Source organism: Cryptomeria japonica, chromosome 3 (genome assembly GCF_030272615.1).
Source record: "Cryptomeria japonica chromosome 3, Sugi_1.0, whole genome shotgun sequence".
In the NCBI taxonomy this organism is placed as follows: domain Eukaryota; kingdom Viridiplantae; phylum Streptophyta; class Pinopsida; order Cupressales; family Cupressaceae; genus Cryptomeria; species Cryptomeria japonica.
In genome coordinates this window covers 909259143-909331231 of record NC_081407.1, presented here as the reverse complement: position 1 = coordinate 909331231, position 72089 = coordinate 909259143, and positions in this window count along the sequence as shown.

The window sequence follows — 72089 nt, the reverse complement described above, 5'->3', positions numbered from 1 at the left end:
AAAACCACGATGGGAAGCCTACCCGCAGTCAGATAATACTTCTGCAGTAAGTATGTGAATTACAATGAAGGAGCCTGTACTTGCAGGAAGGCCAACAACCTAGAGCACACTGCTCATCACAAAATTAGTCTCACTAACTACATATAAATCTAGACTACAATCTGGAGAAGTGTTTAACTGCAAAAGATACCATATCCTATGCTTGAGTATAGTTTCAGTTAAGCTCAATATCGGAGGACTAAATCCTCTTACATAAACCTAATTCAATCTCAAATGATAGACCAACTCCTTTGACTGAATGATATTACATTATTCACACATTAAATTCCTTGACCATGACCTCTTACATTAACCATAATGATCTACAATGAGATCTTACATCTATTTATACAAACCCTCGACCATAAGCAATCAGGTTAGCCACTAGACAATAAACTAATTACACAATTACCAACCATGTCAACCTTAGACCAAACAAGTAATATAAACACATAAGACATCCTGGAAATACATCAATAGGTCCTATCCACATGTTACATTAAAGTCAGTCCATAACCTAAATCAACATGGACCAAGTATAGGTCAGCACGCTTCACCAACGATCTCCAACTGCCAAGTCTCGAACATGATCACCAGCAGTATCCTAAAAATCCATCAGAATATGAACCAACACCACTTATGCAATTCATCAAAGATCTCCATCAAAAGCTCTACCGGTGAAACCCTCGCTGGAACCAGAAACCAATCTTCTAAGCAAGCAGGATAGCATCCAATCACCAAACTATACTAGAGCCTAGCAGATCATACCAGATCCAAGTTAACTAGAAAACACTTAACCTACCAGAACCAAGAAGGGTGTCGGTAAAACATCCAAATAGCTAGTGTTGACATCAATGACAAAACATCAATGCAACACATAATCAACTCCACCAAATGGCCAACAATCTTCCCCTTTGGCATTGATGGTAACACTAGATGTGAAAAACATCTAAGTACCAAGAAATTCCAAACAAGTATCCCCCTTTGACTTTTACTTTTTCACATCAATATCTCTCCGCCTTTGACATCAATGCCAGAAATATGATAGAAATATCAAAGTAAAAACATAAGCCTCTTAATCTCAAAGCCGACTACTCCCCATGAGTAGTAGCATCCCACATCAGTGCTAGAATGATTAGTATCTCAGATAATGTATGCTAGACTGATGACAAACTACATCAATCAAGTCTCTACCGGAGGGGCAAAAAATCCCAATCTGTCTCTCACATACTCAAATTATTCCTTGGATAACGATTTAGTGAAAATATGTGCAATCTATTCTTTAGTGTTCACATAAACCAGTCTAACTTCATTTGCTTCCACCTTCTCCTTCAAAAAGTTATACTTCATAGATATGTGCTTTGTCTTAGAATGAAATACCAGATTCTTTGATATATCAAAAGCAGTAGATTTGTCACAGTGAATAACTATCAGTGCATCATAATCCACCTTTATGTCCTTCAACATTTGCTTCATCCATAAAACTTATGTACAGTTGGTAGTAGCAGCAACATACTCAGCTTCAACAGTAGATAGAGAAGTGCATGAATATTTCTTGTTGACCCATGAAACCAATTTCTTTCCAAGAAAGAAAGCTCCACTGGAAGTACTTTTCCACTCATCAACATCTCCATCCCAATCAACATTTGTATATGCATAGAAAGTGAAGTTATCATCCTTAGGGTACCACTAGCCATATTTTGAACCTTGCAAGTAACTAAAAATCCTTTTCACCACCATCTCATGATTTTCTCTAGGATCACTCTAAAATCTTGAAACAATACAAACAACATTCATAATGCCAGGCCTAGTCTGAGTCAAATAAAGTAGACCTCAAATCATAGACTTGTATTTTGTAGGATTTATTGGTGCAAAAACATCTTTTCTTGTCAATTTCTCACTTGTAACCATAGGTGTACTTATGGGTTTAGAATCTCCCATACCAAATTTCTTCAATAATTCCTTAGCATATTTAGTTTGACAGATAAAAATGCCTTTGTCAGTCTGAGTAATCTACAAACCTAAGAAAAATTTCATCTCACCAATCATAGACATCTCAAATTCTTTCTCCATATTCTTAGAAAATTCTATGTATAATTTATCTTCACCTCCAAAAATAATATCATCAATAAATACTTCAACAATTAGTATATCATCATCATTGATTTTATAATATAAATTATTGTCAGCACTACCCTTAGTAAAACCAATCTTCAAAAGATATTTATCCAACCTTGCATACCAAGTTGTAGGTTCTTGTTTCAATCCATATAAAGCTTTCCTTAGCCTACAAACTATATATGTATCATTTGATAGTGAAAAACCATTAGGTTGCTCAATATAAACTTTCTCATCAAGATCCCCATTCAAAAATGCAGATTTAGCATCCATCTGATAAACCTTGTAGTTTTTATAAGCAGCATAGGCAAGAAATAATCTTACAACTTCAATCCTAGCTACCGGTGCAAAAGTCTCTCCATAATCAATTCCTTCCTTCTGACAATATCCTTTACAAACCAATTTAGCCTTATTCCTTATAACTTGACCATTCACATTTTATTTATTCTTAAAAACCTATTTAGTTCTAATAACATTTTTATTTTTAGGTTAGGGAACCAAAGTCCATGTGTTATTTTTCTCAATCTGATCTAATTCTTCTTCCATATATTTTAACCAAAATTCATCTTTACATGCCCCAATTATTCATACCAGTTCAACTTGTGAAATTAAATATACCTCATTAGTTGTCAGTCTTCTTCTTGTCATCAATGCATTGTTCTTATCCCTAATGATTTGATCTTCAAAATGATTCAATCTCACATACCTAGGAGTCTTCTAACTCTCTATTCCTCTTCCCTATTATTTAGTTACTATATAATTATTTGATGTTGCTAGAGTATCTAATTCAACTCTTTGTTCTGGTAAAGGTGCTACCAACTCACAAATAATCATTTTCACTGTCGGTTCCTTCTCATAAACTCTGATTTGACTTCTATTTATCTCATCTACTTTAACATTAGCACTCTCCACAATTCTCTATAATCTCTTGTTATAATATCTATACGCTTTACTTTCATTAGAATAACCAAGAAATATGCCTTCATCACATCTAGGATCAAATTTCCCAATAGTATCATCTCTTCTGATATAACATTTACTACCAAAAATTCTGAAATACTTAACTATAGGTGTATTTCCAAACCATAATTCATAAGGTGTCTTACCGGTTTCTCCTTTGATATGTACTTTGTTGAATGTATAAACCATTTTACTCACTTCTTTTCTCTAGTATATATGAGGTAGATTAGCTCCCATAATCATTGTTCTAGCAACATCCAAGATAGTTATGTTTTTCCTTTCCACAACTCCATTCTGCTGAGGTGTTCAGGGTGCTAAAAATTATCTTCTTGTACCATGCTTGTCACAAAATTTATTAAACTTATCGGATGTGAAATCTCCACTATGATTTGATCACAAGCATTTAATCTTCAATCTTGTCTTAGTTTCCACTTTAGCCTTAAAGATTTTAAACTTTTCAAATGCTTCAAATTTTTCTCTCAAAAAAGTAACCCACATCATTCTAGAATAATCATAAATGATTAGCATGAAATATCTATCACCATGAAAAATTTTAACTCTAGCAGGGCCACACAAATCAGTATGAATAAGATCAAGAACATCATTTGATTTATCTTGTATACTCCAAAAAGAGGTTTTGATGTGTTTACCCATTTGACATTCTTTACATGCTGGATTATAGGGCTTCATAATCTTAGGTATATCTCTAACTGCCTTAGTTGAATTGATCTTCACAATGCAATCAAAATTCACATGACACATCATTTTACGCCATAGTCAACTCTCATCAATCTATGTAATCAAACATGTCTTCTCACCAGAGTTCAAATGAAATATATTACCTTTTGTTTGTGTACTAGTTGAAATCTTCAAGCCAGATCTATTAATGATTTTGCATTTTCCATCCTTGAACTGTAATTGAAATCTCTTATCTACCAATTTTCCTACACTCAAAAGATTCATATGTGGAAAACCCAGTAAAGGGAAAAACCACGGTGGGAAGCCTACCCATAGTCAAATAATACTTCTGCAATAAGTATGTGAATTAAAATGAAGGAGCTTGCACTTGTAGGAAGGCCAACAACCTAGAGCACCTGCTCATGACAAAAGGAGTCTCACTAACTACATATAAATCCAAACTACAATCTAGAGAAGTGTTGAACTACAAAAGATAGCATCTCCTATGCCTGAGTACAGTTCTAGTTAAGCTCAATACTAGAGGACTAAATCCTCTTACATAAACCCAATTTGATCTCCAATGATCCACCAACTCCTTTGCCTAAATGGTATTATATTATTCACACATTACATTCCTTGACCATGACCTCTTACATTAACCATGATGATCTACAATGAGATCTTACATCTATTTATACAAACCCTTGACCATAAACAATCAGGTCAGACACTAGACAATAAACTAATTACATAATTAGAAACCATGTTGGTTTTAGACAAAAAAGTAATATCAACACATAAGACATCCCAGAAATACATCAATAGGTCCTATCCACACGTTACATTAAAGTCGGTCCATAACCTAGATCAACCGGGACCAAGTATAGGTCCACACACTTCAACAATGATCTCCAACTACCAAGTCTCGAACATGATCACCAATAGAATCCTAAAACTCCATCAGAAGATGCACCAACACCACTTATGCAATTCATCAAATATCTCCTTCAAAATCTCTACCAGTGAAACCCTCGCCAAAACCAGAAAACAATCTTCTAAGAAAGCAAGATAACATCCAATCATGATATCAAAACCAACTGACCAAATGTGAGTATTAGTATCATGAACAAGCCAATTCCATCACCAGACTATACCGGAGCCTACCAGATCATACTAGATCCAAGTTAACCAGAAACCACTTAACCTACCGAGACCAGAAGGGTGGCAGTAAAGCATCCAAATAGCTAGTGTTGACATCAATGACAAAACATCAATACAACACATAATCAATTCCATCAAATGGCAAACATTGTTCTTACCATCCAATGATATAGTTCCTTTTCCTTTGATCATACATGCTTTGTCATCTCTAAATCTAACTAGACTGCCATCAAATTTTTGCAAAGATAGAAAAATCCCTTTATCTCTAGTCATATGATGTGAACAACCACTGTCAATTACCCATTCATCCTTGTCTTCAATTTTAGTAGCAAGTGCCTTCTCTTTAGGTACATTCACTTCCAATTCCAGATCACCTTCCTTGATAGCTAGGAACACCCATTCCTTCCCATTGTTGGAACCACTAGCAGAATATTCTTCCAGTTCATCCTCATAATCAGTAATACCTTCCTCATCTGCTATGTAACATGATTTGTCTATGTTTTTATTGTACTTGTACTTGTTCTGATATCTAGGGTTAGGCTTAAATGATCTTCTAACTCTTTCTTCAAATATTGAAATCCTTTTAGGACATCTAAATGCAAAATAGCCAATCTTATTACATACAAAACATTTAAAAGGTGTTTTTTCTTCATACTTACTTCCTACAAGTCCTTTAGGTACTCTTCTAGCAAATAGTGCTTCAAGTTGCTCAAACTCATCATCTTCTCTCTTCATATCTTCTAATTCCTTTTCATATAAAGCTTTCCAATCTTACTTACTGGTTGTAGATGTAGATGCATGAAAAGAAGGTTCAGTCTTCACAGCTCCAGAAGGTCCAAATTATTCAAGCTCAAAAGTAGATAGTTTCCTAGCCAAAGTATCTATATTGACAGATGTATTAGCCATTGTTCTCAACTCATTAATAGCAGTCGCCTTGATTTTGTAAGTCAGTGGTAGGGCTCTCAGGACTTTAGAAACAATTTCATCTTTGCTCAGAGTTCAACCACAACATTGAATTCCCATAACAATCTCATTTACCCTTTCCATGAATGCCAGATCATTCTCAAGCTCCTTGTCCAGTTTTTTTGGAGGAGGATTGCCAAATCCTGAATTATAAGGTGTGACAATATTCTATGTGATCTCCTAAATATCTTTGCCAAGACATCTCTGATGAGTCTCCATCTGAATCTTCCATACTATGTAATTTGTTCCATCAACCCTCGCAATATTCCTCTAAAAGATAGCTCCAAAAGAACTAGATGAACTTGAACTATTAGTCACCATAGGATCTTCCTCAAACGGTTAAGCTTTATACAGAGAGGACCAAAGCTCTGATACCAATTGTTAGACAGTTCAAATAACCAGAAGACAACTGAGAGGGGGGGGTGAATTAGTTGTCATAGATTATTGGAACTATTAGTAATTTAAAACTTTAATACCAAAACCCAAAACATAAATACCAAAATAGCAGTTACACCAATTAAGCATAAACAATAATCACATAATAAGAGTCATCCACATGACACCAAGATTTATACGTGGTAAACCTAGTAAAGGGAAAAACCATGGTGGGAAGCCTACCCACAATAAAATAATACTTTTGTAGTAAGTATGTGAACTACAATTGAGGGGCATGCACTTGCAGGAAGGCCAACAACCTAGAGTGCACTGTTCATCACAAAAGGAGCCTCACTAACTACATAGAAATCCAGACTAGAATCTAGAGAAGTGTTGAACTACAAAAGATAGCATCTCCTATGCCTAAGTACAGTTCCAGTTAAGCTCAATACAAGAGGAATGAATCCTCTTACATAAACCCAATTAAATCTCCAATGATCAACCGAATCCTCTACCTGAATGATATTACATTATTTGCACATTACATTCCTTGACCATGACCTCTAACATAACCATGATGATCTACAATGAGATCTCACATCTATATATACAAGCCCTCAACCATAAACAATTAGATGGCCACCAAATAATAAACCAATTACATAGTTACAAACCATGTCGGCCTTAGACCAAACAAATAATATCAAACACATAAGACATCCCGAAAACACATTGAGAGGTCTAATCCACACATTACACTAAAGTCGGTCCATAACCTAGATCAACTAGGACCCAATATAGGTCCACATGCTACAACAATGATCTCCATCCACCAAGTCTTGAACATGATCACCAAAAACATCCTGAAACTCCACCAGAAGCTGCACCAACACCACTTATGCAATTCATCAAAGATCTTCATCAAAAGCTCTGCCAGTGAAACCCTCGCTAGAACTAGAAACTAAGTTTTCAAACAAGAAGGATAGCATCTGATCACTAGATCAAAACCAACTAACTAAATATGAGCATGAGTATCATGAATAATCCAATTCCATCACCAAACTATAGTGGATCCTATCGGATCTTGTCGGATCCAAATCAACCAGAAACCACTTAACCTACTGGGACCATAAGGGTGTCGATAAAGCATCTAAACAGCTAGTGTTGGTATCAATAACAAAACATCAATGCAACACATAATCAATTCCACCAAATGGCCAACAAATAACATGATATGTTATTGACATGAGATTCTAATGTTAGGCACGAGGTCAATAACACATCATGTTATTGATACTTCATATAATCTTCATGTTATATGAGCATTGAACGATAACCTACATGTTATCCTACAAAGCGGATTTTGAGTGCAAAAATTCAAAATTTTGAGCTTGGGACTTCAAAATTGACAAATTTTTTGAAGTCCCAACAGTGGCTCTAGCTCGGGGATGCATGGCCCATGTGGGCAAGGCAAGATCCTAGATCTCTAGGGAGAAGATTAGGTGCCTACTCCATTGGTTGTAGAGTGAAAAAAGGTCTTCTTTCCCCCAAACCTGTGTGGCTTTAACATCAAACCACATGTGATGGCCCAAGGCCACTTGAAAAGATTGAAAAACACTTTCCTCTATCATAAACATTGTTCTCCTCAAACTACATTGAAGCCAATTTAAAAGTATAACTAGGATTCCACTAATCAAACATGTTGGCATCTCTTACCTAGCTACCATACTAAAAAATATCATTGTACCCACTATCACTAAACATGTGAAACTTGTGCAATGATTGAAAATTTAAATTACTGTGCGACAAAAAGGTATTGTGTTCACTAAAAAATAGACTTCCATGTTGAACATAACATTCATCATGATTAAAATCATTGTCATGCCCAAGAAAGGAACCTCCCACTTGAAAAAAAAAAGGCTCACATTCATACATACAGTTGGGAGTATACGCCTTATTCAAATCATTAGTTTACTTATCTGAAAGAAAGTTCTCAAAAGAACATACCTTCATATTGTCTACACCAAGCAAACCATTATCAAGAAAAGAAAAAGGATCACTTATGATCCTCTTGTGTAATTGCAAATCATGAAGCTAATAAGAAACTTTAGCCTCTAGCTCTAAGTCCCATTTGATGTCACTCACATCATAAACTTCCCCCCTATGTGCACCATCATCCTCACAAGGAGTGCCAACATTAGCATCCATACACATGTTGTTAAAAGAAAAATCTAAGTTTTTATCAACATGCAAATCATCATCAACACATGTGTCATAATTGAATCCAACGAATCCAATGTCCTCAAGTTATTTGTCATTTTGAATATCAATTGGTTCAAACATGGGATAGGGATTAATAGAAGGTGCATTTTTTGAAGCTTCATAAGAGACAACCTCACTATCAAAATCCAAATCAGCAGGGTGCAAGAATTTATTACTCTTTCCTTGTGCATATCTCAGGTACTCCATTGTTAGCAGGTCTAAGATGCCTTCACTACTGATAGAATTGTTGGTATTATGGATGAATTGATTATGTGTTGCATTGATGTTTTGTCATTGATGTCAAAACTAGTTGTTATGGTTGGTTACCGATAGACATATTTTGGTTACTAACAGACAGGTTTTGGTTATAGGTAGAAGAGACTATCTATTGGACACTTTCGACATGTTTGGATCAATGGAGTATGCTTTATTTTATGTGTTGCATGTTCCTAGAGCATGTTTTGGTTAGTTGGTATTGACTTGGTAAACAGATGCTATCATACACTCTTGTAAACCCTTACCGACATTGATTTAAGGTTTAACCAACAGAGCTTTCACTGAGGAATCTTGACAGGATGCGTAAGTGGTGTTGGTGTGGCTTTTAGGATGCTGAAGATGTTTTTTGATCATGCTTCAACTGCTTGAAGACATTGCTTTGGCATGGTGGACCTAAAATAGGTCTAGTGCCTATCTAGGTTATGGACCAGTATCATGTTAATGTCTACTCTACATGTTACCAGGATGTTCTATGGATTGGTCATTGTTGTTTTGGTCTTAAGACAACATGGAATATCATTGTATTATGGATTTATGTAATGATCTTATTGTACTATCTTTTAGGTGGCTGACCTAAATGGTTTAGGACTTAGGGTTGGTATAAAATGATGTAAGATCTCATTGTAGATCATGGTATGGGAATGGGGGAATAAGTGTCATGGTCTTGATATACAATATCATATGTGAAGGAAATTTGGTCGATCATAGGTGATAAATTGGGATTAAGGAAGAGGTTAAAGGCTTCTGGTATTGAGCTTAACTGGGACTGTAATTAGGAATGGTAGATGCTATCTCTAGAGGTTTATTACTCTAGATTATTGTACATTTATTTGAGGTGGTTATAATCTTTCTATAGTCAGTGAGACTCTTTTGTAATGAGCAGTGTGCTCTAGGGAGTGTTCCTTCCTACATGTGCAGGCCCCTCATTGTATCACATACTTTCTATAGAAGTATCATCTGACTATGAGTAGGATTCCCACCATGGTTTTTCCCTTTCTGGGTTTTCCATGTATAAATTATGATGTTATGTGGTATGGTTTCTTTGCATTGATTATTTGTTTAATTGTTAAGTTGTATTGCTTACTGATATTTGTTCCTATCGGCATCTATTTCTCCTTTACCGGTACTTAATCTAGTTAAAGGTTATTAAGTGGATTAATTGATACAATTTGTTAACAACTAATTCACTCCCCCCTCTCAGTTGTTCACCAATTATCCTAACAAGAACAAGTGTCCTCTTGTTCATTTCTTTGTCGCATACTACTGTCCTTTTCAATTGAAAACCCACTAGTTTCATAAGAGCATGTGTCAGTCTTGTTATGGGAGATTGCATCTCCAACAACCTTCTCAAAGTCACCATCTAGGAAATAGTGTTGACCTTCTAGATGTTCATCTTCATCTTCACTCAGGTTGTCATAACACTCATTCTCAGGTTCCAACTCTTCAACCAACTATTGTTCACATATATTGTCACCTTCAACATGTTGATCATATGATTTGTCTTCTACAATGTAGGGAGAGCACATATCATCTTGTGCATCCTCAGCATGTTCTTGCTCAACCTTGACATTATCAACATGCAAGCTTTCATTACCAAGCTACACCTTAGACTTGACACCCTCAAATAGGTCAATCCATGCAATCATCTGATTCATACTTGTTGGTTTTGATTTTCTTAGCCATTGAATGACGCCAAGTTCATAGACTTGGAAAAAAAGTCTATCCAGTCGGACTCTTGAAGCATGATTCTCATAGGAATGTTTTTTAATACCTTCAAGAACCATGACAAAAGTGCATAAGGTTTCTCACCCTCTTGTTTCTTCATGTCCAACTGAGCGTTGACATACATCATTGGGTTCTCAACATATAAGCTATTTTCTTGCATTATTTAGGGCTGATATATTTTCTGATACTATTGAAAAGTATAAGATGGGACAGTAGGGACATACATGTTTTGAAATCCATATTCAACACTTAACATTTGATGCTCTTGTGCATACAATGCATCTTCACATGCTGGAGTATTTTGAGAAATAGGAGGTTGCTCATAACTGATTGTATCATCACTGAATCTTTCCAAGAACAAACTCCTAAAGAAATCCCATGAAGACACACTCTATATTTCTAGACTCTCATACCAGTCCTTTGCACTATGTTTCAATGACCTCGCAAAGAACTTCATGAATACATCTTCCTTGCAAAACTGAAATTCTTCAACAAATTCACTAAATGCTTCAACATGGTGGACTGTTGATTCAGATTCTTGTGCATGAAACAAAGGCACTTGATCCTTAAACTCAATGGGGAAGGGATGTGGGTACCCCTCAATGTTGTTAAAACTTAAAGGCTTATACCTCTCAGGGATGAACACCTATCTAGGCATACCTTCAATTTGTTGATTATTCATTATGCTTGGGACAATACAATGACTATACATCTTACTTGTCATTACAAGCTTCTCATATAAGTTTCATAGTCACACATGACTTGATACATTTTACAACAAGACTTTACGTATATCAACATATAAAACAAATACAAATCAGCTCTAAATTCCTTGAATGGACATATTACAAAGATAACTTACTTTTCTTCATATAAAAAAATGACTGAAACATACAAATGAGAAGTATGACAATTGGAACTATAAAAAATTCCCTTCTAATAAGTGCTACGACATTGACTAAGGGCACATTACAAAACTTTAAACTTTTTGGTTTTTAAAAAATTCTTCGAAAGAAGAATACTTGGGAAAGTTGTAGTAGCTAGTCTCTTGCATCTGACTGAGAGCTCCTTCACAACTGGAGCTCTTCTTGCTTCATTATTAGGTTCTTTTAAGATAGAGTCACCACCTCCGTGTAGAGGAAAGCATTTTGAACAACAGAAAGCTATTCAAAGTATTTTATCATTTTGGGTCTTCTCTATCAGTAGAGTCACTTGACTTTGCCTTCACACCAGATAGTACAAGATATCTTCCAAGATGAAAACCATGCAAACAAAGACTCATGGGTAGCTCAATAAAGTTTAGGCAAGCTTGTCCCCAACAGAGTTGCCAATCTGTTGGTTCCTAAATGAGTAGGTCTAAGTCCTAGAGGAGTTGACACTAACTCAAGATCAGACCTAGAAAAGGATTTGACCAATGAAAAAGACTCAATCACAGTGACAGAGATCTCCTACACTTTTGGATCCACAAGACCAAGGCTATTGAACCTATGCAATGTCCTAGTATTTCAGCATCAACTACTCTTGACATTACATGCTACAACAGATCATCTCAATGAAAATATACCAAAGAAAGATGGATTAACTCTTGGTTATGGCTTTAACCTTAGTTTCTATGTATCTATGAACTTCATTGAGGGAAGGGGGAGGCTGTACACTAATCCTACTCCTAGTGCAGAAAGAAATGTAGAAAATAAAGAGATTTTGATACTAAAGAGATCCTGAAAAACTGAAAGTAACAACCTTGACCAGTGCCTTGTATGGGTAGGAGAGTCAACCTTACAATATGTAGAAAATAACTTTCAAATAGGGAAACATGCAATCTTTGAGCTTTTAATGTTAATGCATTACATCAACATTCTCCCTTTTGGTTTCACCAACAACCATACTAAAGAATCTCAGATATACACAATACTATTTCTATACCTTGAAGAAGCAAATTAATCTCTTCCTTGAAGATAAGCAAACAACAAGATATACACTTGACTTGTAGGGACAAAAAAAAAGATCCTTGATCATTTCATTTCATAAAATAGAGCATACATAAGAGAGACAAATGCAAATAAAACCTTTGAAACTATTTGTATTCAGGTTGCAAACTATTTGAAACATTAAGAAACTACAAACTGAAAGAAAACTAAGCTATCATGAAAAAAAATGCACTATGCACATGGAATCCTTGCTTCCAAAAAAATTACAATCAAAATCCTCTTCTTACTAGCCCTGAATTCCCTTTAATAAGAACAAGGGAGAAAAACAAGCTATAGGCCATGTGAGATACACTTGTCAAAATTTGATTGTATGGGACAAAATACACAATGAGTTGTCCATCTTCCTACTATGCACACAATCCATCCAGAGGCAATCAATGCAGAAAACAATGAGAATAGCCTCTAGGATCTGGGACCACGAGCTTCAGGATAGTCAACATGGGTAGGTGTCTTGAGCAACACAAAGTTTTTCTTAAGTTTGTCCCCTACTGCACCTTGACTGATCTTTGAATCTAGATTACTACATTTAGTAATCCACACCTACTCTGTGTCCTTTCATCTTCTCAGTCAATGATCCCCTGGTGTGCCCAAAGTTGTGAAATCTTGCTGATGGATCTTGTGATTTCATGGAGCCACTCAACCATCTTCTCATTCAATGTGAGCTCCCACTTAGGCTTTGTCATTATGATCCAATTTGATTTGGTCGCAAAAATATACCTGCAGCATCAACACAACAAATCTCCATTGGTAGCATCTCTCCCTTAAAAAGATGGTATCTAACCAATCTGCATGTGCCACATCCTCAAAATACTCCCCTCTGTCCTCTGGTTAACCTTCATCAACCCTCCAAATGAAAAATTTGACCATTGGGCCATGCTCTGCAAATCACATAACATGCATGTTATGTGCCCCTATGGTTCCATCATTTGGTCTTCAGTGTCACGGGATAATGGTTTGCATCGTTCTCTCTTTGTCTTACTTATCCCACGACCTTTTTCTTTTTTACCACGGGAACGCGTGGGATAAGGAAAACCTTATTTCTCCACTTCATCTTCTTATCTCACAACCTTGATCATTTTTACTGCGGGAATTGTTGGCATATATGAAGAGTATGTTGACATGATGATATTGTATGTTGTCATTGATGTCAATATGATGAAGAGTGAACCGGTATATTGAAGTAAGCACTTGCAAGAGAACCGGTATATGTGAAAAAGTGAAGCGGTATGGCTGTCCAAGTGAACTAGTATGTTGAAATATGAACTGATATATGTGAAAAAGTGAAGCGGTATTTTTGTCCAAGTGAACCAGTATGTTAGAATGTGAACCAGTATATGGAATGTTTTGTATCAAGGTTTTATATGGTATGACTACTAGTTGGTAGTCTTAGCTTTAGGATTTCTGGTTGAAGTGTTCTATGCCTATGTGATTCAACCGATGATATTGTGTGATGTGTTAGTATTGTAATGAAGAACAGATTGTGTTTCCATGTTAGCCTTGTGCGCGTGAAGGATCTTGCATGAAGGAGATTGATCCTATCTACCTCAGGAATGTGCAAAGTCTCTATAAATAGTGGAGAATGCGTGATGGGTTATCAGCCTCCAAGAAGTGGTGAAGAATGAATAATGGAGAACGTCTTGAGATCTGTTCAAGACTGTTGTAATCAATGCAATATGATCAACGGTTAGGATTGAACTGACTAAATTGCTTAACCTAAATGTTTAGGGTTTAGGGTTTATGCTACTGACCTATCTATTTCCTATAAGGTCGATGTTGATTTTCATGTTGAGGTTGTTGGAAAATGTTGTGTGTATCTAAGTGCAAAGATACGTGATTCATGATAGACCAGATATGAGAATTGATACTTGTAGAGTGTGAGTGCAAAAGGAAGGAACTGAAGCAGATCTGCATTGGCATTGAGTGTTGTTACCAAATCATTGTAATACCTGTTGACCTCTAACCACTTCAACAGTTGGAAAATCCCTTAGCAGGGTAGCTTTAACTGGCTTGCTGTAAATCCTTTAACAGGGTGACTCAAAATCATTGAATTCTAAAAATCCTCTAACAAGGTAACCTTTAACAGGGTTTAACCTTTAACTAGGTATTTTAGCCATCCCTTAACCAGGTGATCCCTAGAAGGATTTATTCCTAACAGAACCTATTGTAAATTATTTAACCGGATTAGGCTCCTAACAGAGTGGACTTCAAAAGGGTTCAAAGAACAGCTTGTGGGTATTCATCTCCACCGTGGCTTTTCCCAGTTGGGTTTCCACGTGAAAAATATGTTTGTTATGTGTGATTCTTTGTTATTCTCTATTAAGAGGTAAAGCATGTTGAACCTATAAGTCTTTACATTTCTGTTAAAGTACTACTAGTGTATGCATATGGGTGAAGTGGAAATAAGATGTTAGATTATGTGGAAAGCTGAGTTACTGGTTTATGTCTTTCACTGTGTTTAACTGGTAGTAATCTGGTTCAGACCAGTGTTATTGCTTGCTAGTCAAAGTGCAGGGTTCTCAGTCAAACTGGTTCAAGGAAAAGTATTTTTATCAGTACTGATTCACCCCCCCCTCTTAGTACCAATTTGGTACTAATTGTTCATCATCGATTCATCAATTGGTATCAGAGCATCCTCTAGGTCCTCTGTGTTGTAAGCCTAACCGCTTGAGGTAAAGATCCTACTCTAATGATGAAGAGGGAAGATCCAAAGTTCAACAGAGACAACTTTAAAATATGGAAAGATAGAATGAAGATATACATCAGAAGCATGGGTGCTCAACATTAGAGCTATGTTGAGAATGCTTATGTTATCGTTGCTGGTACTCTCACTGATGATCAAAAGAGGGAGATTCAGGAGAATGGGCAAGTCATGGAAGCCCTAATTCGTAGTTTATCTGACATTGAGTTTATTGATGTTCAGGACAAAGAGAATCCCAAAGAAGTATGGGATGCCCTTGAGAATATCTATGGCGGTGATGAGCATGTGAAACAAGCTAAGGAAGAAAGCCTTAGGGGAAAGTTTGAAGACATGCAGATGGTTGAAGGAGAGACCATTCAATAATATGGAATAAGAATCAAAACTATTTTTGGAGATATCAAGAGTGTAGGTGGTAAAATGGAAGATTCCATTGTTGTTAGCAAAGTTTTGAGATCCTTATTACTGGTCTATGCAATAAGGGTTGCTGCTATTCAGGAGTTGAGGTCTATAGAGAAGATAAAGGTATCCTTGGAATCCATCATTGAAAATTTAATAGCTTATGAGCTAAATAATTATGATGGCAATATTCAGAAAATCGAATCAACCTTCAGAGCATCTGCTCCACCATCTAGAAAAGGCAAAGAAGCTAGTACCAGTGGTGAACCAAGACAAAGTAGAGAAATGGATGATGAGGAGATCCTGATGGAATTTGAAGCTCTTCTTTCCAAGAGACTTCCCAAGGGAACCGGTAAATATAGAGGTAAGATCCCTTTGAAATGTTTTTCTTGTAACCAGATAGGACACATTGCTGTAAACTGCCCTAATGGTGACAACAAGGATAAACCGAAGAGGTTCAAGAAGTTCAAAGGAGGAAACCAAAGAAACTATTTTGTAGTAGTTGATGAAGGTGTCACTGATGAGGAATCAAAATATAAAGAAAATGAAGATATTGTGTTTGTAGCAGTCAAGGAAGATGTGTCAAACAAGAAGGCTCTTGTCTCCTACTTTGGTAATTCCAATGAGTGGATTATTGATAGTGGTTGTTCTCACCATATGACTACTGACCGGAGTAAGTTTCTATCTCTGGAAGAATATGATGGTGGTGTGGTTAATTTTGGTAATGATGCACCATGTATGGTAAAAGGCAGAGGGTCTATCTCTCTGAATGGAAGAAGCAGTGCTGACAATGTGTATTGGGTAGAAGGTCTTAGACATAACCTTTTGAGTGTTGCTCAACTAAATGATAATGGACTCACTCTGGAATTCAAAAATGGAGTGTGCAAAATCAAGGGAAAGAATGGTGAACTGATGGCTATCGATATGCAGACCAAAGGTAACCTATTTCAGCTAAATGCTAATGTCAGTACATGTCTTATGGCTAAGTTTGAGGATAGCTGGATATGGCATAGGAGACTCTACCATGTAAACTTTGACAATATTGTGAAGGCTAGTAAGATCAAGGCAGTTAGAGGATTTCCTATGCTGAGCAAACTGGAAAATCCTTTGTGCAAAGAGTGTCAACTAGGGAAAATGTCTTCCTCAACCTTCAAAGGTAAACCTTTCACTGCAAACAATTTACTTGATCTTGTACATACTGATTTGTGTGGTCCTATGAAAACTAGGAGTGAGCAGGGAGATAGGTATTTTATGATTCTCACTGATTATTGCTCAAGAATGATGTGGATCACATTCTTGAAGGACAAATCTGAAGCTTTTGGAAAGTTCAAAGCCTTCAGAGAACTTGTAGATAAAGAAAGCGATAAGAGGATTAAGTGCTTAAGAATTGATCGAGGAGAATTCACTTCTAGTGAATTCAACAAATACTATGAAGAGAATGACATCAAGAGGCAACTGTCTGCTCCTGGGACTCCACACTAGAATGGCCTAGTAGAGAGAAACAAGTAGACTGTGGTTGAAGTAGCTAGAACTATGTTGATCCAAGGAAAGGTTGCTCACACCTTTTGGAGAGAAGCGGTGAGCATTGCAATCTACACAATGAACCGGGTACTCATCAAAAAGGGTAAGGAAAAAACACCTTATGAGTATTGGACCGATAAGACACCAGTGGTAAGCTACTTTAGAGTGTTTGGTAGTAAATGTTATATCAAGAGGAGTGAACATCAGAGAAAGTTTGATGCTAAATGTGATGAGGGAATATTCCTAGGGTATTCCACAATGAGAAAAGCTCTCAAATGTTTCAACAATAGGACTCAGAGAATTGTTGAAAGAATCAATGCTAGAGTTGATGAAACCTCTGAGAAATTTGAGGAAACCGGTAGTGAGGAAGTAGGAGATGAACTGGTAGTAACCTTCTGGGAACCGGTTGCAAAATAGCCAAGCACCAGTAATAGTGCTCCTACACCGGTGGATGTTGATGTTGATGCTAATGAAGATGAGGATGAAGAAGAAAAGCAAGAAGAAATAACTAAGATCATTCCTAGGTATGTAAAGTTGAATCATGATCCAAAGCAGATCATAGGAGAAAAGGATGCAGGAATTCTTATAAGAAGAAAGATCAGAGAAAAATCTTGCATGATCTCTGAATTTGAGCCTAAAACATTTAGAGAGGCACATCAAGATGAAGACTAGATCAAGGCAATGGATGAGGAACTTGACCAAATTGAAAAGAATGGTACATGGTCTTTGGTACCTAGACCAAAGCATAAAAATGTCATTGGCACCAAATGGGTTTTCAGGAATAAGCTGAATGAAGATGGCTCAATGGTTAGAAACAAAGCCAAATTGGTGTGTAAAGGATATGACCAAGAAGAAGGAGAAGACTATGGAGAAACCTTTGCTCCAGTAGTTAGATTGGAAGGAGTTCGTATGCTTCTTGCATATGCAGCATTCAAGGGATTCAAAGTATATCAAATGGATGTAAAGTTTGCATTCTTGAATGGAATACTAGAAGAGGGGGTGTATATAGAGAAACTAGATGGGTTTGCCCTATCAGAAGATAGTGACATGGTGTGTAGGCTACATAAGGCCTTGTATGGACTAAAGTAGGCACCTAGAGCATGATATGAACACTTGCACTCCCATCTTGTGAAGATTGGATTTGAGAGAACAAGTGAGGATAGTAATGTTTTCCTGAAGTCAGAAGGAGACCAGATTTTGATTTGTGAGGTATTTGTTGATTACATAATCTTTGGAGGAGATGACGAGATGAGTCATGATTTTGTAGATGAGATGAAAAAGGAGTTTGAAATATCACTTATAGGGGAGATTAAGTTCTTCATTGGACTACAGATTCAACAAATGAAAGATGGAATCTTTATCAATAAGTCCAAATATGTCAAAGAGGTGTTGAAAACCTTTGGCATGGAAGACAACAAACTGGTTGGTACACTGATGGTGACCAGTTGTAAATAATCCAAAGAGGATGACTCAGGGTTGGTAAATGAGAAGAAATACCGATCAATGATTGGTAAATTGTACTATGTAGTACATAGCATACTGAACATTGCACATACAGTGGGAATTGCTACATGGTTCTAGAAAAGCCCAAGAGAATCCCGCTTGGTAGTAGACAAGTAGATTTTGAGATATCTGAAGGGAACTATTGACTATGGATTATGGTATCCATACAGTAATGATTTCAACCTAAAAGTGTTTATAGATGCTGACTGGGCTGGTAATGTGGATGACCGGAAGAGCACAACCAGTGGTGCATTCTTTCTTGGTGGAAGACTAGTCTCATGGATGAGTAAGAAACAAAGTTGTATCTCTTAGTCTACAGCAGAAGCAGAGTATGTTGCAGCATTTATGAACTGCACCCAGACAATTTGGATGAAGCATGTATTAAATGGCTTCAAAGTTCCTGTATCTGAACCGGTAAGTATATTTTGTGACAACACAAGTGCAATTAACATCTCCAGGAATCTGGTTTTACATTCTAGAAGCAAGCACTTTGAGCTTAAGTATCATTTCTTAAGGGAAAAGGTTCAGAACAAAGAAGTTGTACTGGAACATGTTTCCAGTAAGGAGCAGTTAGTAGACATATTCACCAAGCCTCTACCGAAGGCTACCTTTACCTACTTGAGAGGTGAATTAGGGGTGTTGCCCCTTCAAGAGGTGAACTAAAGGTGTGTGCCCCACATTAGTCAGGACTTACATTGATATATTTTTCTCAAGATTGGTGTGTTGAAGGATGCTACTCCTTAGGGGGAGCATCATAGTAGAACATAGGTGTTTATGCCTTCACTTTGGCATTGTTGTCAAAGGGGGAGAAGATGTGAAGCGGAGAAGATATCTTTGTATATTGCCATCAATACCAAAATGAGGGATTGTTGGCATATGTGCAGAGTATGTTGACACAATGATATTGTATGTTGTCATTGATGTCAATATAATGAAGAGTGAACCGGTATATTGAAGTAAGCACTTGCAAGAGAACTGATATATGTGAAAAAGTGAAGCAGTATGGCTGTCCAAGTGAACCGGTATGTTGGAATGTGAACCGGTATATGGAATGTTTTGTATCAAGGTTTCATATGGTATGACTACCAGTTGGTAGTCTTAGCTTCAGGGTTTCTGGATGAAGTGTTCTATGCCTATGTGATTCAACCAATGACATTGTCTGATGTGTTAGCATTGTAATGAAGAACAAATTGTGTTGCCACGTTAGCCTTGTGCACGTGAAGGATCTTGCATGAAGGAGATTGATCCTATCTACCTCGGGAATGTACAAAGTCTCTATAAATGGTGGAGAATGTGTGATGGGTTATCAGCCTCCAAGAAGTGGTGAAGAACAAATGATGGAGAATGTCTTGAGATCTGTTCAAGACTATTGTAATCAATGCAATATGATCAACGGTTAGGATTGAACCGACTGAAATGCTTAATCTAAATGTTTAGGGTTTAACGTTTAGGGTTTAGGCTATCGACGTATCTGTTTCCTATAAGGTCGATGTTGATTTTCATGTTGAGGTTGTTGGCAAATGTTGTGAATGTATCTAAGTGCAAATATACGTGATTCTTGCCAGACCAGATATGAAAATTGATACCTGTAGATTATGAGTGCAGAAGGAAGGAACTCAAGCGGATTTGCATTGGCATTGACTGTTGTTACCAGATCATTGTAATACCTGTTGACCTCTAACCACTTCAACAATTGGAAAATCCCTTAACAAGGTAGCTTTAACCGGCTTGTTGTAAATCCTTTAACAGGGTGACTCAAAATCATTGAGTTCTAAAAATCCTCTAACAAGGTAACCTTTAATAGGGTTTAACCCTTAACCAGGTATTTTAGCCATCCCTTAACTGGGTGATCCCTAGCAGGATTGGTTCCTAATAGAACCTATTATAAAGTCTTTAACTAGACTAGGCTCCTAATAGAGTGGACTTCAAAAGGGTTCAAAGAACAGCTTGTGGGTATTCATCCCCACCATGGTTTTTCCCAGTTGGGTTTCCATGTGAAAAATATGTGTGTTATGTGTGATGCTTTTCATAAGATGCTTTGTTATTCTCTATTAAGTGGTAAAGCATGTTGAACTTGTAAGTCTTTACATTTCTATTAAAGTACTACTAGTGTATTCATATGGGTGAAGTGGAAATAAGATGTTAGATTGTGTGGAAAGTTGAGTTACCGGTTTATGTCTTTCACTGTGTTTAACTGGTAGTAATCTGGTTTAGACCGGTGTTATTGCTAGCTAGTCAAAGTGCAAGGTTCTCAATCAAACCAGTTCAAGGAAAAGTGTTTTTATCAGTACTGATTCACCCCCCCGTCTCAGTACTAGTTTGGTACTAACTATTCATCATTGATTCATTAGGAATGCATGGGATAAGGAAAACCTTATTTCTCCACTTCATCTTCTTATCCTGTGATCCCATTTGAACTAGTAAGAATGTTGGCAGGATAATCCTACATTGGTCTCTTTTGTTATTTATTATCTCAAAGCAATGAAGGATGCACCTCCCAACCCCCCGAGTTAAGCCTTCCATTGTATTCTCTTTTGTCTTCTTATCTCGGGCCTCTTTTCTTTGATCTTCGCGACCCTCTAGGATAAAGATTTCATTGGTCCTTTACTAATTTCCTTATCCCATAGCCCAAGTATCCATATGCATATTCTCACTGAAACCCAAATTATTCTTTGTATATACCCTCTATTCCTCTAGGATAACTTTTGCTTTGTTCCATACTGCTTCCTTATCTTGAGACCACAAGAGATGCATTGCTAACCACCGTGGGATAATATCTTCTATGTTTCTTTGTAAAATTATCTTGGGGCCTCTCAAGCTAACTGGAAACATGCTTGAGGCAACTTTTCTATGGTGATTTTACTCTTCACAAGTTACCCCAAGATAAAATTTTATCCCCTTGCAACTCTTTGCTAGGAGTTATCCCGAGCGATCTTTGGATGTTGCCATCTACTCCTTGGGATAACTTTTCTTCTCTTTGCTTCTTTTCTTGCCTTATCCTGCATTACCCTTTGGTTGGTCACCTTGCCTTGTGGGATAACAAATGGTCTTACTGCCAACTGGTAAGAATGAACCATGGAGATCGGCCTGCCAATGACATGGAACCCTCTAGTAGGTGAAACCTAAGTGAGGTTACTATCTGGACCAGTCAACTCAAAAATAAAATTTTGGAGCAAAAAAAGACTCCCTCCTACATTGCAAAATACATAGCCACCTGTTGTTGCCTTAGCAATCAATAACACACTGCCCAAATTCTCAAGGCGGTCAATAAGATGACGTGTTATTGACATGAGATGCTAATGTTAGGCACAAGGTCAATAACACATCATGTTATTGATAATTCATATAATCCTCATGTTATATGACCATTGTATGATAACCTGTATGTTATCCTGCAAAGATGATTTTGAGTGCAAAAATTAAAATTTTTGAGCCTGGGACTTCAAAATTGACAGCAGATTGCATGAGGGCTTGATCCTCAATCCATGTTTTCAACTTCCACTAATGTAATGGTGACAAGTGGCATCATGAGAAGGATTGAGAGAAGAGGGACAAATCATTAAATCCCTAAATAGACATGATGGCTATCCTAGGTGGTTGAGTTATTAGATAAAGGCTTTATTCAAGGGGTAAATGAATGTGCAAGGGTTCAAGGATTACCTTAGTCAAAGCATTAAATTCTTGAAGAGACTTGAGGGTTATATGGATGGTTGGGTTAAGGAAAAAGTCTCTAACCAAGGGTCAAAGGTGAGTTAGTTGGATTAAACCCTTTAAGGCTTGAGGATACTTTGAGGGTTAACTTCTTGAAGGGAGAAGGCTTTTAAGGCTTTGTAAGAGCCTTAATTGTTTTGAGAAGTGACTCTTCCCTAATTCCTTAGTTTTAGGAATGTGCAAACACTTAGAAGAGGATTAGAAGAATCTAGTGAGCAAGTGGGTATTGTAGGAGAATGAAAGTGGGTGAGGATAAATAGGATTTTAATTAAAATTTATTTATTTCAATTAAACGTGCAACTTGCTTTGGATGAATATTTTAAATAAATATTTATTTATTTAAATGTGTGAGGGGGATTTAATTAAAAAATTTTGATTTATTTATTTAATTAATGGTCTGAATTTTTCTAAGTGAATTAAATTGAATAATTTATTTAACTAATAAAAGAAGGGGGTTGGGATGAATTAATTAAATATTAATTTAATTAATAGTTGAAAAGGTGGAAATGATTAATTAAATATGAATTTAATTAACATATGGATGAAGGATAACTAAACAAATATAAAATTCATTTAATCAAGTGGACAGAAATAGGTGTCTACATTTTGCCCCCCTTTGAAGTGATGTGTGGCGACACATTGATTCAAAGAAAAATTTGCTAGAAACCTACTGATAAAATTTTCAATATTTCCCAAATTCTAATTGTCAGATAATGATGTGAGTATGCCCCCTCAGGAGATGAATCAGATAGATTTTTGAATTGTTAGGTTTTTTGATGATTTTTAAAATTTTCACTTTTTAAAATTTTTTATTATTTCTTGATACCCAATTCATTTCCCGATTAAAAAAAAGATTGAAACTACCGATTAAGTTGATTATGGAAATGGAAAAATACACCCCACTTAATTACCCCCTTTTTACCCCTTTTAAAAAGTAAAAAGTGAAAAAGAGTTACCATTTGATTCATTTGTGCATTTGAATTGGAAAAGAGAGCATGGAGCCAAAATGGCGATTCCTTACCATACCCATCAACTTGGGAAAGTTAGGGGATATCAACGACCTGTTGCATATGGACCTCCAGTAATTACCTTGAAAAATGTGCCTTTGCGTTATTTTTTAAATTTTTTTTCCATGTTTTTCATATTTTTACACATGATTTGTCGTTTTAGCGCCTACGAATAGGGTTTTAGCATATTTGTTTTCTATTTTAGCGCATAAGTTGGTAGGGCATAGTTTAGTAAATTTGTTATATTTGATAGTGCATAGGTAAATTTTGTTTGCGCAATGACCCCTTTAACACATAGATAGGATAATTTGGTGCAATGGTAACTGGATATTTTAGTGCATTAGGTGAAGTAGTGTTGGCGAGAGACACTATTTTGGTGAAGATTGATGCATGAGAGATGCTTAGGGGTTGTCATTAATGGAAACTCAGTTCTGAAATCACATCCTGTGTACACATATTTGACTTACCATAAGTCATTTTGCTCATAAGGCATAAGTCTAAAAGGTGGAACACAGTAACCAGTAGAGCATGAGATCATGATGCACATCTTGATATTGGTGATGTAATTTTGGTTGCGATGATCAAGGTAGGTGATTCAAAGTTTGAGGTATCTTATCTTATGATTCTAATATCCGACGTTAATTCATAAGCAATTTTAGACGGAGTTGTTGGGTTGATTTCAATGATTAGTTTCATTTTTGAGGTGTTTGGGCTGACTTATGGGAAGCTTATTATCATCTTGTTTTGGTTTGTATTTGGATTTGTGGATAGATTAAGCTGCTTTGGTGATACACATTTCATGTTGCATGTTATATGGTTTTTGTGAAGCTGACATGGTTAATGATTCTTTTTGTTGGTGCGGATATATAAGATCAATTTAGTTGAACATTTTGATCAAGGTTATGAGTGAGGGAAGTATGTATGAGAGAATGTGTGAAGTTAGGTGAGTGTGATTCAAGTTTTGGTGCTCCGATATTTGACATAGAAGGAAAATAGAGTAGAGAGACAAAATAGTTGCAGAGGTTAATCTGAGCCTAACCGAAACTGTTTTTGTCATATTTAGATGCTATACTTCAGTTCATTCATTATTGTAATCATTTGTAATAGCCTGTAAGGTAGTGAGCCTTCCTCCAGGTTGTATCCATTTTGCAATTGAGCAGTGAGCTCTAGGAAGTGTGCCTGAATGCAAGTGCATTGCCCTTATGTAATATTATCAAACTTCTAGTCATATTATAATAATATTGTGGGTTCAAATACCACTATGGTTTTTCCCTTTCCGGGTTTCCACATAGAAATCTTGATGTTATGTTTATGTGGTTGTTTACTTTATGTTTCTGCATTTTCCTTTCATTCATATGCATTCAGTGGATTAAGGATCATCTTAATAAGGTTGGAAATTCTAAAACAGTGATTCACCCCCCCCTCTTAGTGTTCATTGATTTGAACAAATGGTATTAGAGCCTATTTCCTTAGAAGAAGCCTAAAAAATTGAGGAAGATCTGGAAGATTAAATCAATGGACTCCGATTTGCAGAGACACCTTAGTGTGTCACTTGAAGATCTTAATGCAGCAAGAAAAGAAGTAAGTTCCCTGAAAAGAAACCTAAATGCAACTGAAGGCTTCATTGAGACATTCAAAGATCAAGTGAGCACTTCTAGAGAAAAGAGAAAGGAGTTGATGGAAAAACTCAAGGAGAAAGAAGAATAAAGCATTGACAATCAAGCCCTACAAAATAAAACAGATGAATGTGAGAAGTTTGGTAGAGAGAACACTGTCTTGAAGAATGAAATGAAATGAACTACATTGTAATGAGGTCAACAAAGGAGATTGAAGACAAGGAGAAAAATGAAGAAACCATAACTCAATCATTGAAGGATAGATGTGATGAATGTTGTAGATTGAACTATGAGAATGATCAATTACAACTTGAATTGGTGTAATGCAAGAATGATGTATCTTGAAAGGCAAATCATAATTTTGAGAGATGAGCTTTCTACTGCTAACGAGTACAAAGAAAAATTCAAATCTAGCTCAGCTCAGTTAGATGAGATGCTGTAAATTCAGAGACATGGGAAAGATATGCGAGGACTTGGATTTGAGAAGGGGGAATCCTTCACTTCTAGACAAAGCAATCATAAGTAGAAGAACAAGAAACCTTCGGTAAGACAGCCTAGTGCCTACAAATTCAGTGGTAAATATTTTATTTGTGGTAAATTTGGTCATATGGAAAGTCAATTACAAAATAAGATGAATAATGGGATGATGAATAATATTATGAATAATGGTCCTACCTTTACTGGTCAATGTTTCATATGCAACAATTTTGGTCATAAGTCAAATATGTGCAGAATGGTGAACAATTTTCAAATAAGAGATTTTATGCCTCTGGAATGTTTGTACACATTGCTAACCAATGCATAATGAGATCAAATCAGATGAATTTTAGGCCTATGCAAAGAAATGTTGTTTTCTATGCATGCAACAAATCTGGCCATATTGCAAATTATTGCAGAAGCAAAAACATGAACAATAATGATTCGGTAAACATGAACAGATCAGATGGAAAGGGAAAAGATAAAGTGGAAGAGATCAAAGATCAACATCAAAAGATGTGGGTTAAGAAGGAAGATTCAAATATTCAAAATGGATCCACACTTGATTCTGGTGTTGGAACCTCATCCAATAACTAAGGCACTTTGGCCTTAGGGGGAAGTTTTTCATGCAGATCCTGAAAAACCCCTATTTCAATGATCTGTAACCAGTCAGGGATGGTTGCAGATGATGGAGATTAGTTATGTAGTTGATATCCAGAAGATTTCATGGTAGTTTGAGATTCCAGTGATGAATTCTTAAAGATGCAAGGTATCTAGAAGCTTTTAGGGTTGTGCATTTATTATAATTAAAGTTAGGTTTTTGAAATATAAAAAGGGGGGAATTTTAGTCATTCATTCTTCACATTGCAAATGAAGAGTAAGTGCAACAGAGAAAAATAAACAAGGTTTAGCAGTGATAACCGATCTTGAAGCGATTAGTCAGAGATCCCTTGTATCTGATTGAGATTAAAAAGGAATTTATCCATTTACGAGTTATCTTTTCGTACCCTAATTTTGAAATGGCATCTGCATTTGGTGTTGTGACTCCATTGGTGGTTAAGATTTTTGAGAGAGAAAGAACCATATTCAAAAGACATCCATTCAAATCTGTTGAAAATGATCCAGAAGGTGCTTTTTCCTATGTCCTGTATGGTGTGCTACATAACGAAGATATTAGGGCATACATCCACTATAACATTGAGGAGATTGGAAATGTGCATATTCTATCTATTTACACCAATCATATGATGAATGGAATGGGTAATCTGAAGTCTGAGTTCAAGCCATTGTAGGATAAGGGTTTTATTCAATTTTTTCATTTTCCAGTGTTGGATGAACCTAAATGGGTCCGATATATCTTGAGTCTAATTCATGATGAGTTTGTATGGATGAACGAACCTCACAAGATCACAAAGTAAGCCATTCAAGTAGTTACATGTTTGAATGCAACTGGTGAGATCACCGGTCTGAGGAAAGTTTAGAACACAATAGTAATATAGGTTATCGGATACCAACATGATAGTCGGTCAATGATAATCAGTGATATCATAGAGCATGATGTAAGATTTTCTTCAATGGTGACTAGATATAAGGTGTATCAATCTAAAAGGTAGAACTCAGTATCCAGTATTGCTATATTTGAAGCCTATGAGATGCTTAAGGAGGACAAAGGTATGATCTCAGTGCAGTACTTCTCAGTGAGCTATTGAGGAATCTAAAGAAGATTAAACAAGACAAGAAACATGTATTCAAATTTGGTTCCCTGATTATTTGTTTGGCACTATATTTCTTTAATGAGATCCCTAGAATTGGAAAGGTAAAATGGGCTTATGATAAGCTGGTGGCAGTCCAAATCAAGGAAGGATTGTAGGGTTTAGGTGATACTATAGTGCAAAAATCTACTTTGTGGGGTTACTTTAAATCCTTTCAAGACATGTTGCAAAGTAGAGAGAGGATTCTGAAAGATATAGTTGAAAAGTATGAGAAAACAATTTGCTTTATGGTTGATAAAGATCAATGTCATATGGACGTAGTTGAGCCTAGGACTATTTGGATCATGCCCATGGGGTATGAGGTAGATGCAAATACACTTGACACATATACTCAAAACCTGCTGAGTCAGCCGATGGATAATAAGGAGGAAAGGTTCGGTAATTTCAAAGAAAAGGATCTTGATTTATACAAAAAATTCACTGGACCAGAAAGGAAGAGGAAAGTAAGAAAGGAAGTTGAGGAGTTAGCAGAACAAATGGGTATATCCAATGAGACTATACAAAGGTAAAGAGAGAAAAACATACTGAAGAAGGAGGACATGGAAAAGCCCAAAAAGTTAAAACTTGTCCCTACTCCGCCCCAAGAAATCAAAGCCTAGATAGTCTCTGTCTATACCTACCTCCAGTGTGTAGAAGTTTGTTCCTCCACCCAAGCCACAAACAACATCAATCGGTGGAGTAGAGAAGAGTAAAGAAAATTCCCAAAGAGGATATGTTATTGCCACTACTAAGGACATAGATACTAAATCTGATGAAGTAGTGAAAGAGGTGAAGAAGACAACCACTTATGTCAGAGTGGTGAAGAAACCACAATCCGGTGGTGCCTAGCCAACAAAGAAGCCAAGGGTAGAAACTGAGTCATCCGAAAAAGCCAAAGCAAGAAAGAAGTAGAAGTCAGAATTGGATGCAACTTTCAAATTTGACAAATTACAAGGTACGCATGAAGATTTTCCCCTAATGACCCTGAAACAAATAATTGATGAAATTATTAAGGATGGAAATTTAAAGAATGTGCCTGTGTACTATAAAAATTTTGATGATAAAGATTAGAGAGAAATTGAAGAAACAGTTGTTCAATACATGGATATTTATAGTAAGTCATTAATAGAACTATCATCCATGATCCCCAAGAGCCTGTATGACATTTTGGATGCAAGGAGGCATACAACTAGTCTATAGGATGAAAGGATAAAGGAGTATGTATTAGTAAAACTATCCTCTGATATTACTAAAGATGAAGTTATTAGATTATTAAAGCTTGCTAAGGGAAGATTATGAAGTAAGAAGAGAGTCAATAATCTTATGATCAGCAAAATAGATGATATCACTAAGGAAATAGAGATAATTTTGAAACAATTTTTGATAGATCGCAGAATTGATGTCAATCTGACAGTGCAATCTCATGACACATATGTTCCATAAATGCATGAAGTTGTTCCTGACAAGAAAAAAGATCAATCATCTGAGAAAGCTATTCCAGAAGATCATCCCAAGGTACAAATCATAGTTGATAATCCTATTGATAACGTTGATGACTTTGGTGAAGTTGTACAAGATCCTCTGATGATTGAAATTGTTTCAGAGAAGATAATTGAGGAGATAGATGATGTCAATAAGGGTGAAGATGATGGTGAGGAAGGTGAAAAGGATGAGAATGATGAGGTTGTAGAAAAGGAGAAAGGAGAGAAGAAGGCAAATCAAGCTTTAGTAATAGTAGCAAGAGACATTGTTACTGATAAAGGGAAATAGATTGCTACAAATTTAGATGAATTTGGCCAAGGACATATTAACCTAAGTTCATTATCTTTGATACAAGCATTAATGTTGGCAACTCTCACACAAGCCAAAGCTAGTGAGGACTTTCTTAAGTCATATTCATTAGACAAAGAATTGATAACACTGGCAGAAGATGTCCTAGAAAAATTATGCCATCCTTCAAATCAGACACATCAGATCCCTTCGATAAGCTTAAGAGTTTGCTGAATGTTGTAGGTTCTCATTTTGAATATTTGGAGAAGGAAGCAGATATTAAAGTTTTGAATCAGTTTAATGCTATGAGATTGAAAATATTTTTGAAAATGACTGACGATGATAGGGTGACCTTAGTTACTACTATTGAGGAACAAAGATGCTTTCTTATCGTTTTAGTGGGATGATAAGCATTTTGGAGAGTTTGAAGAAGGAATGGGATAAACATTTGTTGTCCCTTAGCACAATTTTTGTAGACATGTTCAAATTTTTGTGAGCAACTGTACATTTTCTTGTATATGGATTTTGGCGGATTCCAATCTTTGGCATTGATGTCAAAGGGAGAGACAATAGGGTGAAAAATGGTGCTAATTCTTAGGGGCATCTTGTATATTCTTGGTAAGTTTGAAATTTTGAACTTTTGCAGTCTTGAGTGTACAATTCATTTTTCACAGTGTTGCCATCAATGCCAAAGGGGAAGATTGTTGGAAAGAGACACTGATTCGGTGAAGATTGATGCATGAGATATTCTTAGAGGTTATCATTGATGGAAACTCAGTTCATAAATCACATCTGATGTACACAGATTTGACTTATCAAAAGTCATTTTGTTCATAAGGCATAAGTCTGGAAGGTGGAACACAGTAACTAGTAGAGAATGAGATCATGGTGCACATCTTGATATTGGTGATGTAATTTTGGCTGTGTTGATTAAGGTAGGTGATTCAAAGTTTGAGGCATCTTATCTTGTGATCCTGATAACTGACGTTGATTTATGAGCAAGTTTAGAGGTTTAGTATCTGGTAATTCAGTTAGAGAAGAACTATTTTGGTGTAACATGGGTTGTGGAGTTCTTGGGTTGATTTCGGTGATTAGTTTCATGTTTGAGGTGTTTGGGCTGACTTATGGGAAGTTTATTGTCATCTTTTTTTAATCCACATTTGGAGATACACGTTTCATGTTGCGTGTTATGCATTTTTTGTGAAGCTGACATGGTTATAGATTCTTTTTTTGGGTGCAAAATTATAAGATCAATTTAGTTGAACATTTTGATCAAGGTTATGAGCAAGGGAAATATTAATGAGATAATGTGTGAAGTTAGGTGAGTGTGTTTAAAGGTTCGGTGCTCTAGTATTTGACAAAGTAGGAAAATAGAGTAGAGAGATGGAACAGTTGCAGAGGTTAATCTGAGCCTAATTGGAACTTCTTTTTGGCATATTTAGATTCTATACTTCAGTTTATTATGTTAGGTCCCAGAGACAACTAAGAGGGGGGCGTGAATTAGTTGTCTAATAAATTCAAACCAAAAACCACTTAACCAACTTAATGCTTAATACCGGTAAACTAGTTAAGTGTGCTGATAGACAGTGTTAACAGTAAATTGCTATACCGGTAAAGGTTAATGCATGAAACATAAACATAAAGTCATCCACAACACATAACACCAATATTTGTATGTGGAAACCCTGTAAAGGGAAAAACCATGGTGGGAAACCTTACCCACAATCAAATGATACTATTGCAAATAGTAAGTGTACATAAATGGGGTCTGCACATGCAGAAAGGCCAACAGCCTAGAGCTCACTACTCAATCACAAAAATGGGAGTCACACTAACTACGGTTGGATGGTTAAATCCAATAAGAATGTACTGCATAAAATAGCATCTTCATATGCTAGATTCAGTACCGGTGTAATGCTGATATGCTTTCATAAAAACCTAGCTTCACCTTCAAATGATGTCTTCATGTATACCTCTTCTTAATCTCGCATATACCTTCCCACAATTCTTTTTCGCATTCCACATCCGATCTTACAAATAAGATCTTACATTTATACCATAACCTAAGACCAATTTTAGTAGGTCGGCTCTACAAGATATTAAAAAAAAACATTTTACAAACAATATAATATCCGATGCAATAACCGATTAAACATGTTGGCTTAATTCATTTACACCAATATTAAATCATCTCCATAGTGTGTCATGTTGATCTGGAAAAGATAAACCTGCCGGTGTAACCCTAGGTAACCCTGGACCTATTTGCCAGTAAAAGCAAATATGCAAATATGAATATACCAGTGATTAATTATTCAAAACAAAGTGTCCACACGATCTTGTCGACATTACCAAGTGTTTTCCATATCATTCCAAGTGTCGGTGAACATTATATCTTGCCGATGAACCATATACTAGTAACTGTGCAATAGTTGCTTGCTAGTGAATGCTGCTGGATCACCAAAGTCCTAGTGTTTTAGTAGGTGTTGACATAAATGACAAAACCATACCAAAATACCAACAATCTCCCCCTTTGGCATTGATGGAAACACAAGATGGAAAAATCATCAAAGTGCCAAAACAGAAATGCCAAATACCAAAAACCAACAATCTCCCTTAAACAACAATCTCTCCCCCTGGGAGCAACATGTGTTATCCAAAGTTTTTCAATACCAATCTCTCCTTAAAGGATAATGTGTTTTTCCATAGATATCTCTCCCCCTTTGACATCAAATGCCAAATTTCATATACAAAATACCAATCAATTCAATATACCAACTACTCCCCCTGAGAAGTAGCTTCCTCATCAAAGACTGGAGTAAAAGATTTGTCTTTCAATTCTGCCGGTTGATGACAATTATCAACTGTCTAAGTCTCTACCAGTGGTGGTATGACTCCAAGATGATCTTTGAGATATTCAAAAGTCTCCTTAGGCAAGGGTTTTGTGAAAATATCTGCAAGTTGTTCTTTAGTATTCACATAAACTAGTTTTATCTCTTTTTCTTCAACTTTTTCCCTTAGAAAATTCAGTTTGATAGAAACATGTTTTGTTTTAGAATGTAATACCGGATTCTTAGATATATCAATTGATGCAGTGTTATCACAATATATAGTAATAGGTCCCTTGCATTTTACCTTTATGTCTTTCAACATTTGTTTAAGCCATAGTACCTGTGTACAGTTAGTTGCTGCTGCAACATATTCTGATTTTGCTATTGATAAAGATGTACAACTTTGTTTCTTACTCAACCAAGAAACTAATCTCTTTCCAAGAAAGAATGCTCCACTGGTGGTGTTTTTTCTATCAACCACATCTCCTGCCCAATTTGCATTTGTGTATGCACATAGATCAAAATTTTCATCTCTAGGATACCATAATCCAAGATTTGTAGTCCTTGTAAGTACCGGAAAATCCTTTTTACTGCCGATTCATGATTTTATTTAGGATTACTTTGAAATATAGAAACAATACATACTACATTCATAATATCAAGCCTAGTTTGTGTCAAATATAGTAAACCTCCTATCATAGATTTGTATCTAGTTGGATTTATAGGTGTAGATTCATCTCTTTGAGATAGTTTGTCATTTGTAGTCATAGGTGTGCTTACCGGTTTAGAGTTCTACATCCCAAACTACTTTAGTAACTCTTTTAGGTACTTGGATTGACTCGAAAATATACCTTTATCAGTTTGTGAAATCTACAATCCTAAAAAGAATTTTATTTCTCCAATCATAGACATTTCAAATTCTTGCTGCATTTTAATAGAGAATTCCGTACATAATGCATCTTCTCCTCCAAAGATTATATCATCAATGAATACTTCTATAATCAAGATATCATCATTAGTTATTTTGTAATATAAATTGTTGTCTGCATTTCCTTTAGTAAAAACAATCTTTAAAAGATACTTATCCAACCTTGCATACCAAGCTCTTGGGGCTTATTTCAATCCATACAAAGCTTTTCTTAACTTGCAAACCATATCATTGTCATCTGTCAAAGAAAATCCATCAGGTTGTTCAATATAGACTTCCTCTTCAAGATCTCCATTCAAGAATGCACATTTAATATCCATTTGATAAACTTTGTAGTTCTTGTGAGCTGCAAAAGCCAAGAATAATCTGACCGCATCAATTCTAGCTACCAGTGCAAAGGTTTCATTGTAATCAACTCCTTCTTTCTGAGAATATCCCTTACACGCTAGTCTTGCTTTATTTCTGACAACCTTACCATCTTCATTAAGTTTGTTTCTAAATACCCATTTGGTTCCAATTACATTTTTATCTTTAGGTTGGGGAACTAATGTCCAAGTATTATTTTTCTCAATTTGTCTTAATTCTTCTTCCATAGCTTTAATCCAAAATTTATCTTCACATGCCTCATTGATAGATGATGGTTCAATTTGAGAAATAAGACATACCTCTTCATTTTCCAATCTTCCTCTTGTCATAACTCCTTTAAATTTGTTTCCAATTATCTGATCTTCAGAATGATTCAATCTTACATACCGAGGTGTCGTAGTTTGTTGTTGTTCTTCAATTACTGTGGAATCCTCTGATGGTACCAGGGTAATTGGATCTTCATTCTATACCGGTTGATTTAGAGTAGGTTCATTTGTCACAATTTCTGTTGCCAGTTCAGAGTCTATATACCTTGAAGTTCCTCTGAATTGTTCATCAGTCTTTACATTTGTACTCTCAATAATTTTCTGCAATCTCTTATTAAAACATCTATATGCCTTGCTCTTAGATGAATAACCAATAAATATTCCTTCATCACTTCTAGGATCAATTTTCCAATATACTCATCTCTTCTAATATAACATTTACTTCCAAAAATTCTAAAATACTTAAGAGTAGGAGTATTACCAAACCATAGTTCATGAGGGGTCTTACCGGTTTCAGCTTTGATGTGAACTTTGTTGAATGTATAGACGGTTGTGCTAATTGCTTCTCTCTAATATACATGTGGTAAATTTGCTTCAGATAACATACTTCTTACTACATCCAAGATAGTTCTATTTTTCCTTTCAACAACTCCATTCTGTTGTGGTGTCCGAGGTGCTGATAACTGTCTTTTGATTCCATTCACTTCACAGAATGTATTAAAGTCCTTAGATGTGAATTCACCTCCTTGTTCTGATCTTAAACATTTGATTTTCTTACCAGTTTCATTTTCAACCATTGCTTTGAACAGTTTGAATTTTCCAAGTGCTTTTGATTTTTCTCTGAGAAAAGTGACCCAACACATTCTAGAATAATCATCAATAATTAGCATGAAATATCTATCACCTTGTAAGCTTTTAGTTCTAGCTGGACCACATAAATCAATGTGAATCAAATCAAGAGCATTATTGGATTTTTCAGGAATACTTTTGAAACTAGCTCTAACTTGTTTTCCAAATTGACATTCCTTACAAATTGTATTCTAAGGTTTCACAATTTTAGGTAGATCTCTAACTACCTTAGAAGTACTGATCTTCACCATGCAATCAAAGTTTACATGAAAGAGTCTCTTATGCCATAAACAACTTTCATCTATATGTGCAATCAAGCATGCCTTTTCACTGTTATTCAAATGAAAGATATTACCTCAAGTCTGATTACTGGTTGCAATTTCCAAACTAGTTCTATTCATGATTTTGCATTTTCCATTTTTAAATTGTAACTGAAATCCCTTCTCAACTAATTGATGAACACTTAAATGATTATGGTTTAATCCTTCAACATAGTAGACATTGTCAGTGTTATGCTTACCATCAAGAGATATTGTACCCTTACCTTTGATTGAATAGGCTTTGTCATCTCCAAATCTTACTAAACCTCCATTGTATTCTTGAAAGTTCAAGAATTTACCTTTGTCTCCTATCATATGATGTGAACATCCTGAGTCAATGATCCATTCATCCTTTGCTTCAACTTTAGTTGCTAGGGCTTGTTCTACCGGTTGAGCAGTAGGTGCTAGTTGATCTTCTGTTATAGCAACAAAAACTCATCCATTGTCTACTGGATCTTCATTAGAATCATCAATCACTCCTTCGTCAGCAATGTAACAAGATTTGTCTTTGTTCTTCTTAAATCTGCATTTCTGATATTCAGGCTTAGGCTTGTATGTTCTTCTAGCTTCTTCTCTTAGTCTCGTATGTCTATCAGGGCATCTCGAAGCCATATGACCAATCTTATTGCAGTTGAAACATTTAAAGGGTGCTTTACCTTCATACTTACTTCCAACTGGACCTTTTGGCATTTTCCTTGCAAATAGTGCTTCAAGTTCTTCAAGCTCTTCATTTTCCTTCCTAGTTTCTTCAAGTTCTCTTGCATAGAAGGCTTTCCAATCTGATTTGTCAAATGATGGAGTAGATGATGTTGATGCTTTAAAGGGCAAATCTATCTTTATAGTAGCAATAGGACCAAATTCCTCAATTTCAAAGGTTGAAAGTTTTCCAATCAATGTATCCCTAGTTACTGATGTATTAGACATTGTTCTCAACTCATTTATAGCAGTAACCTTCATTTTATATGCCGGTGGCATCCTCTTAGGATTTTTGAAACAATTTCATCCTCACTTAAGGTTCCTCCACAACATTTAATACCCAAAACAATTTCATTTACTCTTTCCATAAAAGTAGAAATCCTTTCATCTTCTTCCATTTTCAGATGTTCATACCTGACTCGAAAGCTTTCAAGTTTTGCAATCTTGACTGTGGAATCTCCTTCATTCAGTGTTTCCAAATGATCCCAAATACCTTTAGCAGTAGACCTATCTGATAATCCCATGATTTGTTGATCTGATAATGCGCTCAAAAGTGCTTCTCTTGCTTTGCAATCATTCTCCTCATCTTTAGCTCAGGTAGCTGGAGCAGTATACCATTCTTTGTAACTTCCTAGATGTCTTCACCAATGCAATTCAGATGTGTCTCCATCCCGATCTTCCATATCCCATAGTTGGTTCCATCAAGTTTAGGACTATCTTTCCTGAAATAATTAGTAGACATTGGATCTCCTCAAGTTGTTAAACTTTTGCAAAAGAGGACTAGGCTCTGACACCAATTGTTAGGTCCTGGAGACAACTGAGAGAGGGGGGGGGGTAAATCAGTTGTCTAATAAATTCAAACCAAAAACCACTTAACCAACTTAATGCTTAATACCGGTAAACTAGTTAAGTGTGCCGGTAGATAGTGTTAATAGTAAATTGCTATACCGGTAAAGGTTAATGCATGAAACATAAACATAAAGTCATACACAACACATAACACCAATATTTGTACATGGAAACCCTGTAAGGGGAAAAACCATGGTGGGAAACCTTACCCACAATTAGATGATACTACTGTAGATAGTAAGTGTACATAAATGGGGTCTGCACATGCAAAAAGGCCAATAGCCTAGAGCTCACTGCTTAATCACAAAAATGGGAGTCACACTGACTACAGATGGATGGTTAAATCCAATAAGAATGTACTGCACAAAATAGCATCTTCATATGCTGGATTCAGTACCGGTGTAATGTTAATATGCTTTCATAAAAACCTAGCTTCACCTTCAAATGATGTCTTCATGTATACCTCTACTTAATCTCGCATATACCTTCACACAATTCTTTTTCGCATTCCACATCCGATCTTACAAATAAGATCTTACATTTATACCATAACCTAAGACCAATTTTAGTAGGTTGGCTCTATAAGATATTACAAAAAAACATTTTACAAACAATATAATATCTGATGTAATAACTGATTAAACATGTCGACTTAATGCATTTACACCAATATTAAATCATCTCCATAGCGTTCCATGCTGATCTAGAAAAGATAAACCTATCGGTGTAACCCTAGGTAATCCTAGACCTATTTGCCGGTAAAAGCAAATATGCAAATATGAATATACCAATGATTAATTCTTCAAAAGAAAGTGTCCACACGATGTCTGCGATATTACCAAGTGTTTTCCATATCATTCCAAGTGCCGGTGAACCATATACCAGTAACTATGCAATAGTTACTTGCTTGCTGGTGAATGTTGCTGGATCACCAAAGTGCTAGTGTTTTAGTAAGTGTTGACATCAATGACAAAACCATACCAAAATACCAACATATTCATCATTATAATTATTTGTAATAGCCTATAAGGTGGTGAGCCTTCCTCTGGGTTGTATCCCTTTTGTAATTGAGCAATGAGTTATAGGCAGTGTACCTGAATGCAAGTGCATTCCCCTTATGTAATATTATCATACTTCTAGCAATTGTACAATAATATTGTGGGTTAAAATCCCACCATGGTTATTCCATTTTTGGGTTTCCACATAAAAATCTTGGTGTTATTATTGTGTGGTTATTTACTTTATGTTTCTGCATTTTGCTTTCATTCATATGCATCCAGTGGTTCAAGGATCAGCTTAATAAGTTTGTAAATTATAAAACATTGATTCACCACCCCCCCTCTCAGTGTTCATTGATTCCAACAAGTAGTGCATTGGTCGGCTACCATAGTGCAATCATGGACTCTTTTGGCACATAGATTAGAATTGTGCATTCGAAGTAGGTTTTAGTGCATAGACTTATTTTTCTAGCACATTGATGATTTTGGCACATAGAAACCATGTTATAGTGCATATGCCCCATAATGATGAACAATTTGGTGTTTCTCCTTGTTTTTAATATGTTTTATCACAACATTTTTTGTTTTGTTTATGCTTGGTAGAATAGATGATGATTGACTGCATGATAGATGAGAATCCTTAATAGGTGCTCACCGAGATTGTTTAGAATCTCCAACAAGCTGATTAGGCAGATAGATTGACTTGATGATTGACCTTATGATTAATGAGAATCAATTATATGTGCTCAACAAGATTTGATTGAAATATCCCATGAGCCAATTAGATAAATAGATGGATTTAATTGATTTGATTGATCAGAAGATGATTTACAATATTTTATGATTTGTAGGAGAACTTAGGAGTTTTATAGTATCAGGAGTGATTCCCAAAGACTTGGAGATTGATCCCTCGCCTGGTGAAAGCTTATCTAGATATCACCAATAGATGTGGATTATCATCCTTGGTTGATATGTCTCGGTATATGATTAACAGGGGTTTATTCAAGGCTTTGGCTAAGCAATGGCATAGTGACACCAATACTTTCCATCTGGTGACTGGTGAGATGATGGTGACACCAAAGGATGTTTACCATATTTTAAGGATTCTCATGGTTGGAGACTTGGTTCCCTATGAGCATATTGAGGAGGGTAGTATAGAGGTGTTGAGGTGGGTGTTTTATGATGATCATATTAGTCGTTATGAGATCCCTTGGTAGGAGATGGTCAATAAGTATGAGCCGCTGCCATCCATACTTGTCCATTTTATTGGAGGCTTCTTATGTCCCGACCACAGGTTGAAGGGACTTTAAGTTGGTTGGGGAGTGGTTTTGGAGATGATGATAATAGAGGGTAGGTGGTATGATTGGGGCTCCTACATGCTTGCATATTTATATCACGAGCTTCATTAGGTGGTGTACCAAAGAGTGATGAGTTTGGGTCTAGGAGCATATAGCATAAACTGGATGGATAGAGAGAAACCAGTCGACAGGCCATACATTTTTGGGTACATAGATATTGGTGTCCAGCGTAAGCTGGGTAAACTGGAATATTGGTGCCAAGTTCTTGATGATCTGGATACTATGATATAGAGGCCCTATCTAGACAATGATTCATGGCTAGAGGATGCTGCAGAGATGCCATTTGTTTTCTCATCTAGATATTTTATTAGAGAAACTTCTTTTATTATTGAGAGGATTCTGCACATGTGGGTGTTTTGATAGTATGGCCATGTATAGGGTGTATTGCATGGAGCATGTCTATATGCTTGTAGATAGAAGGATGTAGCAGAGTGGGGTCCCACTATCTCATATGAGGCATCCTATGTAGAGTATTTTGTTTTAGGGGCACAGACTTGGGATTATGCAACTAGTGTTGTGGATGAGGGGATGACTACCGAGTACTCACAATATTTTGTTGTACATGTAGTTGTAATACCCTAAAAATGATCATCTAAACCATAGGCCCCCTAATCTTGACAACATCACCAAGGTCCTAACTAAAGGCAATTAAAATTAATCTTGAACATAATTAATTTCTTAAATCATCAAATGTCACATGGAAAATTAATCACTCTAAATTAATTGATCATTTCAAGTAAATCATTTTTAAACAATTATCCTATTTATTTTATTTAAATATGCTAGTATATTTAATTAAATAAATCAATTTGTCATTAAATCATCAAAAAAGGAATTAATTGGAAAAAAGAATTAAAATTTGAGAAAAGAAATCAAATGGAGATAATCTTAAAAATCAAATTAAAAATTGAAAAAATATTAGAAAAGCAATTAAAACAATTAAATCTCAAAATTGAATAAAATAGAGAATAAATCAGTTTTTTCTTATTTTATCTTAATTTTAGTTCAATTTCCTTTAAAAATGAGAAAAGCAGCCAATCACATCAATTCACCTGGATTGTGCTTCTTCTTGGAAAATCTTGACCGCTCATCATCATTTGATCTTGGTCATCAGTTTCTTTCTAAATTTTCTAAAAATTCAGGCTCTCATCTCCTAATCAAGGATCCTGGAGAATATATTGTTTTCATGTTGTTTTTGCTCTAGGTTCATTAAGATTTCATATTGAGAATATTTGCATATTAGTTATTACATATTTGTTAAATTATTTAGCTTAATCATGTTAGCCTAATATTCATTAATCTTGCATATCTTATATTCATCTAGCTTAATCCTACATCCACTTAGCTCAATTTTGTACTCATATAGATTAAATTCTTCATTTAGGTGTTGTCTAGTCACTGGTATTGCATATAAAAATTTGAGAGCAAGACTAAACTCACATCTACTAGAAGGCAATAGGTCGCTTTGTGATGGTTTATTATTCATTGTTGATTGATTTACTAACCATGCATCTAATGACTTAATTGAAGTGTTGTGTATTCCAGATACAAATATGATTCACTTTTCACACATATATTTTTGGCGCCCACCATGGGGCTTGGAATTCAATCCTTCAGCCTCAAAATCATTTCTTTATCTTTGAGGTCTCGTCCGTACAACCTTTGCAAAAGGTCATATGCGTATCTATCCTTCATCGTATGAAAATTTGTCAAGTCCTATCTTTTTTCATTTGGCTCAGCAAGAATACTTATATGAGTTTCTGCTCTGAATATTTGATTCTGTATTTTATCGTTCGGGTCTGTGGGAATATTCGTAGGGGAAGGCATATTTTGTCGTACAAATTTATTTTTTCTCGTTTAAAAAATAGTATACTTTTTTAGGGTTTTTTTTTCGTGAATTAAATTTGGATTTTACTGACACTGATGCTAACCCTAGTCTGTCTTCTTGAGATTTTCACAACCTAGCTAGTTTTCTGTAGAACACTTGTCAAAGAATTTATCAATCAAACATATTCTTGTCAAAGAATCAAAAGAAAAATGACTACTGATGCATTGGTTTTGCAGGTTGCCTAAAGAGAATCGACCAAATATCGTGTATTCTTTAAATTCATTTTTAGGCACTTAAATTGCTATCTAGTTAATGAAAAAATTTGTCTTTGTATTTTAAGAAAAATCTAAGAGGTAGGAGAGTATGCTCTTATCTGCACAGACAATAAAAAATCTAGACCCTCAAAGCTTTTTTTAAGTTTTGAGATTTGTGTACCTTTAGCGGGCCTGTCATAGTGGGAAAAAGTAATCATCCTATGAGAATGACCCAAGTGAGTACAACTATACTTGAGCATTCCAACTCACTATAATAAATAGTCCTCTAGTGATTAAAGTCTTAGAGGACGGGATTATTTGAGTTTTTTCTTTGAGATCTCTCATCTCGGGCATTTTGTAGGGCCTCATGGTCTCAATCACATTTACGTGACTACAACTTGTTTTAGTACCTTGTTGGGCTATAGGCCTCAATCATGCTTGCATGACTTCAACGGGTAATTTCGAATGGAATTCCTTGTTAGGTCCTGGAAGCAACTAAGAGGAGGGCAGGGTGAATCAGTTGTCTAATAAATACAAACCAAAACTAACTTAACCAAACTTAATGCTTAATACCGATAAACCAAACTTTAATGTTGGTAGACAGATTAATAGTTAATTGTAGTACTGATAAAGTTTAATGCATGAAATAGAAAGACAATAACATCCACAACATATAACACAGTTATTTGTACATGGAAAACCTTTAAGGGGAAAAACCATGGTGGGAAACCTTACCCACAATTAGATGATACTACTGCAGATAGTATGTGTGTACAATATGGAGTCTGCACATGCAGAAAGGCCAACTACCTAGAGCTCACTGCTCAATCACAAAATGGGAGTCACACTGACTACAATTGGATGATTAAATCCAATGATAATGTACTGCTCATAATAGCATCTTCATATGATGGATTCAGTACTGGTTAAGCTCTGATTTGCCTTCTTCAAACCTTCCTTCAATCTTGAATGATGTTTGCGTGTATAGCTCTTCTTATATTTGCATATACCTTATTACAATACTTTTTCCAATCCTCTATCAATCTCATAAATGAGATCTTACATTTATACCATAACCTAAGACCAAATGAGTAGGTCATCTCACTAAAAGATATTACAATAAAATCAATTACAGATGAATCAATATGCGATGCATGATGTCATCTTAATGCATTTACAATAATAATAAATCATCTTCATGATGTGTCATGCTGATCTGGAATAGATATGATTGTCGGTCCATAACCTAGACCTATTTGTCGATAACAACAAATATGCAAAGCCGATTAGATGAATGAATAAATCACCAAAACCAAGTGTCCAAACAATGTCTTCGATATAACCAAGTAATCTCTAGATGATAACAGATCATCCTCAATGCCGGTGAACAATATAACCTGCCGGTTAACCAGATTTCTGTGATTGTGCATAAGTCACTGAACATGCTGGTGAACATAACCAAAGATCTCCAAGTGTTCTCAAGTGTTTGACAAGTGTTCACATCAATGACAAAACCATATCAACCTATCCAAAATACCAACAATCTACCCCTTTGGTATTGATGGCGATGGAAAAACCATCTAAGTGCCAAAGTAGAAATGCCAAAAACCAAAAACCAACAATCTCCCAAAGAGATCATTAACCATAAATCAGAATACATAATATCTCTTCCCCAATGAATAATATATCCCCAAAAGATAAAGTATTTTTCCATAGATATCTCTCCCCCTTTGACATCAAATGGCAAAGCAATACAAAACCAAATACAATTAGTTCAAAGAACTTGTCACAAAATACCAACTTATCAACTTATCCAACCACTCCCCCTGAGAAGTAGCTCTCCTTATCAAAGCCAAAAAAATATTTTTCTGTTAATTCTATCAATTGATGACAATCATCAACTATCTAAGTCTCTACTGGTGGGGGTATAACCCCAAGCTTCTCTCTGAGATACTCAAAAGACTCTTTAGGAAAAGGTTTAGTAAAGATATCTGCAATTTGCTCTTTAGTATTCACATAAACCAATTTCACTTCTTTTGCTTCAACATTCTCTTTCAGAAAATTGAATTTGCTAGAAACATGTTTAGTTTTTGAGTAAAATACTGGATTCTTTGATATATCAATTGCTTCCTGTAGACACCCAAAAATGGTCAACGCTTGCGAAGTCATACTTTAACAATTGCGCATTGCCTCATTTTAGGTTTTTGCGTCGCATTAACATTTCTCCTATGTCACGCACTTGGTCTTTATCATTTGCGAACATCGAGTCATTCTTCTATATTCTTCAATCATCTCATCCTCGAATTTGGTCTTGTCGACAACATTATCCAGTCATGATTTTGATCGATTTTATCTTGTTGCATCAATGAGCGTGCTTATTTGTCATCATTTTGGACATCGTCAATCCTAATTAGGGTTTTGTCCTCTCATCAATCTTATCATTTTGGACATCGTCAATCCTAATTAGGGTTTTGTCCTCTTTTCAATCTTGTCATCATGTGATCGATCGTTGTCATGTTCGATCTTGTCATTTTGCGATCAATTTGTCATTGATCGTGGTCATTTTCAATCTTGTCATCTTGCAATCCATTTTGTCGTTGATTCTTGTCCTCTTGTCGATCTTGTCATTTTGTGATCAATTTTTCTATCAATCATTGTCTATCTTAATTATGTCAATTTGGATCAATTTGTCATTGTTCCTCGTCAATTGGTGCATTTTATCAATCAAATCATTTATCACATTGGTCATTTATCAATCCAAAATCATGATCAAATTGAGTCAATTATCTTTCAAGACCTAATTCATCTTCTAGGGTTTCGTGATTTAATCATTTAACCTTGTGTGTGTCATTTCTTCCTTTAGGATTAATAAATTGTTTATTTATCCTAAGTCTTCTCATTACAATTAAATGTTCATTTAATTGGCTAATTATTCCTCTTTGTGAATTAATTAATAAATGACAAATTATTAATTAATTTACCTAATTCCTAATTTCATCATTTCTAATTCTTAATTTCCTAATTTCTAATTTTCATTATTTCCTAATTCCTAATTTCCACCTATTTTCTAATTTCCTAATTGCAATTTCCACCTAATTAACTTGTCTCTAGTTCTCCCTATCTTTGTGCTTCGTGCGTCATACTCTTGACATAGCAAGATGTCATAAGGTTCTAGTTCTCTAAGCTTTGCATTGGCAATATGTCATAATTCATGACATAGAAGGTGTCATAACCTTCTTCTTTTCACTCATTTTTCCCATTTTGAAATCAATTGCTTCTAATATCAATTTCATGCTAATTTGATCCATCTCTCCAATTTGTCTATAAATTGGATGAATTTCTTCAATCAAATCCCTTGATTCTTGAATCCCGATCAGACTATCGAACTTATGCTTCTAGTACTCTTGAGCTTTTCATCAAAGTCAATCTTGCTTTCAATTGTATGTGCACTTGTAGGTGAGATCCACAAATCCATTTGAAGAGGAAAGAAGAAAAATGGAGCCGCATGGAAGAAGCATCCAAATTGTTATCTGGTTTGCATGATATTTGCTTTTGAATGCTTTGTTTTTATGTCTCTATTGAGTGTGCTTAGGATTAGACCATTGCAATGTGTGATTGAGCTAATAATGAATAATATGTCCTTTTATATATTGTTTTGATGATTCCTAATTCTGATGTTACATTAATTGGTGAACCCGACGTGAATACTAACCTTCTAACCCTCTAACTGTGTTTTGGAGTGCTTTCAAGTTGATTTTGCAGGTCAAAAACCCAAAAACAAGGCCGTGCAGGGTATTCTGGACACTTCTACGCTTGTGTCAGACATCTTATGCTTGTGTCATGCATCTTGCACTTGTGTAGGTGACATCTTGCACTTGTGTCAGACATCTTGCGCCTGTGTCATGAGTTTTGCGCTTGTGTAAAGTCCATAACAGAGGTGAAAAATGCAGTGTTTACTTGAAATTTTTGGTGTTTTTGCATTCTGTTTTCTATGCTTTGGATTTTGGTACTAATTATTTGTGCAGAAAGACTACAAATCAAACTACTAACATGTGTTATGCAGAATTGATGGTCAAAGACAACAAATCAAACCTCTAACTTGGCTTTTGCAGGTTGCCTTGGAGAAACAACCAAACTGTGTGTTTGAGATTTTTAATTAAGCACTTAGTGATTTATAAATAGGTGGGAATAAACATTTGTTTTCTTTGATTGTTAAGTGTGGCATTGGAGTAGGAGAGTATGCTCTCATCCTTCTTAGGGTGATCAGAAATCCAGATCTTCAATACCATGCTTATGTGTTGAGTGTGTGTCTCCTTTAGAGGGCCTGCCTTCCTGACCACTTTGCTTTAGCAAGCAAGTGATAATCGTGAGAAGGGAATGACCCAAAGTGAGTACGGCTAGAATTACTTGGCATTCTAACTCACTATAAAAAAATACCCGATGAGCGAAAGCTTTGAAGGAAGTGTTATGTGGGAATTGCAGTTACTTGGGAAGTGATGCCCCTTGAAACTCTTTCTCATATCAACATCTAAGTAGGGCCTCTTGGTCTAAATCGTGCTTGCGCGACTACATTTGTTTGGTATCTTGATGGGCTTAATGTCTCAATCACGCTTGCGTGACATCAAGGAGTAACGCTTAACAGAAATCCTTACTAAACACCTTGTTTTTAGAGGCCAAAAACCCTTCTAGTTGCTTGAGAAGGACAAATTCAGATACTTGGAAGAGATACTAAGTTTGCCATGGGGAGATTCCATGGGGACTGATGCTTGGCTGCCCTGAGAAGTGAGTTCCATGGAGGGGAGCCCGTGGGGTCAAGCATCTATGTATTCTCCTTGAATCCCATAATGAGTCTACCTCTCAAGTAACTAATGTCTTTGCCTACCATAAGAAATGTGGGAATGAGCATGATTGTATTGAGTCTAAGTTGAAATATCTTGTCTTCTTTGCTTGTCAAAAGTTGAATTGTATCCCATTTCAAAAAAAAACAAGACAAATTGATTCAAAATAAGGTTAAACACAAGAGACATTCATCCAACAAAGGTTCAACAAAGTTTAAAACTCATCTTCAAACATGGTTGTCAAATATTGTTCAAGATCTTGTCTCAAGAAGCATGTCACTTACATTTAGGTTCATCCTAGGTTGCATTTTGTAAAGTTCATTGTCAAGTACCAAGGTTAGGTTTCACCTAAGTCATATTCCTTTGCATATCAATAAGAGTCATCCATTTGCATGTGTCCTCTTGCATTAAAGTCATACCATTGTCATACATTCATATTTGCATACCCTAAGTTTCTTCATTAAGCTTAAGTCATTATCATATCATGGTAATTGTCTCTTTTCCATATAGTCTCAAAACTAGGTTTTTCCATACTTGAGTAATCCAAATCTTTGATACAACCCTAAGTCATTGTTAAGAAGTCTAGACCTTGTCAAACCTTTTATTTTTATGTCATTATTGTCATTTGGTCAAACCTAGCTTAGTATCCAAGCATATAGGGGAGACTTTGTCATTTGTCCTTTTGTCACTTGGTCCTTTTGTCCTTTGAGGTCTAGACATCATTTCAATTCCCTAAGGGTCTCTTTTAGATTTGCATTTGAAAAAGTTTGTCAAAATCTTCAAAAATAACCAAAAACATAGATTGTATTTTCATCTATTTAGTTTGCATTTAGTTGCATATCATACATTATCCTTGAAAAATTCCAAAAATATTGCATTTTCATAGTGACATGTCTATTGAAACAAGGTTCCAAGCACCAATGATGCAACAAAGTTTGACATATCAACCGACAATGCAATCACAATTCTATCCAACCCAACAACAAGGCAATATCGATCAAACTCTTTATGATGAAACAAATCTCCAAATACAAAAACTAGAGGAGAAGCTAGCGCAAGAACAAGAGATATTGGAACAAAGAGTGAAAAACATTCAGAAGAATAGATCACAAATGTCCAAAGTGTTTCAAAAATTTCCAGGTCGAAATCCAAAGGTTGAGCCAATTAATGTAAGGTCTCTTATCAAACGATCAGACATACCAGCTCTCCTCTCACAAATAGAGATGATGAAACAATTTCAAGAAAAGAGACAACATCAATTTCAACATTATGTGCCTCCACAACAAGAACAAGAAGGTGTTTACTATCAATCAGATTTTCAACCATCACAACCAATGGTTCAACCAATTGTCCAACATATGCAACCAACACAACCAATGGTCCAATTTCAACAATATGTCCAACCAACTATACAATGTCAACAAATGGTTCAACCAATGGTGGGATATCAATGTCAACAACTACAACCAAAAATTAAAAAACAAAGCTTGCAACATGCACCAAGCCAAATTTTGAACATGTCAAACCAATTTGATCAACATTTAGTTCAACATCAAAACATGACATCAAATCAGAACCAAATTTTTTCTAAACAAGTTCAAATTCCAGATCCAATCATATCAAAACCTCGAAAGAAAGGTGGCTTTATTGCAATGCTCTTAAGGAAATTACCAAGTGAGTTCTTTGAGGAAGATCAAGATAATACAATTATGTCTAGCAATGCCTCATCTCCCCACAAACAAATTGACTCTCCAGTGGCATCTATCCCTACACCTTTAGAAGTTTCGCAGGAACCTTCCATATTGTCCTCATCAAACAATACACCCAAGGATGAAATTTTCCAAGAGCTATCCATAATTGATTGCCAAAATAATCCAATTCATGATGCACATCCTTGTCATGTTTCAGAAATACAAGACCCAATGCCACCATGCACTTTATTGCCATTACCTGTTTTAGAGGACCCCATCCGAAGTCCCTCTTCCTCATGTTCAAGCATTGATTCCTTGTCAGAATCCATCACAAATGTTCAAAGTGCATCTCCTTCATGCCAAAACATTGATCCCTTGTCAGAATCCTTCATGCATATCCAAAGTCCAACCTCATGTCAAGAGGATAATTTAGAGCATGAAAAAACGTGTCTTGAAATAGATGAAGATCAAGATCCCGAAACCTTATCATCCCATCCAATTGTTGAACAAGATCCCATTTCCCCAGACACTCATGATGATTCCCCTATTCTTGTCCATCCTATCCAAAGTCCTATTGACACTCCATTCCCCAAGAAAGATCAAGATATCCCAGTCCATCCAATCCCAAATGATCCCCTTCCATTTCATGAACACAATGTCCTTTCAAATCCCATTGACATTCCACTTCCTGAGAAAGATCAAGATATCCTTTCCATCCTTTCCGATGATCCCATTAAAAGTCAAAAGCAAAGCACCTTTGAAGAGGATTCCAATGATCTTCCTCCTTGTCAAGATCAAATTATTCCTTCAGATCCTCCACAAGATCCACTTGTTCCTCCATTTCCTTGTCTTAATGCTCCATATACACTCCAAGATCACATTTCTTTTGATGATCCCATTATTTCTCCCATTCCATCTCTTGAAGAGCCTGTCATTGAACCATGTCCACTACACAACCCTAGTCCTAATCCCCCTCATGATTCTAACGTGTCAATGCAAGATGTTCATGAACCCTCGACATGCATAATGGGTTCTTCCACTTTGGTGCAATCCGATCCACTTCAAAATCTCATTATTTCTCTCATATCATATCCACCTCATAATGGACTCGTGTCTTCTTCCCAAAGAAAAGAGTCTCCTACAAGTCAAGATATTCATAAAGGCAAAGGGGTAGACCGTCACAAGAAAGAACCCCTTCATATCAAAGAGTATACTAATGGTCATGGCTACATAGCTCACACTCAAGGCATTGGTATCCCTTCAAAGTCAAAATCCAAATGTCCACCTTCTCCATCATCGCTTCCATCCATTCTAGGTCCTTATATTCCTCCATCTCCTATGCAACATCAGCAAAGGCACACATCCTTGAGTAAATTCCATCCATCCAAAAGAAGTCCATTTCATTCATATCCATCCATGCATTCCTTTCCTCTTCCAAGCAATTTGGATGCCAAGTATAAAAGTCATAAGTCTAGCAATCCACATGTATTCAAGGATCAACATGTCCAATATAATCGACATGTCAAAACAAAGAATAATATGATCTATAAAGAAAAAGAAATATCCAAAAGGTCACAAAGGCCCACTGAGCAAAATAAAGGAAAGTCAAAATATATATGGGTTCCTAAATCCCTTGTGCAAGCAATGCACTCCAAGGAATCACAAAAGCATGAAAAATCAAAAACCATGTGGATCCCTAAGAAGCTCCTTGAAGCACAAAAGCCTAAAGAAACATCCAACTTGGCATCTAAAATTGCTATTCCTCCATCCAAACCTTCCAAGTCTGTTCCTCCATCACCTTCTTCATCCGTTTTGGGCCCTTATGTCCCAAAATCCATAGCTATTCCTCCATTCAAATCTCAATATCCAAAATACGTCTTTCCTCCATCAGTCCATCACCCCTCAAGGTGTGTGCCAATGTCGACCTTGCCTTCATTTCCATCCACTGAAGCCCAATTCTTCCAATACCCTATCCATTATCCAATGCATATTTTCCATCCTTCCATCCCTTTGATCCAATCCTTTGCATAAATCCTTGCCTTAGTTTCATCTCATTTTCCATGTCCTTATCCTACCAACATCTTTGAGCATACTTTTAAAGGTCATGGTCCATTCTTTTCAAGGTTACTATCTAAACAAAAAGACGCTTGAGTCCTTCTTCCATCCCCTATCATGTGTCTGTCTTCTTCTGAAAAAGTCAAAATACAAAAAAAAAAAAGTGAAAAAGTCAAAATACAAAAAAATAAAAAAAAAGTGAAAAAAAAAAGAAAAGAAAAAGGCAAAAAAAAAAAAAAAAAGTAAAGCAAAAATAATTCATCCACTGGTGAAAACCTGGCAAACAGGCGCCTTGGGCAAGTACCATGATGAAAACCTAGCAAACAGGCGTCATGCGTAATCTATGAACTTCTTGCACACCATACTTGGGGGCAGGTTTTCCTCCTATCATATCCTTTTGTCCTTCATTGTTCCATTATCCTATCGAACCCCTGTCATTACCCTTCCTTGTCCTATCATCCCTCATGTCCAATTTCCCCTTTCCACCTTTGATCTTGACAAGGCTGACGATCTTCATGAGCATCATGCATCTTGTTTGTAGCTTTCAATCTATCATAGCTTTTGGTCTTTATCCATTTTCTTATTACAACCTTTCATCCATATTCCCTGTCTTATTGCAACTTTTTGCCACTGTCCCTTAGCCAATCCTGACCTTCAGTCCATGTCCATTATCCATTCTTGGTCTTTCTTATCCTATCCATATCTTATCACTATCCATACACTCTTTTTCATTCCTTGATCTTGATTTGACATAAGGACACAAAAATTTAAACATGGTTTCAAACACCTCTTGACGTGTCCCTCATGCCATGTTCCTGCTTTACATTGTCATATCCAGTCTCTTGTCCCATCACGCCATAGCCCTTGGAAATTGCATCCGTATTGTCTCCACGATAAAAGGCCTTTGTCTTCCCTCTATCCACCATCATTTCAGCAAGCCTATTTATTCACTTGTCATATTCCTTGCCTTTCTAGATACTGGGGGCAAAAATCATTAAAAATCCAAAAAAAATTGAAAAATGTCTTTAAAAAAATCATAAAAATTGAAAATGTCCTGAAAAAAATCATTAAAAAATTGAAAAAATGTCCTCAAAATATCCTTTAAAATCATATAATGTCTTGAAAAAATCCCTAAAAATCATAAAAAGTCCTGAAAAAATGAACAAAAACAATTGTAAAATCTCGAAAAGCAAAACAAAACATAAATAACCCCCCTGTGCATAAGATAGATCACTGAGTATACATCCAATGACTCGCAATCAAACATTGCGCTTTAATGAAATCACGCTTAAACAAATGAACTCTTTCCATCAAACCAGACATTCAAACCTGATCAAAATTGTCATAACAATCGAACGTTACCATCAATATCCTTCATCCTTGGCTAATATCATGGGTCTTATACAGGGTGTGGTATACTCGAAACCAGACTGTGTCCTATCTTAGATGGGGTACCACATGTCCTGAAACCAGATAGCATGATTGTCCTATCAACGCTTTCAACTTTTGGCAATGAAGATCAAGATGTTTGTCTGATTTGTTGGAATTTGTGCATCTTATCTTTTTACTGATTTATCTTTGGCTTCGGTCATGTTCCTATGTTACTCGATGATGTCACTGAGTGATTTAGAGTGACCAGGATGGTTCATGGTTCCTTTCTTTTTTGTTGTGATTTTTGTTTGTCTATGATGTGTCTGTCTTATGCAAAGGGATTGCATTATCACTCTGGCCTTCAATGCCATGATGCTATGCATCCATTTTGCTACATAAAAATAAAGGTTCTCACCTACAAAGTGCATTACTGAAAGCAAGTTTTTCTTCGTCTCTAACTCTCCCCTGTTTCATTTCTTCTTACTAACACTTCTTCCGTCTGGTCGGATAGTCAGTTCGGTCTAGTGCTCCGATCTCCAAACATACATATTGCGTCCTGCATCCATTGGTTAGTACATTTGCATTGCATCAAGCATCACATATTACATCAAGCATTTTATCCATTTCATTTCATAAATACATCAAAAATACATAAAAATATATCCATACATGTTCATAAACAAGTGCATAAGTCATCCATACATGAAACATAACTACAAATCATAACACATTGCATCCCATCATATCAATGCATATCATATCATATGTCATAATCATATCGGAGTACAAAATCAGACTGTCTGTCCTAAGTATGGCCCGCAGGCTGACTACAAAATGTCAAAATACATAATGTCCACTGTCTGTCATAAGGAGCACGTGCCTCTGTCACTGGGTGCTCCCTCTGTCCTCCTCATCCCTGCCATGTCTCGCAAATGATGTCCCTCCTGGTCCTGGCTGTGGTGGTCTCACAGGTCCACTCACCCCCATGCTGCTCAATGACCCTCCGAGAGCGTGACCTACTCTCTGTCCTCGATCGTGCCCGATATGAAGGTGCTCTTTGCTCTGGTGGAACAACACCCTCATATAGTGTCCTCCAATATAGTCTCTCCTCTCCGGTCTCTACCAGCATCTGTGCCATCTCCCTTGCACTCACATCCCTAATCGACCCAATGAACTTAGTGACTCTCTGTCCCTCTCGCTGTGCCTGAGCTATGGCTGTATCTCGAGCCTCTGTGAGTCTGGCTATCTCTGCTTTGAACTGCTCATGCTCTCTCTCCAATGTCGCAATATAGTCCTGCGGACTCACTATGGTAGCCCTGCACATCTCCACCTCCTCTATCCTAGCTATCCCCGACTCTAGAGGAATATCCTGCAATGTCTCCTGATCAGCTGAGTCTAGCTCATCATCGTCCTCCCCACCATCATCTCCATCCCCATCATCATCATCCCCCTCATCCTCATCCTCATCCTCGTCCTTGTCCTCGTCCTCATCCTCATCATCTCCCTCCTCTCCTGTGAGTGGGAAGTCCTCCTGTCTCCTAGGCACTAGAATATTAGGATCAGTCAAAGGCACTGGTCATCGTTGTGCAAACCATGTCTCATACTCCTCTGTCATCCCAACATCCACCACATCTGACCACCACTCCCACTATCTATGCTGTAGCTGTGCAAAGTTGGCATATGCTATGTGTGGCTGAATCATACTCCCCCACTGACTCATCTCTCTGTGAGATCGGGCAAAGCATGCCATCCTCCTAGGTACATCCTGTGTCTCTCCAAACTATCGTCTGACCCTCTCTGGCAGGTACATCTCAATCACTCTCTGGCGATTCACTGGTTGCCCAATCAGGTACCTCTCCTGTCTGCAATATGGTAGCTCCTCATGATCATCTGACCATCCGGGGCAATCTTGATATGGCCTCCATATGAACTCTCTCAGTCTGTCTAGCTCATGTCGCCAGTACAATATGTATCCAAACGGACCCTATCTCAGTGCTCCCCCATAGCTATACACATATGGTCGGTGTGGTACTACCTGTCTCTCTGTAATCGGTTGACATATGGCTATGTGCTCAAATGCCCATACCTGTAGCAATGTGACTCCACAGCTCAAAGTCTGCACTCCTTGATATGCTATCTGATGTAGCTGGAAATACAACATAGCCAGTACACATGGTCCCCATGCATACACTGTCCCCTCTGTCACCATCCACTCTAGTACTCTTCCCCAGCCAATAGGGAATCCATGTCCTCGTCTATGCCCTGCTAGAAGACATGCTATCACAACTGCTATCACCACATATCATCGGTCATACTCGAAAGCCATGCTCTCCCAGCCGATCTCCCTCTTGACAATGTCCAGATCATCTATGTCGCACTCAAATAGCCTGCATAACGCGTCTCTACCTATCACTGGGTCATACTCTATCATCTCCCCATGTATCAGAATGCGGAGGATGCGCCATACATCCTCTAGAGTCACTGTCACCTCGCCAGTTGCCAAATGGAATGAGGAAGTCTCTGAATGCCATCGCTCTGCCAATGCGGTAAGCAATCCTGTGTTTGCCCTAATCTCGGGCATGTATGTGATGTAAGACACAGGCGCAAGTGTGCATAAATGACCCAATTTTAACTCAAAATTGCATGCAAATGACTTGAAAAGGGGGGACAAGGGTGGGATAGGCCAATGTAGATGAAAAATACCCTGATTGGACATGAAAATGAGGAAATGCAACCCATAGGAGCAAACCCTAAAACTACCAAAATGATGCCCCGATTGTGATGCAGAGTCGACAGTATCCGTTGATCACGCGGGAGAATCGACCAGACTATTTCATGCTATGACATAGACTCAGGAGCACAGAGAGAGACACATTAGCAGGACTGGGGATATATTACATCACATACATGCCCGAGATTAGGGCAAACATAGGATTGCTTACCGCATTGGCAGAGCGATGGCATTCGGAGACTTCCTCATTCCATTTGGCGACTGGCGAGGCGACAGTGACTCTAGAGGATGTATGGCGCATCCTCCACATTCTGATACATGGGGAGATGATAGAGTATGACCCAGTGACAGGTAGAGACGTGTTATGCAGGCTATTTGAGTGCGACACAGATGATCTGGACATTATCGAGAGGGAGATCGGCTGGGAGAGCATGGCTTCCGAGTATGACCGACGATATGTGGTGATAGCAGTTGTGATAGCATGTCTTCTAGCAGGGGATAGATGAGGACATGGATTCCCTATTGGCTGGGGAAGAGTACTAGAGCGGATGGTGATAGAGGGGACAGTGTATGCATGGGGACCATGTGTACTGGCTATGTTGTATTTCTAGCTGCATCAGATAGCATATCAAGGAGTGCAGACTTTGAGTTGTGGAGTCACATTGCTACAGGTATGGGCATTTGAGCACATAGCCATATGTCGACCGATTACAGAGAGACAGGTAGTACCACACTGACCATATGTGTATAGCTATGGGGGAGCACTGAGACAGGGTCTGTTTGGATACATATTGTACTGGCGACATGAGCTAGACAGACTGAGAGAGTTCATATGGAGGCCATATCGAGATTGCCCCGGATGGTCAGATGATCATGAGGAGCTATCATATTGCAGACAGGAGAGGTACCTGATTGGGCGGCCAGTGAATCGCCAGAGAGGGTCAGACGACAGTTTGGAGAGACATAGGATGTACTTAGGAGGATGGCATGCTTTGCCCGATCTCACAGAGAGACGAGTCAATGGGGGAGTATGATTCAGCCACACATAGCATATGCCAACTTTGCACAGCTACAGCAGAGACAGTGGGAGTGGTGGTCAGATGTGGTGGATGCTGGGACGACAGAGGAGTATGAGACATGGTTTGCACAACGACGGCCAGTGCCTTTGACTGATCCTGATATTCCAGTGCCTAGGAGACAGGAAGACTTCCCACTCACAGGAGAGGAGGGAGATGATGAGGATGAGGAGGAGGATGAGGATGAGGATGAGGATGAGGGGGATGATGATGATGGGGACGGAGATGATGGTGGGGAGGACGATGATGAGCCAGACTCAGCTGATCAGGAGACATTGCAGGATATTCCTCTAGAGCCGGGGATAGCTAGGACAGAGGAGGTGGAGATGTACAGGGCTACCATAGCGAGTCAGCAGGACTATATTGTGACATTGGAGAGAGAGCATGAGCAGTTCAGAGCGGAGATAGCCAGACTCACAAAGGCTCGAGATACAACCATAGCTCAGGCACAGCGAGAGGGACAGAGAGTCACTGAGTTCATTGGGTCGATTAGGGATGCGAGTGCAAGGGAGATGGCATAGATGCTGGTAGAGACCGGAGAGGAGAGACTGTATTGGAGGACACTATATGAGGGTGTTGTTCCACCAGAGCAGAGAGCACCTTCATATCGGGTATGATCGAGGACAGAGAGCAGGTCACGCTCTCGGAGGTCATTGAGCAGCATGGGGGTGAGTGGACCTGTGAGACCACCACAGCCAGGACCAGGAGGGACATCATCTGCGAGACATGGCAGGGATGAGGAGGACAGAGGGAGCACCCAGTGACAGAGGCACATGCTCCTTATGACAGATAGGGGACATTATGTATTTTGACATTTTGTAGTCAGCCTGCGGGCCATACTTAGGATAGATAGTCCGATTTTGTACTCCGATATGATTATGACATATGATATGATATGCACAGAAGTCCTCTTTTGCATCCCTTGTGGGCCGCGCAATGTCCCGCAAACGAGTCAAATTCATGAAATTCAACACATGGGTTTTCGAGATACATACCGCCGCTCCTGTGTCGTCCGATCATCTGAATGTGCGTACACGTTCTCCAAGGTGATCTGCCACTGGAATGTTCGCCATCTATCTGCAAGTGTCCTTGTCCAGAGCAACAAATCTTCCTCTTTAGCTAGTGCAAATGAGCAATTTTCACCCTCTTGGTCTCATTTATAGCTTTTTGTCATTGCATAGATGGACATGCATCCTCTCCATCTTATGTTGGTCGCAGTCTTGTGCACCTTACATTTCTTGTCCTTCATGCATCCGATCTCCGATTGTCAGTCCGTTCGATCCTATCATTTTTATCCATCAATTGGCCTCTTTTCCGCATGTTTCCGGCCAATTCCTCGAGGGGGCATGCATATGTCATTATTATTATCTGGGGCATTTTAGTTATTGTTCATTGAAACAACGCTTAAAATCGCATTGTCTCAAAGAGGGGCAAAATGTAGACACCCAAAAATGGTCGACGCTTGCGAAGTCATACTTTAACAATTGCGCATTGCCTCATTTTAGGTTTTTGCGTCGCATTAACATTTCTCCTATGTCACGCACTTGGTCTTTATCATTTGCGAACATCGAGTCATTCTTCTATATTCTTCAATCATCTCGTCCTCGAATTTGGTCTTGTCGACAACATTATCCAGTCATGATTTTGATCGATTTTATCTTGTTGCATCAATGAGCATGCTTATTTGTCATCATTTTGGACATCGTCAATCCTAATTAGGGTTTTGTCCTCTCATCAATCTTATCATTTTGGACATCGTCAATCCTAATTAGGGTTTTGTCCTCTTTTCAATCTTGTCATCATGCGATCGATCATTGTCATGTTTGATCTTGTCATTTTGCGATCAATTTGTCATTGATCGTGGTCATTTTCAATCTTGTCGTCTTGCAATCCATTTTGTCGTCGATTCTTGTCCTCTTGTCGATCTTGTCATTTTGTGATCAATTTTGCTATCAATCATTGTCTGTCTTAATTATGTCAATTTGGATCAATTTGTCATTGTTCCTCGTCAATTGGCGCATTTTATCAATCAAATCATTTATCACATTGGTCATTTATCAATCCAAAATCATGATCAAATTGAGTCAATTATCTTTCAAAACCTAATTCATCTTCTAGGGTTTCGTGATTTAATCATTTAAACTTGTGTGTGTCATTTCTTCCTTTAGGATTAATAAATTGTTTATTTATCCTAAGTCTTCTCATTACAATTAAATGTTCATTTAATTGGCTAATTATTCCTCTTTGTGAATTAATTAATAAATGACAAATTATTAATTAATTTACCTAATTCCTAATTTCATCATTTCTAATTGTTAATTTCCTAATTTCTAATTTTCATTATTTCCTAATTCCTAATTTCCACCTATTTTCTAATTTCCTAATTGCAATTTCCACCTAATTAACTTGTCTCTAGTTCTCCCTATCTTTGTGCTTCGTGCGTCATACTCTTGACATAGCAAGATGTCATAAGGTTCTAGTTCTCTAAGCTTTGCATTGGCAATATGTCATAATTCATGACATAGAAGGTGTCATAACCTTCTTCTTTTCACTCATTTTTCCCATTTTGAAATCAATTGCTTCTAATATCAATTTCATGCTAATTTGATCCATCTCTCCAATTTGTCTATAAATTGGATGAATTTCTTCAATCAAATCCCTTGATTCTTGAATCCCGATCAGACTATTGAACTTATGCTTCTAGTACTCTTGAGCTTTTCATCAAAGTCAATCTTGCTTTCAATTGTATGTGCACTTGTAGGTGAGATCCACAAATCCATTTGAAGAGGAAAGAAGAACAATGGAGCCGCATGGAAGAAGCATCCAAATTGTTATCTGGTTTGCATGATATTTGCTTTTGAATGCTTTGTTTTTATGTCTCTATTGAGTGTGCTTAGGATTAGATCATTGTAATGTGTGATTGAGCTAATAATGAATAATATGTCCTTTTATATATTGCTTTGATGATTCCTAATTCTGATGTTACACTTCCATATTATCACAGTAAATGATTATGGGTTCCTTGCATTTTACCTTTATGTCCTTCAACATTTGCTTAATCCATAATACGTATGTACAATTAGTTGTTGTTGCAGCATATTCTGATTCTGTTGTTGATAAAGATGTGCAACTTTGATTCTTACTCAACCAAGAGATTAATTTTCTACTAAGAAAGAATGCTCCATCGGTGGTGCTTTTTCTCTCATCTACATCTCCTGCCCAATTTGCATCTTTGTATGCATACAAGTCAAAGTTTTCATTGTTGGAATATGCACACTCCAATGAGACATTGTAGGTGATTGAAGGTTTTGTCATTGATGGCAACCTTACAATCCTATGACACTATAAAGGCAATCCATTGGCACCAACAAAGTTAGATTCTACACTGGCACACAGATCACCGGCACTGGCAGTGAAAGGAAGCATACCAACACAGAAGCCGACATGAATTTTATTGTTAATATATTTTGTTTATTATTGAAAAATCATTGTAAGCTGACTTGGCAAGTTGTAAAATGACTCTTATATAAGAGAGATCATTGTAGAACATTTAAGAATTGAAAGAGGAATGTAATTAGGTGAAATAAGGCAGACCTATTATACAAATTATAGGTTAAGGGTTTATGTAAGAAGCAGAGCAGAAACCGGTATTCGATCTGGCATTATAGATGCTATTTTGAAGTAGTACAGGACACTGGATTTATATAATCCATTTTGTAAGTCAGTGAGACTTCCCATTTTGTAATTGAGCAATGAGCTCTAGGCACTTGGCCTTCTGCATGTACAAGCCCCTCTTGTAGCAGTAATATTCTCTTATTGGCCAGTAAGCGAATATTGTGGGTCACAAATCCCACTGAGGTTTTTCCCACACTGGGTTTCCTCATTAAAATATTGTGTTGTGGTGTGTTTTTCATGTGGTTGCTTTTGTCTCTGTTTATTGCATTACTTTTTGTTTACCGATACACAGTATTAATATGCTCTCATGTTTTAAGTTAAGAAAATCTTATAACTAGTTAGATACTGATTCACCCCCCCCTCTCAGTATTTGTGGGAATCCTAACATTCATCTCTAGGATACCATAAACCAAGATTTGTAGTTCCTTGTAGATACCAAAAAATCCTTTTCATTGTTGATTCATGATTTTCTTTAGGATTACTCTAAAATCTTGAAACAATACATACTACATTCATAATATCAGGTCTTGTTTGTGTCAAATACAGTAAACCTCCTATCATAGACTTGTACCTAGTTAGATTAACAGGTGTTGATTCATCCTTCAAAGATAGCTTATCAGTTGTAGTCATAGGTGTGCTTACCGGTTTAGAGTTTTCCATGCCAAATTTCTTTAGTAATTCCTTCAAGTACTTTGATTGATTTATGAATATACCTTTATCAGTCTATGAGATCTACAATCCTAAATGAATTTTATCTCCCCAATCATAGACATTTTAGATTCTTCCTGCATCTTATTAGAAAAGTCTTTACACAATTCATCTTCTCCTCCAAAGATTATATCATCAACAAAAACTTCAATAACCAAGATGTCATCATTAGTCACTTTGTAATATAGACTATTGTCAGCATTACCTTTAGTGAAATCAATCTTCAAAAGATATTTGTTCAATCTAGCATACCAAGCTCTAGGAGCTTGCTTCAATCCATATAAATCTTTCCTTAACCTGCAAACCATATCTTTGTCATCTGTCAAAGAAAATCCATTAGGTTGTTCAATGTAAACTTCTTCTTCTAGATCACCATTCAAAAATGCAAATTTTAACATCCATTTGATATACTTTATAGTTCTTGTGTGCTACAAAAGCCAAGAATAATCTGACTACCTCAATTCTAGCTACCGGTGCAAAGTTTTCATTATAATCAATTCCTTCTTTTTGTGAATATCCCTTACACACTAATCTTGCTTTATTTCTGATTACCTTACCATCGTCATTAATTTTATTTCTAAATACCCATTTAGTTCCAATTACATTTTTGTCTTTAGGCAGGGAAACTAATGTCCATGTGTTATTTTTTTCAATTTGTTCCAATTCATCTTCCATATCTTTAATCCAGTGTTTATCTTCACATGCCTCATTAATAGTTGTTGGTTCAATCTGAGAAATAAGACATACCTCTTCATTTGCTAGTCTTCCTCTAGTCATAACTCCTTGATATTTGTTCCCAATCATTTGATTTTTAGAGTGATTCAATCTTACATACCAGGGTGTTTTTAGATGAAGCCGGTGTGACTAGATCAACATTATGTACCGGTGTGCTCATAGTAGGTTCATTTCATATTATCTCTATTTCCGATTTAGAGTCCAAGTACCTTCTAAACTATTCATCAATCTTCATATTTGCACTTTCAATGATTTTCTGCAATCTCTTATTAAAACATCTATATGCCTTGCTCTTAGATGAATAACCAATACATATTCCTTCATCACTTCTAGGATCAAATTTTCCAATATACTCATCTCTTCTATTATAACATTTGCTTCCAAATATTTTGAAATATTTAAGAGTAGGAGTATTACCAAACCATAGTTCATGAGGGGTCTTATCGGTTTCTCCTTTGATGTGAACCTTGTTGAATGTATAAATAGTTGTATTGACTGCTTCTCTCCAATAAACATGAGGTATATTTTCTTCTGATATCATGATTTAGCTGCATCCAAAATATTTCTGTTCTTTCTTTCCACAACTCCATTCTACTGGTGTGTACGAGGTGTTGATAACTGTCTTTTAATTCCATTCACTTTATAGAATGTATTAAATTCCTTAGATGTGAATTCACCTCCTTGATTTGATCTCAAGCATTTGATTTTCTTACCGGTTTTATTATATGCCATCACCTTGAATAGCTTGAATTTCCCAAAAGCTTCTAATTTCTCCCCAAGAAAAGTAACCCAACACATTCTAGAATAATCATCAATGATTAGCATAAAATATCTATCTCCTTGTAAACTTCTAGTTCTTGCTGGACCACATAAATTATTATGAATTAAGTCAAGAACATTATTGGATTTTTCTTGTATACTCTTAAAAGATGCTCTAACTTGCTTTCCAAATTGACATTCCTTACATACCAGATTGTGAGGCTTAATAATCTTAGGTAAATCTCTTACTGCCTTAATTGTACTGATTTTCACAATGCAATCAAAATTTGCATGACACAGTCTCTTATGCCATAACCAACTTTCATCAATATGTGTAGTCAAGCATGTCTTCTCATTGTTATTCAAATGAAAGATATTACCTCTAGTCTAATTACCAGTTGTAATTTCCAAACCAATTCTATTCATGATTTTGCATTTACCATTCTTGAATTGTAATTGAAATCCCTTTTCAACCAATTGACCAACACTCAAAAGATTATGCTTCAAACCTTCAAAATAGTAAACATTATCAGTATTGTGTTTACCATCAAAAGATATAGTGCCTTTTCCTCTAATCAAACAAGCTTTGTCATCTCCAAATCTTACTAGACCTCCATTGTATTCCTGAAAGGTTAAGAATTTACTCTTGTCACCAGTCATATGATGTGAACATCCAGAATCAATAATCCATTCATCTTTATCTTCAATTTTAGCTACCAGGGCCTACTCTATCGGTTGAATAGTAGGTATCGGTTGATCTTTTGTTATTGCAACAAAAGCCCATCCATTGTCTATCGGTTCCTCATTAGAATCATCAGTAACTCCTTCATCAACATAGTAACATGATTTGTCTCTTTTCTTCTTAAATCTGTACCTTTGATATTCAGGGTTAGGCTTATATGTTCTTTTAGCTTCTTCTTTCAATCTTGCATGTCTATCAGGACACCTAGAAGCCATATGACCAATCTTATTGTAGTTAAAACATTTAAATGGTTCTTTACCTTCATACTTACTTCCAACTAGACCTTTAGTCATTTTCCTTGCAAATAGTGCTTCAAGTTCTTTCAGTTCTTCATTCTCCTTTCTAATTTCGTCAAGTTCTCTTGTATAAAAGGATTTCCAATCAGATTTCTTAGATGATGATGATGATGATACAAATGATGATGATGCTTTGAAAGCTAAATCTATCTTAATAGTAGCAACAAGACCAAATTCCTCAAGTTCAAAAGCTTAAATTTTTCCAACCAAAGTGTCTCTAGATACTGATGTATTAGGCATTGTTCTCAATTCATTAATAGTAGTAACTTTCATTTTATATGTCGGTGGCAAAGCTCTTAAAACTTAGAAACAATTTCATCTTCACTTAAGGTTCCTCCACAACATTGTATACCCAAAACAATTTCATTTACTCTTTCCATAAAAGGAGAAATCCTTTCATCTTCTTCCATTTTCAGATTTTCATACCTGACCTGGACACATTCCATTTTTGCAATTTTGACTGTGGTGTCACCTTCATTCAATTTTTCCAATTTATTTCAAATAGCTTTAGCAGTAGATCTATCTGATAATCCCATGATTTGCTGATCTGACAATGCGCTCAAAAGTGCTTCTCTTGCTTTGCAATCATTTTCATCATCTTTAGCCAAGGTTGGTTAAATAGGTTGACCTTGAGTAAGAACAACATAGGCATTTTTTGTAACATCCCAAATGTCATTTCCAATGCAATTCAAATGTGTTTCCATTATGATCTTCCATATTCCATAGTTAGTTCCATCAAGCTTTAGGCTATCCTTCCTGAAATAGTTAGTAGACATTGGATCTCCTCAAGCTGTTAAACTTCTACAAAAAGAGGAATAGGCTCTGATACCAATTGTTAGGTCCTAGAGGCAACTGAGAGGGGGGGTGAATCAATTATCTAATAAATACAAACCAAAACTAACTTAACCAAACTTAATGCTTAATACCGGTAAACCAAACTTTAATGTCGGTAGATAGTTTAACAGCTAATTGCAGTACCGATAAAGTTTAATGCATGAAACAGAAAGACAATAACATCCACAACATATAACAAAGTTATTTGTACGTGTAAACCTTGTAAGGGGAAAAACCATGATGGGAAACCTTACCCACAATTAGATGATACTACTGCAGATAGTATATGTGTACAATATCGACTCTCCACATGCAAAAAGGCCAACTGCATAGAGCTCACTGCTCAATCACAAAATGAGAGTCACACTGACTACAATTGGATGGTTAAATCCAATGATAATGTATTGCTCAGAATAGCATCTTCATATGATGGATTCAGTACTGGTTAAGCTCTGATTTTCCTTCTTCAAACCTTCCTTCAATCTTGAATGATGTCTGCATGTATAGCTCTACTTATATTCACATATACCTTATTACAATCCTTTTTCCAATCCTATATCAATCTCATAAATGAGATCTTACATTTATACCATAACCTAAGACCAAATGAGTAGGTTGGCTCACTAAAAGATATTACAATAAACTCAATTACAAATGAATCAATATGTGATGCATGATGTCAGCTTAATGCATTTACAATAATAATAAATCATCTTCATGACGTGTCGTGCTAATCTGGAATAGATATGCTTGTCGGTCCATAACCTAGACCTATCTGCCTGTAACAACAAATATGCAAACCTGATTAGACCAATGAATAAATCACCAAAACTAAGTGTCCAAACAATGTCTTTTATATAACCAAGTAATATCTAGATGATAACAGATCATCCTCAGTGCCAGTGAATAATATAACCTGTCGGTTAACCAGATTTTGATGACTTTGCATAAGTCACTGAACATGTCGGTGAACATAACCAAAGATCTCCAAGTGTTCTCAAGTGTTTGACAAGTGTTGACATCAATGACAAAACCATATCAACATATCCAAAATACCAACATTCCTAACTAAGAACTATAAGATAGAGGCTACCTGATTCACCTCCGAAAGGGGGATAATCTTTGTGCAAGAGAGATAGTAACTCTCCCAAGACTCTTGCCATATCGCTCCCCCATTAGCATTTGGAGTCGGCTAATATGGCATTGAGAATCCATTGCATGAGACTTAGCGGCCATATTCTGATTAGCTATTGGGTGTGTACCTAAGTTTGAAAGAAAATGTTTTCTTGTCTAAGCCAACTTCTGTAGGGTTAGTGTGCTATTCTTGAAGTCATTATACATCTTGCGTGTTTACTATGTTTTCATCCCTAAAACTAAAACTTGAAATACTAAAACTGGAGAAAAAAAATCAACAACTTAGTGATCAAAACTTTGTTCGTGTCCAAAATTGGTCTATGTCAGTCATCAAAAACTTAGTCCTTATGAAAAACAAGTCTCTGTTAGTCGTCAAAACTATGTCTATTAGAATCTCATCTCTGTCCTATCCTCTATCATACGAGTTCATTGAATTGTCATCCTTTTACATAAGTATTTGATAACTCAATGATGAGAAAATAGTACCAAACCAGTACTGAGAGGGGGGGGTGAATCAGTATATACAAAACAATTTCTCTTAAACCGGTTTGACAACAAACACTTCAGAAGACTAGCAAACAGTGACACCGGTTTGAAACATAGTGCAACCGGTAAAGCTAAGAATGTCTGAGGCAAGCATTAACCGATTACTCACTTATCCTTTCACTCAACTTGAGACTACACTACTAGTTCACTCTTATGCATAAATAGGTAATCTATCATCAGATCATAATAGCAGCTAGTTAAACATGTTTTATTGATAGGCATAAAACAAAACCATCATATGCTTGACAAACAATAGCAAAGCATCACAAGATAAAAACATCACACATGACACACATAATTTTCATGTGGAAACCCAACTGGGAAAAACCACGGTGGGGATGAATAGCCACAAGCTATTTTTGAACTCTTTGGAAGTCCTCTCTATTAGGAGCCTTGTCGGGTTAAAGACATTACAATAGGTTCTACTAGGAACTGATCCTGTTAGAGATCACCTAGTTAAGGGATGGCTACAATACCCGATTAAGGGTTAGACCCTGTTAAAGGTTACCTTGTTAGAGGATTTCAAGAACTCAATAGCTAAAGGACTTCAAACTCAGTAGCTTAGAGTTACCCTGTTAAAGGATTTACAACAAGCTAGTTAAGGCTACCCCGTTAAGGGATTTCCCAATTGTTGAGGTGGTTAGAGATCAATAGGTATTACTATGATCTGGTAACAACACTCAATGCCAATACAGATCCGCTTAAGCTCCTCTTCTCCTTTTGGACTTACACTCTGTAGGTATCACTTCTCTCCTTTTGGTGTGGCAAGAAACACGTATCCTTTCTCTTGGATACTCACACACAACTTTTGCCAACAACCCTAGAAAGAGTCACAACATCGACCTTATAGAAAATAGTTAGGTCGAAAGCATAAACCCTAAACCCTAAACCTAATAGGTTAAGGAATTCAAATGATTCAATCCTAAGCATTGAGCATACTGCATTAATCTCCATCTTTCATTTTCCATCATTTCCATAGTGGCTGATAACCCATCACACGTTATCATCATTTTACAGTCTTCTCATATTCCCGAGGTAGATAGGCAAGATCTTCTTCATGCACGATCCTTCATGTACACAGGGCTTACATGGAAACACAATCTTGTTCATTGTTATCATGCTAACTCATCGCACAAAGTCACGGGTTGGGCCACACAGACTTTAAGCACTTCAACCGGAAACCCTAAAGTTGAGACTACGAACCCATGTGCCAGTTCACCTTTGAACAACCCATGTGGCAGTTTCCATAACCATATGCTGGTTCACCTTTGAACAAGTACACGACTTCACTTTGGCACAAATGCTGGTTCACACCTCTGGAACATATTGACATCAATGACAGCATACAATGTCATTATGTCCTCATACCGGTTCACATAATGCCAACAATCTCCCCCTTTGGCATTGATGGCAATATACAAAGGTATCTCTCCACTTCACTTCTTCTCCCCAAATTTCTACAGATACCTTCTCTGCTTCACATCTTCTCCCCCTTTGACAACAATGCCAAAAAGGAGGCACAAGATTCCCTGTTCCATTATGCTACTCCCCTTGTGGACTAGCATCCTTCAATACATGAATCCAAAATAAATTTGACTATGCAATACCTGACTGATGTGGAACATATGCTTTTAGTTCATCTCCTGAAGGGGCAGTACCCCTAATTCACCTCTTAAGTGTGTAAATTTAGTCTTTGGGAGAGGCTTGGTGAATATGTCTGCTAACTACTCCTTACTGGACACATGCTCCAGTGCAATGTCTTTGTTCTGAACCTTTTCCCTCAAGAAATGATACTTAAGCTCAAAGTGCTTGGTTCTAGAATGTAAAACCAGATTCTTGGAGATATTAATTGCACTAGTATTGTCACAAAATATACTTACCAGTTCTGATACAAGAACTTTGAAGCCTTTCAATACATGCTTCATCCAAATTGTCTGAGTGTAGTTCATGAAAGCTGCAACATACTCCATTTCTGTTGTAGACTGAGAGATACAACTCTTCTTTTTACTCATCCATGAGACCAGTCTACCACCAAGGAAGAATTCACCACCGGTTGTGCTCTTCTGGTCATCTACATTACTAGCCCAATCAGCATCTGTGAACACTTTCAAGTTGAAGTCCTTGCTATATGGATACCACAATCCATGGTCAACAGTTCCCTTCAGATACCTAAGAATCCACTTGACTAAAACCAAGTGGGATTCTCTTGGACTTTTCTAGAACCTTGCAGTAATACCAACTGCATGTGCAATATCCGGTCTTCTATGCACTACATAATGCAATTTACCAATCATTGATCGGTATTCTTTCTCATCAACCAATGCTGAGTTATCCTCTTTGGATAGTTTACAACCGGTCACCATCGGTGTACCAACTGGTTTGCTATTTCCATGCCAAAGGTCTTCAACACCTCTTTGACATACTTGGACTAAGTGATAAAGATTCCATCCTTCACTTGCTGGATCTACAGTCCAATGAAGAACTTAATCTCCCCTATGAGTGACATCTCAAACTCTTTCTTCATCTCATTTGCAAACTCATGACTCATCTTGTCATCTCCACGAAAGATAATGTCATCAACGAATACCTCATAGATCAGGATCTGATCTCCTTCAGACTTCAAGTAGATATTGCTATCTTCACTTGTTCTCTCAAATCCAATCTTCACAAGATGGGAATGTAGGTTCTCATACCATGCCCTAGGTGCTTGCTTTAGACCATATAAGGCTTTATGTAGCCTACATACCATGCCACTATCTTCAGATAGGGAAAACCCATCTGGTTGCTCAATATACACCTCCTCTTCAAGTACACCATTTAGGAATGCAGATTTTACATCCATTTGATATACTTTGAAGCCTTTAAAAGCTTCATATGCAAGAAGCATACGAACTCCTTCCAATCTGGCTACAGGAGCAAAGGTTTCTCCATAGTCTTCTCCTTCTTCTTGGGCATATCCTTTGCACACTAGTCTGGCTTTATTTCTAATCACTGTGCCATCCTCATTCAAATTATTTCTAAAGACCCATTTGGTACCAATGACATTTTTGTGCTCTGGTCTGGGTACCAAGGACCATGTACCATTTTTCTCTATCTGGTCAAGTTCCTCTTCCATTGCCTTGATCCAGTCTTCATCCTTATGAGCCTCTTTGAATTTTTTAGGCTCAAATTCAGAGATCATACATGAGCTTTCTCTGACTTTTCTTCTTGTAAGGATTCTTGCATCCTTATCTCCTATGATCTGCTTAGGATCATGATTCAACTTGACATACCAAGGAATGGTCTTGATAGATTCCTCTTACTTTTCTTCTTCATCCTCATCTCCATTAGTATCAGCATCTGTCGGTGTAGGAACACTATTGTTGGGACTCGGTTGACTAACAACTGGTTCCCAGAAGGTTGCAACTAGTTCACTTACCACTTGCACACTGCTAGTTTCCTCAGTTTTCTCAGAGGTTTCATCAACTCTTACATTGATTCTTTCCACAATTCTCTGAGTCCTATTGTTGAAACACTTGAGAGCTTTTCTCTTGGTGGAATATCCTAGTAATATTCCCTCATCACATTTTGCATCAAATTTTCTCTTGTGTTCACTTCTCTTGATGCAACATTTGCTACCAAACATTCTAAAGTAGCTAACCACAGGTGTCTTACCAGTCCAATACTCATAAGGAGTTTTATCCTTACCTTTCTTGATGAGTGCCCGGTTCATTGTGTAGATTGCAGTGCTCACCACTTCTCTCCAAAAGGTGTGAGCTACCTTTCCTTGAATCAACATGGTTCTGGCTGCTTCAACTATAGTCTAGTTATTCCTCTCTGCTAGGCCATTCTGTTGTGGAGTCTAGGGGGCAGATAATTGCCTCTTGATGCCATGTTCTTCACAATACTTTTTGAATTCACCGGAAGTGAATTCCCCTCCTTGATCAGTTCTCAGGAACTTGATCCTTTTACCGCTTTCCTTCTCCACTAATGCTCTGAAAGCTTTAAACTTTACAAAGGCTTCAGACTTGTCTTTCAAGAATGTGACCCACATCATTCTTGAGCAGTCATCAATGAGAATCATGAAGTACCTATCACCCTACACACTCCTATTTTTCATAAGACCACACAAATAAGTATGCACAAGATCAAGCAAGTTGTCAGCAGTGAAAGATTTACCTTTAAAGGTTGAGGAAGACATTTTCCCCAATTGACATTCTCTGCACAAGGTATTATCTGGTTTGCTTAGCACCGGCAACCCTCTAACTACCTTGATCTTACTGGCCTTTACAATGTTATCAAAGTTTACATGGTAGAGTCTCCTATGCCATATCCAGCTATCATCAAATTTAGCCATAAGACATGTACTTATATTTTCATTCAGATGAAATAGGTTACCTTTGGTCTGCATGCCGGTGGCCACCAATTCACCATCTTTTCTTTTGATTATGCAAAATTCATTCTTGAATTCCAAAGTGAGGCCATTATTATTCAGCTGGGCAACACTCAGAAGGTTGTGTCTAAGACCATCAACCCAGTACACATTGTTAGCACTACTCTTTCCATTTAGAGAGATGGGCCCTCTGCCTTTGACCATGCATGGTGCATCATTGCCAAAGTGAACCACACCACCATCATACTCCTCCAAGGATAGAAATTTGCTCCGCTCACCAGTCATATGGTGAGAATAGCCACTGTCAATGATCCACTCATTGGAATTATCAAACCGGGAGATAAGAGCCTTCTTGTCTGACACATCTTCTTTGACAACAACAAACACAATATCTTCATTTTCTTCATCCTTTGATTCTTCATTTGTGACACCTTCATTAACTACCACAAAACAGTTTCTCTGGTTTCCTCCTTTGAATTTCCTAAACCTTTCTGGTTTGTCCTTGTTATCACCATTAGGACAGTTTATAGCAGTATGTCCTATCTGGTTACAAGAAAAGCATTTCAAAGGTAGCTTACCTTTGTATTTACTGGTTCCTTTAGGAAGCTTCCTGGTAAGGAGAGCTTCAAATGCCATTAGAATCTCCTCATCATCCATTTCTCTGCTTTTTCTAGGTTCACCACTAGTGCTAGCTTCTTTTCCTTTTCTGGATGGTATAGCAGAGGCTTTAAAAGCTGATTCAATCTTTTGAACACTACCATCAAAACTATTTAGCTCATAGGCTGTCAACTTGGCTATGATGGAGTCCAAGGATACCTTAGTCTTGTCTATTGATCTCAGCTCCTGAATAGCAGCAACCCTTATTGCATAGACCGACAATAGGGATCTCAGGACTTTGTTTACCACAATGGAATCTTCTATTTTACCACCTACACTCTTGATATCTCCAACAACTATTTTGATTCTGATTCCATACTGCTGAATGGTCTCACCTTCAACCATCTACATATCTTCAAACTTCCCTCTCAGGCTTTCTTCCTTAGCCTATTTTACATATTCATCACCACCATAGATATTTTCAAGAGCATCCTATACCTCTTTGGGATTTACCTTGTCCTGAACATCAATAAAATCAATGTCAGATAGACTACTAATAAGGGCTTCCATGACTTGCCCATTTTTTTGTATCTCTCTCTTTTGGTCATTGGTGAGAGTACCGGTTGGGGCAACATAGACATTCTCAACATAGCTCTAGTGTTGAGCACCCATGCTTCTGATGAATATCTTCATCCTATTTTTCCATATACCAAAACTTTCCATGTTAAACTTTGGACCTTCCCTATTCATCATTTGACTGGGATCTTTGCCTCAAGCGGTTAAGCTTATAACACAGAGGATCTAGAGGATTCTCTAATACCAATTGATAACTCAATGATGAGAAAATAGTACCAAACCGGTACTAAGAGGGGGGGGTGAATCAGTACATACAAAACAATTTCTCTTAAATCGATTTGACAGCAAACACTTCAGCAGACTAGCAAACAGTGACACCAGTTTGAAATAGAGTGCAACTGGTAAAGCTAAGAATGTCTGAGGCAAGCATTAATTGGTTACTCACTTAGCCTTTCACTCAACTTTAGACTACACTACCAGTTCACTCTTATGCATAAATAGGTAATCTATCATCAAATTATAATAGTAGCTAGTTCAACATGTTTTCTTGATAGGCATAAAACACATAACCATCATATGCTTGACAAACAATAGCAAAGCATCACAAGATAAAAACATCACACATGACACACATAATTTTCACGTGGAAACCCAACTGGGAAAAACCATGGTGGGGATAAATACCCACAAGCTGTTTTTGAACTCTTTGGAAGTCCGCTCTGTTAGGAGCCTTGTCCGGTTAAAGACATTACAATAGGTTCTGCTAGGAAATGATCCTGTTAGAGATCACCCAGTTAAGGGATGGCTACAATACCCGATTAAGGGTTAAACCTTGTTAAAGGTTACCTTGTTAGAGGATTTCAAGAACTCAATAGCTAAAGGACTTCAAACTCAGTAGCTTAGAGTTACCCTGTTAAAGGATTTACAGCAAGCCAGTTAAGGTTACCTCATTAAGGGATTTTCCAACTGTTGAGGTGGTTAGAGATCAATAGGTATTACTATGATTTGGTAACAACACTCAATGCCAATGCAGATCCACTTAAGCTTCTCTTCTCCTTCTGGACTTACACTCTATAGGTATCACTTCTCTCCTTTTGGTCTGGCAAGAAACACGTATCCTTTCTCTTGGATACTCACACACAACTTTTGCCAACAACCCTAGAAAGAGTCACAACATCGACCTTATAGAAAATAGTTAGGTCAAAAGCATAAACCCTAAACCCTAAACCTAATAGGTTAAGGAATTTAAACAGTTCAATCCTGACCATTGAGAATACTGCTTTAATCTCCATCGCTCATTTTCTGTTGTTTCCATGGCGGCTGATAACCCATCACACGTTATCGCCATTTTACAGTCTTCTCATATTCCAGAGGTAGATAGGCAAGATCTTCTTCATGCATGATCGTTCATGTACACAAGGCTTATGTGGCAACACAATCTTGTTCATTGTTATCATGCTAACTCATCACACAAAGTCACTAGTTGGGCCACATAGGCTTGAAGCACTTCAACTAGAAACCCTAAAGTTGAGACTACGAACCCATGTGTCGGTTCCCATTACCATATGCTGGTTCACCTTTGAACAACCCATGTGCCGATTTCCATAACCATATGTTGGTTCACCTTTGAACAAGCACACAGCTTCACTTTGGCACAAATGTCGGTTCACACCTCTGCAACATATTGACATCAATGACAACATACAATGTCATTATGTCCTCATACCGGTTCACATAATGCCAACAATATTGTCGTACGAGTCTTCATTGATCCTATCAGTTTGTCATCTGGCTCTATTAAAACTATCGTACGAGTCTACAAAATTGTTGTTTGGCCCTTAACATACTATCATATGAATAAATATCATACTCAATAGATTGTCATCTAGAGGCCACTAAACTATCGAACGAGTTTAGGCAGAAAATTATACGAAAAAATGTCTCTATCGTCTGGGAGTTGCTAAACTATCGTCTGGGTCTAAAAACTTTGTCGTGCAAATTCCTGATTTTGTCAGTCTAGAATAGTCAAACTAGCCTAATCAGTCTACAACGAGGATAAAATTGGTCATCATAATCCTGAGCATAAACAATCTTGGTAGTGTACCCCTTCTATTGTGTTGCATGATTTTGTCGATCATCTCTCAGCTAGTTCAATCGACTACTTATCAAACTAAGTTACTTAGATCACGTCTTATACAATATAGATCTTTTCTAAAACCAGAATAAATCTTAGTTACTTCTTTCAATCACTACGTTAAACGAACAACTAGCTGCAATTTGATCTTGAGCTCTCGGTCATATCAGTTATAAATGTCTATTCAAACCAGAAGTTCTCACAAGAAAGCCGACAAAGGTAAAGGACCATCCTTTTCATCAAAAGATAATCCATTCTTTATAGAAGACCTCATCTCTAATAAACCTTCATCATCAAATTAACTAATTTTTTATTAGCTCTTATCTCCCACCATGTTTGGAGAAAGGTGAGAAAGACAAGCTACTAAACACAATACTTATGACAACCTCAACACCCATGCTACTGATACTGATTCCTCATCGAGAAATTCTAAAGCCTCTGAACCTATAGAAGTTGATATAAATAGTTGTCTAAAGGATAAATATTTCTGAAAAATGATGACGATCATCATGACTAGAGAAAAGGAAGAACATTTTTTAGAGCTAGCAAAGCAAGGTGCTAAACTTCCTATTGATTATAACATTGAAACCCTTATCACTAAAAAGGAAGAGACACCTTTAATGTTGGTAAACAAACAATTGCAAGCATTACAAACTGAAGTCACAGAACTGAAAAACAAAGATA